At 31.9% G+C, this 72,089-nt stretch overlaps 3 protein-coding genes across 3 annotated transcripts; 2 read left to right on the forward strand and 1 right to left on the reverse strand.

Moving 5' to 3' along the window:
• Positions 1-1,261: 1,261 nt before the first annotated feature.
• On the reverse strand, positions 1,262-17,231 carry LOC134726269 (uncharacterized). Its single transcript, XM_063590669.1, has 4 exons — positions 17,129-17,231; positions 8,731-8,902; positions 6,997-7,197; positions 1,262-2,217 (listed from the first exon to the last, which is right to left on the reverse strand). Exons 1-4 carry the CDS (start codon positions 17,141-17,143, stop codon positions 1,262-1,264), a joined length of 1,344 nt encoding a protein of 447 aa, XP_063446739.1. The 5' UTR covers positions 17,144-17,231.
• A 5,276-nt stretch (positions 17,232-22,507) lies between these two features.
• On the forward strand, positions 22,508-26,158 carry LOC134726270 (uncharacterized). Its single transcript, XM_063590670.1, has 4 exons — positions 22,508-22,578; positions 23,277-23,448; positions 24,158-24,358; positions 25,185-26,158. Exons 2-4 carry the CDS (start codon positions 23,295-23,297, stop codon positions 26,156-26,158), a joined length of 1,329 nt encoding a protein of 442 aa, XP_063446740.1. The 5' UTR covers positions 22,508-22,578; positions 23,277-23,294.
• A 42,462-nt stretch (positions 26,159-68,620) lies between these two features.
• On the forward strand, positions 68,621-71,839 carry LOC134724800 (recQ-like DNA helicase BLM). The gene is made up of 2 exons (XM_063588055.1): positions 68,621-69,135; positions 70,417-71,839. Exons 1-2 carry the CDS (start codon positions 68,624-68,626, stop codon positions 71,528-71,530), a joined length of 1,626 nt encoding a protein of 541 aa, XP_063444125.1. The 5' UTR covers positions 68,621-68,623; the 3' UTR covers positions 71,531-71,839.
• The last annotated feature ends 250 nt before the right edge of the window (positions 71,840-72,089 follow it).

Consider the following 72,089-nt stretch of genomic DNA (forward strand, 5'->3'; position numbering starts at 1 on the left):
AAGATCTGGATTCAAAATATTTTTTTGTCCTATGCTTTTTTATTCATTAATTTGGGAATCAGAATTTTTTTTTCAAGAAAAATAGCATTTTCCATCTGAACTTATAATTTTATTTTAGATATAAACAAAACTTTATTGTAGCCTTGGACATTCGTTCTGAACATGCATGAAATATTTGCCACTGAACGTTAAACCACCAACAACCAATCAATATCTAGGACATTATAAAGCTGGCATTTAAGGTAGCGCCTTCCTCATATTAAAAAAAAATGTTTCTTGTCGCTAAATAGTCTTCTTGTCGCTTGTTGTCGCTAAAATAATTCTTGTTGACGCTTGTTGTCGCTTCTTGACGCTTGTTGTCGCTAATTAGTGAGACCCCCATTTTCGAATGTGATTAGCCTGTAAATCAAAGTCAATCTTTTCTGACAGTTAAACTCACATAATTTCAAATACATAACATTAAAATTACATCCAAAAACGACTGTAATTGAAAAATCATTTTAAAATATACACATTTTTAGTTTACACATCTATAACGTCAACACTCGTAGTGTGCTCAATAACGGGAACGGCCAGAATTTGCCTTGACCTAGACCGCTTCAATTCAAAATTTATACCGTAATTGTCCTATTAGAATCGAAATAATTCATGGGGGATGGAATATATCGCGATTTTACCACGGGTTGTCCCTTTATGCCAATATTTTACCCCTCGCTATCGCTTGGCATAAAGGGACAACCCGTGGTAAAATCACGATATATTCCATCCCCCATGAATTATTTCTTAATTAACATTATGGTAAATGTTGTTTACTTGTTTGCTCTTCCTTATTTATAAGTGTTTTTATCGTGTTCTTTTTTGTCTAAACGCACGTTGTAATAATGGAATTAAGAATTTGAACGTTGTAAGATGTTATTGATGGGGTCCTTCGTTTCTTTATTCTTTAATGTATTCGCGAACTATTCTTTATTTTCAAGAATAGTGGATTTTTTGTAATTACTTGATACTTGTGTTCGACACATTGTTCTTTTCTGTAATCAGTAAATATTTACCCAACTGTTCAATTTTTGCAGTTTTTCTTTTTTTTTTTTCATTTTCTCTTTTCTATAAACCTTTCCATCTTATTTTATTTTATTTTATTTGTTTTCTTCTGTTTTCTTTATCATTATTTCATAGTTTAAAAAGAGAGGTTTCGATTTTGGTCATTTGTTAAATAATTTCGGCGATTTTCGACAACTTATAAGAAAACACACACAATCTATTAAGTAATTTTTAATGCGGTCTTTTTCAATAAAATTACACAGAGTAAAACAGGTATTAAACTTATAACAGTATTCATCGTGTATCCCATTTCAGTGCAATGCAAACCTCTGCAAAACAATTTCGAATCCCTGACATTGTCATCATAAAATACTCCGAAAAGATATTGGAAGAGAAGGGCGGTAACTGCGTGTGCTCCTTTGATCATACCGTAATTTCTGTTATAGTTGTCAATGTGGAACATTTCACTAACGATTGAGCTGACTAAAGCATACAAAGAACCTAACGACGTTCCCGTTAAAACTACAGATAAAACAATAAAAGCCTTGTTTTGAACAAGAATTACATTACTAAAAGAACATATTGTTTGTAACAGACATGAAAATAACAAAAAGGGGAGTCTTGTCAAAGATTGTCGCAGTTTATCAGACAAAAATCCAACTATGATCCCACTGATTGACGAAAATACTGGAACATAAATAAAAATGTACGAATCAAATCTACTCAACCCCGAAACTTGACTCAACACCGATAAGTTTGTTTTTAAAACCGAACCTGTGGCAAATGCAAGCGTTGACAACCAGGCTAACACCTGATAGTTTGGGTCTTTGATAATTTGCAGAAATGTCTTTTTAAGTATAACGTCTTTATGATGCACTTCTACTTCATGAGTATCATCTTCGGGCAATATATTAGTATAGTCTGTTTCAGATTTTACTTCACGAAGAAACAAAAAACAGAATATATACACAAATACACTAAAGAAAAATAGAAATATCATGAGTTGTTGAAATCGGTGATTCTTTGACGGAATGATGTAATAAACAACGGAAAACAGCAGCATTCCAATACTGATACTCTCTCCCATTATTGCCATAATTATTCCTCTGTATGATGAAGAAAAATTCTTTGCAACAATCTTCTGTGAGATAATAATCTGAATAGAATCACTTAATCCTAAAAAAAAAAGAAATACAGCTCTGATTTTTTTCAAATCAACATCATGGCGATCAAGGCCTGTACATGAGTGATTGTAATTTCTTAGAAGTTGCTGTGTATTTTTTTGTTTTGCTGTTACCCTGCTGTCCAATGTTTGAAAAGGGTAAGGTATCCGCTTACATGTTAAAAGTCATATGAAACCTCAAATTAAAAAACAATGATGCATATGTTTTTTTATAACAAAATAGATAGTTTTCATTATAAAACTTATGTACATATACTTTTATCTGAAGAAAATGCTTCAATTTGTCCTCATTTAAAAGAAGTTTTCTTTATTTTAATTGCTTTCTACCAGTAAGCAATTCGCCGACATATTTTCCGTATGCAAGTGACCTTAGCGTGACTCTTCTCGTAAAAATCCGGAGGCAATACGCATGCATGGATCTGTCATTAAAATAAACTATTATCTGATTGTGCATGTTGCTCAATATCCATGCTTCTTGCTTGATTGTTTACTTTACGGTGACAATCGGTAAACATCGGCTTCAAAACACGACAATTAATGAGCTGCCATATTTGTTAAATCATAACAGACAGAGAGAAAAAAATGACGATTGTACGATATATTTGCGTAAAAAATGATAAAACCATGCACAGAAGACTAAGTTTATAATATATAATTATGTGCATTGGTTCAAGAATTAGATAAACATTATTTTTCACCAGTCAATCGTTTCTTATGACTTTCAAACAAGCCTGTAATGCCGTTGTTGTAGTTTCTTTTGTAAATTATATTTGCCTTTCGTTTCATGTTTTGCACAAAATCACACCATCGGTTTCATTTTTGAAATGAAGTTCATTTTTCTTTCCTCAGAGCATTATATAGCTTGAAATGCAGGATGAGTTTTGGTCATTCTGGAAGGTCGTAGTGCGACCTATAGTTGATAATAGGTACGTCATTTTGTCTCTGGTGAATAATTGTCTCAATAGCAAGCCTACCACAACTCCCAATCTTATAATGATTACATTTGCATGTATGTTGCACTTTAATACGTTATATATTTTTATTGGATAATAACACTATCCCGTCATTCTGAAATTAACCATCATTTCCAAAGGAAATGGTACATTCATGATAACAAGAGCTCCCATAATAAAGTGCACAAGTGAATAAAAGAAAAACTTTATAGAAATCGTGTGTTCGTGATCCTAGCAAAACAATGTAATAACACTTAACTACATGATATGGGCAAAACATCCCTAATACGGAAAAAACAGCATGTGCAATACTGATGACGTTTTCCCTGTTAATATAAATCATGAGTAAATATTGTTTCTCTAACGGCCCAATAGGTATCAGACCACCAATTACTCCCTCCAATTTTATATTAAAAGCTTGTTCCTGTAGTCCAAAATGAAATTTTCAATTATTTTCTATCAAAGTCCTACTTTACAGTCAGTTTAAATTGAGCTGTGAAATTTGTAATACAAGTCGCAATAGATAGTATGTTTTTAAGGTGAAAGAGAAATATATTAAGAACATTTTGAGCCAAAATTTACTTGCCTATGAGTTTTCATTCAACATTGAGGATTAATGCACTCCATAGTATACTAATTTAAGATTTACAGAAAACCAGGGGTTATTTTTAGTGGTACCCCTAATCGGAAGACCTCTTCTTTTTATATGATTTTAATGGTATTTTGAAAATTGGCATTTAGAAAGCTGATACATGTACAATTCAGTATATATACATGGTTTCTTTGAATTTAAACTTAAGGTATTGACCCATGTTCACTTCCGATTTCATTCGTTAACCGTATGGCCCATGGGCTAATACGGGCCGTTCATTTTCGGTTTCATTTTTTTACGACTTACTTTAAAACTTTTGACGTATCATAGTTCATAAGATACATACAAGTATTGTGTTAATTGAAATAAAAAAAATTTTAAAGTTGAATTATGTTTCGAGTTTTGTTACAGTCATGTACAATTTGCAACGGACTTTACGATACAAACTTTCGATTATTTTCCCTATTTGATTTCTTGTTTGCAGATGAACTAGAGTGAGAATGGGTAAACAGTCTTTATATTAATTCAAAATCACTTTATACTTCAAGATTAAATTAATTGAAATAGCAAGTAGTGAGTAGATGGACGAGCAATCAGAAATTTCAAAATACATCGTAATCGTAATTGCCAATGAGACACGCAAGTGAACATACACTGAACAAATATTTTTGATCATTTAATCAAGTGTTACGAAAGAGATTTTTCTATATGAGCTCTGTTATAGATTGTCGATGAGCTAAAGTATTGAATGCTTCTTTTAGTAATTTTATAGGATTACAAATACATTGACCGTGTGCACATTTAATGAACGAAACGCTTCTGCGCTTCATACAAAATATACTTTAACGCCTTAACACTCCAATAAATATTTAGATGCTTAAATGAACACCACTCCTGAATTGATCTTCGTACGAAACGCGCAACCTATCTAAAAGAAAATTGAAGTCAGTGTTGATAAGCCATATGAACCAATTGAATCTTCAACTGTTTACGAATGATTATTGCAAATTCATACAAGCTAATTTTTATATTGCAAATTTGAAAGATCACAAATTATTATTATAAACGAATGTTCACAGCTTAGGTTCAAAGTAAAATTCAAAACAAAAACGAAGGATGTTTTTGTTTTGGTATTAATAACACCATATTGTATACCAAACATAGAGGCCAAACCGGTTTATAATATACTGAAAACTGTCTTCATTCAACCAATCTTAAACCTTATTTTATCGAGTTCTATTTATTTGATTTCTATTCGTCCTGGTTGATACATTTATCCAGTAATTAAGGTATCCAATCAATAATATCGTGTTATTAACTGGTTGTTTCTGTTTTGGCACTAGTATAGATTCAATGTTTGCTGTGTTGGCCTCGAGACCCGTTGGGTCGAGGTCCAATACAGCTGACCGAAAATCTATACCAGTGCCAATTCAGAAACAGCCAGTAAATAACACTATATCATTGATTGTATACCTTAATAACAGGATAAATGTATAAACTACAATTTCACGGGTAGTAAGGTCGTCATATCGAGGAGCGTTTAGTACAGTGATTTTGTCATAGTTTTGATAAGTTTGACTAAGTTTGACATGACGGTGTTAAGTCTTTTTGATGAAAATCAATGCAAAAATGTAAACATTGGGATATTTTGTAAACAAAACTTCTGATCATTAATTCAAGCTGGTAAGTACCTTTGTATAAAGTTAATATGTTAGTACATCACAAGTTGTATCATATGGTTAATGATTTTAACACAGAACAAAGCTTGCGTATGTCAAAATTTAAAACTTGCTTATTGGTTTATCGAACATAAAAAAAAGTTATTTTCTTTTTTAGTCAAGTTTTAAAACTGTTGTCCATGCTACGCGTAACTATTCGGTTTCGTAAATGGTTGAAGACTTATGATGTCCTCTTAATATCTTTTGGTTAGTTTTGTATTTGGGTTACTGTATCATGGACTTATAACCCTACATCTCCTTTTATTCATCATAAACTGTTTCAAAATTTAAAATAAAGAAAAACCAACAAATGGATAGTTTTCTAGAAAAGAAAAGGAAAAACAAAAATTACTTTTTGACTGGCTGCCACTTTTGAGTAGAAGTCTTTAGCTATTTCACTAGTGATGCCGCTCATGATATCCCCGTCAGAGTCGAGCGTAGACATATGGAGAAAAGATTATATGTTAAACAGAAGCAACGCTTTGTCTTTTTTTTGTAATTTTTTTCGAAAGCTAGTTTAAAAGAGCAGTGAATTTTAAATTTATATTGTAGAAAACTTACGAAAAGTAACATGATATGTTTAATTTACGCTTTTACGATTACTCCAACTAAATTTGGTTAAACAGGCTTTTTTCTTCTCAGGCAGTTAATATCATTATAGTGTAACTTCGTTCAATAACAGGCGCTATCAATAAAATTTTCAGTATTAAAGTGAAACACATATATATTTATTTCGATCTAAACCATGACAATCTTGACCAAAACCATGACGATTTTCTAGACTCTTAACCGAACCATGTCAATCGCTTAACCGAACCATAGCAATTCCGATATCTTGCTTATTCTGCGTTAATTTCGTGATACAACAATTTCAGTATAGATCGTTTGACCTCTAATACAGATTCAAGCATCTTATTTGCTTTTTATCTGCTCGTGTGAATAGAACTGAGGCAATAGTTTGGGGAAGCAACATAAATTAACCATGTCAAACTTATCCAAACTATGACATAATCACTGTACTAAACGCTCCTCGATATGACGACCTTACTACCCGTGAATTTGTTTTTCCGTTTCAAAGCTTTATTAAGACGTTACAAAACATTGCACATCAATTTACCTGTTTATTTTATGATTTTAATTTGAAAATATTATACAAATGTTTTTATGCATAACGATACTTCCAAAGTTAAGTAATGGCGAAGGAAAATTGAAAACTGGAAGGGAACTTCATGTTTTAGCCCTAGGGCTTATACGGCTTTCCCCCCGCTTTTTTCTGTATCGGCCCTGGGTTTTTTTCCGTATTGGCCCTTTTCAAAGAGCAATATTAAATCTTGATTTATATCGACAGTGGAACGTTTTTAGTATTGCACATGCTGATTTATCCATATTAGGGCTTATTTGCTCATATAATTTAATAAGTCATGGTATTTTAAAAAAAACAATGTCAAAAAACAATATTGTACTTAAATGATAATATGTACATAGATAATATGTGCATAGTACGCTCACCATTACATAGAAATCCGAACATAATGAAGTAACTGTTGGACAATTGATGATCCAATGTCGCCACCCATAATACAGTTGGCCCAATCAGAGTAAATACGATACCAACAACCAAGAAACACATGGGATTTAAAGAATCTGTAAACGTACATAACACGAATCCAATTCCGTTTCCTATCGTCTGCATGGAAGCGAACATTTCAACTAATAAAACAAGAAAAATAAGAAAAATTAATCGTTATTTAATATTAACCAAACTAAATTGATATAAAGCCATATCTAAACTGATAGTGCTTGATCATCTAAAAATTAGTTTATTGTGTTACAATACATTAAAACTAACAAAGGTAAAAATCTATGGGACATGTTAAATCAAAATTTTACAATATCTGTTGGTGTTACATGTACAGAATCATGTGTCTGTCAATAAAACAGTGTCAAGTTCCTATCAATGTTACAGAGTAAGATTCATTCTGAGTTCAAATGTCAATTTTCTGTCTGTGTTACTTATGATATCGAGTTTCTTTCTTTGATATAATGTGAAGTTTCTTTCTGTGTTAAAGTGTGAAGTTTCTTTCTGAGTTATGGTTTCAAATTCATTTCTGTGTTATGGTGTCAAGTTTCAATGTTACAGTGTTAATCTTTTTCCTGTGTAACAGTGTAAAGTCTTTTGTGTTATGCGTGTCAAGTTTCCTTCAAAGTAACAGTGTTAAGTTTTTTCTGTGTTATAGTGTCAAAGTTTTTATCTGTTATAGTGTCAAGTTTTTTTATGTGTTATAATGTCATTTTTACGTTACAGTTTCACTCATCTTTCTGTGTTACCCTTCTTTTGTGTTACAGTGTTAAGTTTCTTTCTGTTTTATAGTGTTACTGTTTGCAATAGCATGACTTGTTCTATATAATAAGAATGTTCTTATCCCGGGCATAAAAACAATGCCGTATTTTGCGAAACCTTTTCAACTTTTGATCTTCAGTGCTGTACAACTTTGTACTTTTTTCACTTTCGATCTTTCATATCTGGGCGTCACTGGTGAGTCTTGTGTGGACAAGGCGCGTTTTTGGCGTATTGAATTTTAAACCTGATGCTTTTTGTTATCTAGTAATCATGTTTTTCTGTGTCTAATATGTTCTCCTATTTATTTGTATTGTAGTCCTGTAATATTATGTTGTCATTTCAATGTTATATTTAACTTTGCCATTAAAGTGCGAGGTTTGGCATGCCTTAAAACCAGGTTCAACCCACCACTTTTATTCCCCTTTAAAAGTGTCCTGTACCAAGTCAGGAAGATGGTCATTGTTATAATATTGTTCGTTTCTCTTTGTGTTGTATTTTAACGTTGAGTCGTTTGTGTTTTCTCTTATTTTTGAGATATTGAAATAAGACGTGGCACGGTACTTGTCTATCCCAAATTCATGTATTTGGTTTTCATGTTACATTTGTTATTCTCGTGGTTTTTTGTCTGATGATTGGTCTGTTTCTTTGTGTGTTGCGTTTCGGTGTTGTGTCGTTGTTCTCCTCTTATATTTAATGCGTTTCGCTCGGTTTTGGTTTGTTACCCCGATTTTGTTTTTTGTCCATGGATTTATGAGTTTTGAACAGCGGTATACTACTGTTGCCTTTATTTAAGTTTCTTTCTGTTTTACAGTGTTAAACTTTATGTCTTTGTTACAGTGCTAAGTTTATTTCTGTTGATATCGCTTTTGTTTTTGTTTTGGTTTGAACTTTATTATCCTTACCTTGTTTCTTATTGGTGTTAAATATGACTTGAAGCTCATTTGCATATACAAAGAATATTTCCGATGGTCCCAACAGTGCATTGGCAAGAACACCAGCAACAAACGACAACCATAATCTCAATTTCTGACTTTTGATCGGTGGTGAAATATGCATGTCTTTTGAGTAATTATGCTAAAAAAAATAAATGTAAAAATAAACGGATAATATGATTCTCAGTGTGACAACTTGAACTTAAGACCAAATGAAACCGAAATTTACAACTATAGATATCCGTACGGTTTTCAAAAACGAGTAAACACCATTACGCATAGTCAGCCATAAAAGGCCTCAAAATTTCTTATTCCTAACTAATTAAACGAGAAAAATAACGATCTGTTTGATGTAAAACATAATGAACGAGAAACATGACTTGAAGACTGTTGCAGGGTAAAATTAGTTTCACTTTGTTGGCGCCAACTCTAGTCTTAACCTTGGACAGTGGTGTAACAGTAAAACATAAGAACAAACTATAAAAACCACAGTTGAAAAGGACTTAGTTTATTCGATTGATACAAAGAATATTAAATACTTTTATTTGGCGTGGCAGTGTAATTACAAATCCTCACAGAAAACACGCAAAGTACATAACTTAAAGTACTCGCTGTTACTGACAGGCTAGATCAAAGCCGAATGCAACTAATAAAACAAGAGCCGTGTCGCTCAGGTTGATATAATGAAGGTAAAATGAGGTAAAATATTTAAAGAAATAAATTTTGAAATTTCATATAAACTAAGTTAATCTTCTATGTAATTGTAGAAAATAACTAATTCTTGTATAAAGCTTTTTGTATAAAAAGATATTATTAGAAAGTCTATAATGTTGTGTAACTTTTAATTTATAAGTATCTTCTTATTTGACACTAAGCGACATAAATAAGGTTTGACAGCTTAAACTCTTAGAAGTATATCCTTAAGCAAATATATCTAATTCTTTCCTATTGTTCACCTAGAATTCAATCTAACCAAAATAATCGGATTTCCCTAATGGTCATAAAAACAAAGTATTTCATTATCACTGAACTAGTATATATTTGTTTAGGGGCCAGCTGAAGGACACCTCCGGGTGCGGGAATTTCTCGCTACATTGAAGACCTGTTGGTGACCTTCTGCTGTTGTGTTTTTTTATTTTGGTCGGGTTGTTGTCTCTTTGACACATTCCCCATTTCCATTCTCAATTTTATATAGTAATTAAAAATAGTAACCCCAAAAAGGTGAATAAGGTAAAAGAGATCTAACCAATAGAAACTGTCCTTATAAAAATAAGTTTTCTAAAAGTCATTTTGATTGGTGAATTAAACAAGTCCAACCAGCACGTGTTCTTAGGGTTTAAAATAGGAAACCTTAAGGAATCAAACATTAATTTACTCGTATGGTTGGACTCCAAATAAACATATATTGACATCTTTGTGTTATTCACCAGGTACGTTAACTTATAATTTTTGTTATATGAAAAGTTAAACGTAATCTTAGTAATGTTTTAAAGTAACAATTTTATAAGAGAAATCTTTCTTTATTTAAGTTACAAAAATATCATGACAAACTATTTCAACTAATTCATAAAGTATTTTGATAATTGTCAATTCAAGTTCATTTAGGAATCAAACTCTTTTATTTCATATTGATGTATTTGATTAATTTACTCGTATGGTTGGACTCCAAATAAACATATATTGACATCTTTGTTTTATTCACCAGGAAGCCTCGAAAGAACGCAAACGATAGTCCCCCAATTATCGTAGTTAAATAGAGAACACAGACATGTAAAACAACAGAGAACAACAACACATATAACCCTTCAACGGGAAAGGGGAGGCGACTGCCTTAGTCCGCGCTTTCCCCCCTCTTTCCCGCATAACAGAAATGGTGGAGGCAAGTGGAAAGATCCACGGTACCCGTAAAGCGAGTAGTTTCCCGAAGAAAAGTGTATTTCAAATTCGAAAAGAAAATAAGTGTGTTAAATATATTCTAAAGGATAAAGTAGAAAGTAGAACGGAGAAAAGAGAATCGATAAAGCAAAATGGAGAAAGGAGACAGGAGAATAGAGATGGAGCATTTAGAACAGAGAAAGGAGAACAAAAAACGGATAAAGGAGAATCAATAAAAGAAAATCGAGAAAGGAGACAGGAGAATGAAAAAGGAGCATGCATAACGGAGAAAGGAGTGCGGAGAGAGGAGAAAGAAGTACGCAGAATGGAGAACGGAGAAATGTGTAACATTACGGAGCTTAATTCGGACATTGATTCTGAACAGTGGGATTTAAAATGAACTACATTGTTTCATTCTTTGTGTATATATGTTCTATTGTTAAAAAAAACATGTTTCTTAAATAGCAAGTAAGTTAAAGTTAATTTTAAAAATAAATCGAATAGCAAATAAGTTTAATTTGAAGTTAAAATAGATAAAATAGCGAATATACTTAGTGAGAAAAACAGATAAGATAATGAATAAGTTAAAATTATTAAAAAAAGAAATCTATGTAGGAATTGGGTTAAATTGAAAATATGGTAATTGATAAAGCTAAATTTGAAAAGAAATGTATAATTTGAGATAAACGGAATATGACTTATTATTTTTAAGTGCAAAACTATGTAAAAAAGTATTGATAAAGAAAAATATTTAATTTGGAAGACTGTAAATGGCAAATAAGAAACTAAAGTAATGATGACTAATGTAAAAGAAAACAAAGCAATATGAGATGAGAAGTAAAATATTTATAGTTAATGAATAAAAAATACAAATAAAATCTGTAAGAAGAGGTTGGTTGTTTAAAGACTTAAAAAAAAGGAGAAAAAAAAATGCCGATGTACGGCCATCCGGTGTCCTATAAGGAATAAAGATAGAGAAATAAATAAAGAGAACTTTAAAGAGAAATGCACGTGTAAAAATGAATAAAATGTTGTTAAATTGTGTAAGTTTTTAATGGTTCTATAGCGATTACGATAAATGTTGAGTAAAACATGTGTTTTAAGGTTCCCGTATGTAAGAATTTAATGTGAGTTTAATCATAAGAATTAGGATGGTACAAACCTAATTAAGTGCTTAATATGTTGACCTAGCTAGTTATCATGTAAAATCTGGATTATAGCAAACATAATGTATTCTAGCATAAGCAAATCATTAACCATAATGTAAAATCTTAACTGTAATCAAATGTTTTAGAAAACTATCCATTGTACAACGAACAACAAATCCGACTAAAGTAATATATAATAGAAAATGAGGGTATGACTTGCGGTAGTTCTGGAGTCGGAGCAAAGTACCCAGGAAATGAGCATACTCCAGCGAGAGGAAATGACTCGGGTATGTTTGGAGTTCGAGCAGACTACCAAATTAAGCGGGCTTGCCACATATAAGAAATAGCGAAACAATAATAATAATAATTAAACTGTCAATTGTTCTTGAACAATTGAGAGGTCTTTCCTTTTATAATGTAAAATATTTGTTCAAATAGACGTAGAATGTACTGAAAAGCTTTAAAACACACTAAAAATCCTTGAAATAAGGTCAAAAACACATAATTCGCCATATGGGACATGACCTTGACCTTTGACCTTTTGACCTTTGTCAAGGTCATTAGTCCCCAATGTCTTTGCTGAAGACCCCATGGGTCTAGGACCTTTGGTTATATAGTAAAACCTGATTTTGTCTTTTCGGAAACCTAAAACAGTGGTTATGCCCCTTAAAACAAGATCAAATCTCTTCAGTCTAATGTAAAAAAGTTGCGCCATAATGACCCAAACATTTTCCACTTTTAAAAAATTCTGTAAGTATAATAGTTTCTGAGATTATCCCATAACAAGGTGTAAGGTCAAAGGTCAAGGTCAACATACACATTCGACCTTGGGATATTTTTCAAAGTCACATGAATCGATGATGAATGGTGAAGATCCTAGGTGTCTACGACTTACGGTTTCTGAGTTTTGGTGGTCAACCGACACCGGTTAATTTTCATAGGGGCATAACCCTACAAATGAGTCGTTGAATCTTTTCGATCCAAATGTAACGAAGAACCGGTGTCTGGTCCTGAACAAATTTCACCCTTTGTTTTTTTTCTTCCTATTACGGTTACGGTGTTGGAACGATAACAAGGTTTTTTGGTTTCGGAGGGATTACTCCGAACCGACAAAATATTTCGACTAACAGGGTGAGTTCTAGATAGATATTCATGACACCGATACAAAGTGTGAACATGAAAGCGACACATCTTACGGTTTAGGCTGCTAACTTTGTCAAAGTTTGGCGGAAGAATAATAATAAACAGAAGAAATACAGTAAGGTCTTTCCCTTTTGTAAAAGGAAAGACCTTAATGATAATAATATGAAAAAAACAAACCACCAACGCTCTTACAATAAAGATAAAGAGATTGCAAAATGTAAAATATTACAGAATAAAATTGTTTATTAATAAAAAAATAAAATAAAAACAAGAATATCTAAAACGCAATGAGTCATCTTGGTCATAACAGCTTGTATAACCAAAACATCTAATATAAACTGATCATAAGCCACAAAATCAAATAGTTAAATCCAGTTAAGAGAATAATAATTATATTTATAAAAAATAAAGTTTTTAAAATTTAAAAAAATATAAAAGAAATAAATTCAATTGTAAAATTGCGGAGCATTAAATATGTAGGGCCAAGTTTAATCCTTCGTGAGACTTCTCCTTTTACGACCCTGATAGGTTTAAACGGAAGCAAGTTAACTCGTACCAACGAAAACTCGTACCTTGTTAACTCGTACCAAAAAAGTTAACTCGTACCACTGGGAAGTCGTACCACTGCAAACTCGTACCATAAAAAATATATTAAAAATTACGAATTTTTTATGGTATTTTTTTTAAACTTGATAAAACTTAATATGTTGAATTACTTATACTGGATTTTAATAGTCAAAAATACAATGTTTTTTTTCTGAAAGCTTAAATTTTTAAGCTGATCTTTCAAAGTAGTTATAATCCAGAAGAAATTAAAAACATTGCTTTAACTGTACCTTAAGTTTAATATCTATATCCAAATTAAATCAATTAATGCTGTAATCCATGATCACATATTGGATGCTATGTTTACAATTGTTGGAAGCCATGTGCTTTTTGGCGGGAAAATTCGGGAACAGGAAACAGACAGTTACATAAATTTTTATTGTAACTTGTTATTTATAAAAAAAGCAAGGACGTATGTTAGTTATACATCCTTGTAAAAAGTAGAATTTCATTTTGAAATCATTTTGATTAACTGCTAGGATTTATTCATGAAAATTAGGTCTTTCCACTTTTCTGTGGAAAGACCTATTGTTTTTCTTCTGATTATTTTTTTTTTTTTTTTTTCTTCCGCCTAATTTTGTTCTTGCGATAAACATTTGTTTCGCAATATGTCGCTTAGATATTTGATATATGATATCGAACAGTTTATGCGCTTTTGAAATTTACCCTGCGTACACGAATACTTTTCTTTGTAGGAGTTATCTCCCCAAACACTGTTTTCCTTGTTAGCGCAACTCCTTTGCAACCGTAAAATATTATGACAAATTTATTTTACAAAATTGCTCGTTATATCCTTCGCATGATTTGTCCTATTTTGACCGAAGTGATATGAACGCTCCATATGAGAGTTATTTCCCCTTATGCATTTGATATAAGTGATATGCATTTCTATCTTGTAAACCATAAGTGCTAGAGACTAAGGATCTTTTGATTTGAGGTCCTTGGTCCAAAAAAATAAAAATTAGGTCAAGGTCATATTCTAATTTTTGAATTTGGCTTATTTCCACTAATTTCCAGAAACCGTATAAGATATCGACAAATTATTTTTTCTAAATTGTTAGTTGCGACATGTCGTAACACGTAAATTTTGATTGCAAGGGTACGTCGAACGTAAAATTGAATTTTCTCCCCTCTTGTATTTAAAAATACGCGTATGGTGATATAACTGATTAACCAAATATAATTAAGACCTATGGTCTTTTGATTTGAGGTCCATGGTTTATGACCTTGAAATTGATCTCAAGGTCATAGATTAATTTGACGTTCTTGTTTTTGACCTTTGCTTTCAGCTCATATGTAAACATGATATAGCCATGAGACTTTTTGGCGAAAGGTATTAAACCATTTAACCTTGAAAAAAACAACCGGAAGTGACCTCGTGTAAACCGGAAGTAGCTATTTTTTGTACTTTATTAATAAAAAAGTATATAGAACCAGATCTTTTTGGAATCAGTGTCAATTAAATATTCAAATATTATCGGAAGTACCATTTTTTCAAACCGGAAGTAACAAATTATCTCCCTTATTTAATTTGTTTTTGTATAGAAACCATATATTTCTGGAATCAGCGTACAATAACCTATTAGTTGACGATTGAAATGACATTTTAAACTTAATTTTACAACTTTCATATTAAAATACATTATTTTCAGTGGAAAGACCTTCAATTGTTCTCTGAACAATTGGTTTTTAATTTAATTTGGAATGATTAAAAGTTAAATTGAATAATTATCAGTAAAACTTTTAAAAAGAGTCTATTCAAAGGAGACAACAAAGCAAATCTGCCATGGTATTTTCTACCCAATAGACAGGGAACATTAGCTACAAATTGGTCATTCATTGTACTTTCAAATTATATACACTTTACAGACTTGAGAGGTATTGAGTGAAAGTAAATTCTATACATCATTAAATACCATTCAAATGCATTTAGATAAGTTGGTACGAGTTTGCATTGGTACGAGTTATTATAATAATTCGATAATTGATATAGTCGACTATTTATCAGTTTTTATAAACTTTTTTTCCTATTAGCATTAAACTAATAGTTCGATTTTTCTGAAGGCCGTGCATGCAGTGACCATTTTTGCTACATGTGGCTTCCACGTCATGTGGTCTCTATTGGAAAGTGTTTTCATTGGCAAATATTTCACATCTTATTTTTATATGGGCAAACAAGTGAGACATCTATAATGTTCATCGTTCTTTAAACAAAAATGTAAGACTTAGTGATAAATTCTGTGCCGTTTTGTTTGTTTGTTGGAATGTTTCTCTTCGTATAACACAAAGTCTCAATTATTCATTTACTAGACGAATGCACGAAACAATTTTCAGAATTGCTGCGTCGACGTTTCCCTTTTGTAATAATGAATAATAAAAAAGACACGTATCTGTTAGGGAGCAAACATTTAACTCCAAGGTGGGATATATATAAATTTTTTGTTTGAGTCAGTTGTTATTTTTAACTGTTTTTATAAAGTTAAAGGGAGAATGTATGTTTTTTTTTGTCTGTGTCAGAATTATTTTTCGCGCGAAGATATTTCTTTTTAACTTTTTGACCCTATCAATTTAAAACAAAATCCATTGTCAACAGTAACAGTTACGAGGAAAATCTGATTTCAGATATTTCGTTTGTCCTCTCAGTCTCCTTAAACAGAATATATTTTTTCATCAATAAGATTTTTTTGGAAAAAACATTAACCCTCCCCCTGTTCTTCGAAATGATATAATCAGTATACTCATGTATACAAAACTACATTGCTCACTCACTTGTGAGTTCAGGATATCATGTTGCAGCGTATTATTGGGTGGAAACACTAACCATGAGAACAGTACAGCTGTTGTTTTTTATTTGGTCGGGTTGTTGTCTCTTTGACACATTCCCCATTTCCATTCTCAATTTTAGTATATAACAAAATCAGTATTGAGTTACTTAAGTCGAGCGCACCGTATACGATGTACTTGCATATCATGGTTGTACACTTTTAAGGTTCATCATAACCTTTCGGCTAATATGGCCGTATTTACACCACACATTTTACTCTTGAGTACAGACAAACCTATTCACCTGCAAAAGTTTTAAGGGATGGCAGGAACTAGATATATAAATTGTAACTGCATTTTATGTTTTAGAACTTTATAAACTTTACTAGATTTTGCTTTCTAGTTTTTTCGTACCTGCAGAAGTTGCCAAAATAAACTAAGTCGGGAAAGAGGTTTGATAATCTCCCCTCATATAATACAGGTTGTGAGAAGTATTGATTTAAATGGACAATAGACATCTGCAGACAATAGGTGATTTAAACTGTGTAAATGAGTGGACCGTATCAAATGAAACTCGAGTGTTTGATCATTTTGCTATCTTCTGCAGAATGGAAAAAACTGGACATCAAAATCCAGGTTAGTATTTTATTTTCTGAAACGTATACTTCATATAACTTTTATATATCTAGTTCCTGTCATGCCTTAAAACTTTTCTAGATGTACGAGTTTCTCTGTACTCATAGTAAATTTTGACGGGTAAACACGGCCATATTTTAAAATTCCTTATGATGAACCTTAATATATTTTATTGTCAACATGTAATAAAAACTTACATTTAAACGGCACATGAAAACCGCCTGATCTGTTAGTCAAAGTAAATGATTATATGTACGATGGATGTGATGTTTCCTTTAGTCAAGGACCACTCGATTTAAAATCATAAAAAAGACAAATTTCTTATATGGAAAAAAAAGTCAGGTACACTTTTTGAAATTGGGTTCGACTAATTTTACCATTAAACATATATATAAAATAAAATTAATGGATAATTCATTTCGATATGGGTTTGATTATATCAGATTATTACTTAGCCTTTCTCATATTATGTATATATATATGTCAACAGCCCGATGTAGCCCAACTATTCCGATGCCCCTTATGTCCGACACCTCATTGGTACGACACCCTTATAGTCCGACGCCCCATAAGTCCGACACCCCAATAGTCCGACACCTAAAAATCCGACACTAAATAATTGAAAAAATATTTGAAATAGATAATCTTTATTTCAAGAGGATAATTCCATAAGTTAAAACTAATCCTCCTGAGAGTCCTCAAAATAATAATAACATATTCATAAAGACTTAGTACTCACAATATTATAATTTTATTATTGTCCAGTGGGAAATATTACAAGCATGTTTATGACGAGAACAGTTTAACAATACATATGATAGGTACATGTAGGTCCTGTAAAAGATGCCGTCTAGAATGAAAAAAGGTCAATGAAATTTGTACTGCCACTGGACAATGAAAGTATATCGAATAGGAACAGGAATTTACCTTAAGCTTGCAACAGACTCTAACAAAAGGCCAGCGTATTTTCTTTCGATATATATCTTGACTAGTCAAAATTCTCCTTTCAAGATATCTGAAGACGTGATTAACGTAAATAATCTTATTTTTTTTAACTGTGATTTTTCTGTCATTGAATTCTTTTTGAAACTAGATATTATGTTTTGTATTCATTTATTGAAGCAGAATTAATGTATGTAAAGAACGACGTATAAGCTTTTATTAGTGTGTAGTTATATCAAAAGTCACTGAAAAGGGATAAAGTTTCATTTTCCTACGGATGAATGGTTGTGCAAAAGTTTTTTTTTTTTTAAACATAAAGTTTATACAAAAAAGTTGTTCACTTTACCATAACTTTACTGCTTCATTACACATTTATACAATAAAGCGAGCCAGAAATTATACATGCACTGGATAAAGTTTAACCACCTGCATATAAATATCAAGATGGTGGATAACTGACATTGGAACACGAGATAAGGTAACGTCATTTCCCGATTTTTCTTTTTCTTAGTCTTGTGGTCGGATTATGTTATTTTATCTTTTTCTAGTTTTTAATTGTGCATTTTTTTATTAACCTTAATTGAAACATTTATCTCATGAAAGTTAGAAACTGCAAAAGCAGAAGATGTAATGAGTATAAAATCAACGGGCAGTTTTGAAAGTATCTTGAGCAAATACTAAAATATTTTTTGACTTTGATTTCAGTCGATAAAATAATTAATCTATCCAAGATATATGACATTCACCCTCGTCCATTTATCTCGGTGAATATAATATCTCTGCGTTAACTATCCTTGTATAAATCTAATGACAAGTCCATAATTCTATTTGTAATAAGCCTGCCCCTCATTCCACATAGTATATGAAAATATATCGTTATAAATGTGTTTGATTAGTATTCGGTTTTAATTAGTTTCCGTGTGCATTCAAATATCAATATATGCAAACGTGCATTTTAAGTCAAGAATGGTGTACCATAATTTTATTTCATAATATATAAAAATCATCGTTTAAAAAATCGTTTCACTTTCATTAAATTCTAAAATTGGGATCACAGACATCCCTGTACCTTAAAAATAATGATTAAATCATACTTTTGAATGCTTCATTTAATTCAAAATGTAATGCATGTATTAGTAATATATTTTAAATGCGATCTACTTTACTTTTTTTAAACGAACAAAAGTCGAAAAGATGCAAAAGTGCATCAGAACCCATACAGCGAAGACAAGACTCCACCATAGTGAGAGAGAAAAACGACGGAAATACAAACAACAGTCCTCACAAACTCCACCAAAAAAATAGAAGTTCGTTTCTACATGACGATAAAAAAAAAGTTACTGATTTTTACGAATCATGGTAAACAGTATTATACATCCCAGTTATAAAGGCAACATTTAGATAATTGAGAAAGATTAGGATGGTTTGACAAACCACACTCCAAATTAATTAGGTACACGTATTCTTAAGTTTTGGAATGACAAAAAAAGAGCATTTCAATAATCTTGAAAGATTTAAAGAATCACTTGTTACAACACGGGTCCGTAAATGTTTACACAGTCTTGGACGTATACATGTTTGCTTCCTATCTTAATTACATTGAAAGATATTTGTTGTCTTATTTTTGTCGAGCCATCGACTTAAGTCGAAAAAGCGAGACTAAGCAATCCCACATTCCGTCGTCGTCGGTGTCGTCGTCGGCGGCGGCGTCCACAAATATTCACTCTGTGGTTAAAGTTTTTGAAATTTTAATAACTTTCTTAAACTATACTGGATTTCTTCCAAACTTGGATAGAAGCTTGTTTATAATTATAAGATAGTATCCAGAAGTAAATTTTGTAAAAATAAAATTCCATTTTTTCCGTATTTTACTTATAAATGTACTTAGTTTTTTTCTGCGGGGAAACATAACATTCACTCTGTGGTTAAAGTTTTTAGAATTTTAATAACTTTCTTAAACTATCCTGGGTTTGTACCAAACTTGGACAGAAGCTTGTTTATGATCATACGATAGTATCCAGAAGTAAATTTTGTAAAAAAATAAATCCATTTATTCCGTATTTTACTTTTAAATGGACTTAGTTTTTCTGCGCAGAAACATTACATTCACTCGGTGGTTTAAGTTTTTTAAATTTTAATAACTTTCTTAAACTATCCTGGGTTTGTACCAAACTTACACAGAAGCTAATTTATGATCATAAGATAGTATCCAGAAGTAAATTTTGTAAAAAGATAACTCCATTTTTTCTGTATCTTACTTTTAAATGGACTTAGATTTTCTTCCAGTTAACATTACATACAGTCTGCAGTTAAGTTTTCAAAACATTTATTAGATTCATTAACTGTCCTAGATTTTTACCAAGCTTGGACAAAAGCTTCTTACAATCATAAGGTAGTATCAAGAGGATTATTTTTATTGATTTTTTTGCTCATTTTTGTTGAGCCTGCGATTTACAGCAAAAGAAGGCGAGACACTGGGTTCCGCGGAACCCTTACAATTTGTTTGTCTAATTGATCTCGTTAGGCCGACGTCATACACTATTTATAGTAGTAGAAGTTGTCAATTAAACAAAGACAGTGACAGTCCTGGTTTTTGAACTTCTCCTTAGTATAATCATATAAATCAACTACATGCTCTCTTTAATGTTGATCATTTTGAATAAAGGGTATGGAATCAATATTTGTTTATTTTGAGCTGATATTCTAGATCTTCTCCTTTGATTCGTTTAAGTGAGGCTCCTACTATATTATGCAATGTATGAATGTATTCATAAAGTATAATCACGTTTAAAAGTTCCAAGACAAATTGATAAAAATGCAAGAAACAATGTGAATTGTTTGCCTTTTCACAAAATGCATTGCTAGTTTCAATTAAAAATGATCGAGTTTTAAATGCAATTTACTGATATTATTAAGATCACGGTCTGGACTCTAAAAAGGAAAAGCTGTTATTTAAAGATTTATTTGTATTTTCTTATACATGTATGTAAACTGCAAGGAGATAATGGGTATACCCCAATGGGACAATTCGAAAGCCAACAAAATCATCATAAGGCAACTATTTGCGATGTTCTAAACATTTGACAGAAAAAAAAAACACGTGACGAGATTTTTACGCACGTCCTTTTTTTGGTATATTGTTTTTCATGTTGCTATTAATGAGATGACCAAGCAATTTGTTTTGGTGATCGAATATTATCATAACTATGACACGTTAATTGCTACATGTGACAACTGTGTGTAGAAGTTTATGTCACTGTTAATATCAGATTCTTAATATGGATAGTTTTATCAATTTTGCCATCAAATGCAATCAATATATTATAGATAAATGATAAAAGATGCTGTTTAAAATTAAAAATGAATTCAATTCTTTCTAGTAAAGGATGTTTTCGAAATGCTATTGTTAAGTAAGATAATCTTATGTATATGTTTCATTATAATACGTTATTTTGATCGGCTAACATCTATCTCGCGTCATTCTGAAATCAACTTTCATTTAAGTATTGAATACTTCTTTTTGTAACTTCATTGGGATGTAAATAAAGCGTTGACCGAAGTACATTTGTATCAGGCGCGGAAGCGTTGAAATTCATTCTACAAATGTGCGCACGGTCAACACTTTTACAACCCTATGAAGTTACAAAAAAAGTATTTAATACTTATAATTACCTTTTTGAACTAGCTATAGGATCAATCAAAACACGAATTTTATATATGTTTTAACTCGTATTATATGAACGATAATTTTTATTGAGTAATGCAATTGCTTAAGGAATAACACGTGATGTGCAGTTAGCCAATATGAATAACGTTTTATAATGAAACATACATCTAATGTAATTATTTCAAAATGTATTGTAATAGTCATTATGACACACGTTTCCACAATAGAGTGCACAGGTAAATAAAAGATAAACTTGGTAGTAATCGAGTTTTCATGATCATAGCGAAAAAATGTTATAATATGTATTGAATGCTTTTTTAAGTTATTCTATAGGATTGTAAAAGCATTGACCGTGCGCAAATGCTTAGAATGAAGTACAAATGTACTTCGGTCAACGCTTTTACATCCCAAATTGAATTAACAAAAAAGAAGCATTAAATTTTGCAATGAAATGTAACATCTAGGATGCTACGAGCTTCCACAATAAAGTGAACACTCAGGTAAATAAAAGAAAAACATGATAGGACTCGTGTTTGCATGATCCTAGCAAAAAAAATGTAATTACATGTTTAAGTATTGAATGCTTCTTTAAGTAATTGTATAGGGTCGTAAAAGTGTTGACCGAAGTCCATTTTCTATGCGTCTTACAAAATGTACGTCTGGAAACGCTTGAACACCCAACAAATATACAAAAAGAAGCATTCAATTATTAAATTCAAAACGCAAATGTTATTTAGTGTGACAGGCAAGCATTGTGTACCTATGACTCACCTATGATTGTATTCCAAACTCCTGTTACATACTATTATGAAATATGAAATATATGAAATTGCATATTAATCATATACAATGTAATAAAATAAACAATTATTATATATGAAAGAATTAATTATCAAATTGTAATGTATCTACTGAGGCTAACTCTACTTGATTGATTAACAATTTTAATAAACCATTTATATTTTTTAGATCTATTCACACGTCAAGGAGGTTTTATATTGAAACACAGCCTTTAATTTGTGGAATACTGTTGGTAAGGTAAGTGTTGTGAATTGCTTAACTAAATACTCTTTGAGTACATACATGCAAACATTTAGTACATAATTATTTAAACGTCATATTTCAAAGTTTTTTATTATTATATTTTGCATTGTATCAAACTGATAAGTTAAGCCCTTTACAACTTTTTATAGTTTGTTCTTATGTTTTACATGTACTGTTACATCACTTAAGGTTAAGAGAGGAGGTTTGTGCGCCTTTCAACTAGCTTAACCCCGCCACATTATATATGTGCATATCTCATATCTGAAGTCTGTTATTGGGTGGTGTTTTTTTCTGTTTCTCATCTATTTTTTGGCATAGTTTATTCTTATGGTGTGCGGTTACGGTTCTGTTCTAGGTTAAGGGAAGGATTTTGCACCAAGAAACTAGTTTAACTCCGCAACACTCTTTGAATGTCTGTCAGAAGTCAGGAGCCTGTTATTTAGTGGTTGTCTTTTGTAGCTATATCATTTTGTTTTTTCGTTCATTATTTTGTACCTAAATCAGGCCGTTAGTTTCCATGTTTGAAATAATTCACAGTAGTCATTTCGGGGCTATTTATAGCTGACTTTGCGTAATGGGTGTTACGGTTATCTGTAATACCGGTAGTTGTTACTTTCGGTGTCATTTTTATCGAGTGTTGTCGCATTGGAAATCTTACCATATCTTCTTATTTCTACACTTATTATTTTTAGCAAAATTACTCAAAAGACATGCATATTTCCTCACGGATCAAAAGTCAGAAATTGAAATTATGGTTGTCGTTTGTTGCTGGTGTTCTTGCCAATGCGCTGTTGGGACCATCGGAAATATTCTATATATATGCAAATGAACTGCAAGTCATATTTAACGTCAATAAGAAACAAGGTAAGGATGTTATATGTACATGTATAACCATAAATAGCTATTAAGAAAAGCATGCATGCCCTTTCATATATTATAGTCTGTCATGCTTGAATTTTACAAAGACTGATTTATTTTGTGATTGCAAAATGGTTACATACAGGTATATCCGTCTATATTAGGAAGAATATTGCGACTTTAACCCATACAATTTGACATTGTTTCACAAAAGGACTTTTGATAATGTATCAACGAAAGAAACTTATAATAACACTATAACACTGAGACAAATTTGACACTATAACACTGAGAGTAATTTGACACTAACACAACAAAAAACTTGACACTGTACCAAAGAGAGAAACATGACACTGTATCACAGAGAGAAATTTGACACTGTAATACATAAAGACACAAAACTGTATCACACAAACACTTAACACTGTAACAACTAAAACTGAGAATGGAAATGGGGAATGTGTCAAAGAGACAACAACCCGACCATAGAAAAAACAACAGTAGAAGGTAACCAACAGGTCTTCAATGTAGCGAGAAATTCCCGCACCCGGAGACGTTCGTTTGTCCGTCTGTCCCGTTTCAGGTTCAAAGTAGTTTTTGATGCAGTTGAAGTCCAATCAACAATTTAGTTTTGAGATGCTGTTATATACAATTTAACTAAAATCGGTTGGTTGATATTTTTATTGATTACGATTCCATTTTCTTGATTTATTAGTTGAAATGTTCGCGTCCATCCAGACTATAGGAAACGGAATTGGATTTGTGTTGTGTACGTTTACAGATTCTATAAATCCCATGTGCTTATTGATGGTTGGTTTTGTGTTTACACTGATTGGGCCGACTGTATTATGGGTGGCGACATTAGATCAGCATATGACAAACAGTTACTTTATTATGTTCGGATTTCTGTGTAACGGTAAGTGTATGTACTGGTTGTAAATTAAGAACGATATTGTTTTAACCATATCATGACCAATTAATTTCATATCCTAATAAATCATTACTTCAAAAAAGAAAGAAAAGGAATTAAATGAATAATGAACTCCATGAAATATAGATCGCATGTACAATCTTTAATGATGAGCAAAAGGTAACCTGCATATAGAACTATAACAGGTTTTGACTTAACAAATTTTGTAACAATTCAAATAAAACAAGAATGTGTCTCCAGTACACATGTTCTATGTTCAATTGACCAAGAAAATGGGGGATAATCTAATTTGGCATTACAGTTAGAAAGATCGTATCATAGGGAACATGTGTACTAAGTTTCAAGTTGATGGGACCTCATCTTCATCAAAAACTATCTCGACCAAAAACTTTAACCTGAAGCGGAACAGATGGACACACGAACGGATGGTACGACGGACTTACGGACGCACAGACCAAAAAACATAATGCTCATAAACGGGGCATAACAAAAACTGTATGACGGTCTGATTTTCATACAAAACTTGAAACGAGAGTTTAGTATGATATGCAGCGATAAACACCAATATTGGCTTGACTTGGGAGAGGCCTATACAGGTACATGATGTTACAGTGTCGAACTTGCTTGCTGGTACTTAATCCTTCTAAAACATAGGACAGCGGGACAGCTGGTCAACAGCATAACACCAGACAAGAATAAAATCTACAAAACAATAAAACATGTAAAATGAAAATACATATGTGTATATATACTGCACGTGTAACCTGTCTAATCCGACACCTGAGTATTCCATCATCCTTCTTTTTTTTAGGATTAAGTGATTCTATTCAGATTATTATATCCCAGAAGATAGTTGCCAAGAACTTTTCTTCATCAAACAGAGGAATAATAATGGCAGTTCTTAGCGAAAGTATCTGTATTGGAATGCTGCTGTTTTCCGTTGTGTATTACATCATTCCGTTAAAGAATCACAGATTTCAGCAGCTGATGATATTTCTATTTTTCTTTAGTGTATTTGTGTATATATTCTGTTTTTTGTTTCTTCGAGAAGTTCAATCTCAAACAGATTATACAAACATATTGCATGAAGATGATAATCCCGAACCAAATGTGAGTAGTTTGAATGAACATTCGAAAGACGTTATACTAAAAAAGACATTCATGCAAATTATAAAAGACCCAAACTATCAGTTGTTAGCCTGGTTGTCAACGCTAGCATTTGCCACAGGTTCGGTGTTAAAAACCAACTTAACTGTGTTGAGTCAAGTTTCGGGTTTGAGTAGTTTTGATTCGTACATTTTTATTTATGTTCCTGTATTTTCATCAATCGGTGGTATCGTTGTTGGATTATTGTCAGATAAATTGCGTGACTCGTTGACAAGACTCCCCTTTCTTTTAATTGTGTGTGTCCTACAGACACTATGTTCTTTTATTAATATTTTTCTTGTTAAAAACAAGGCTTTGATAGTTTTATCTGCATTTTTAACCGGAACAGCGTTAGGTTCTTCGTATGCTTTAGTTAGCTCTGTGGTGAGTGAAATGTTTCACATTGACAATTATAACAGAAATTATGGTATGATTAAAGGAGCTCATGCAGTTACTGCCCTTTTACTCCAATATCTCTTTGGATTATTTTATGATGCGAATGTAAGTGATTCGGAATTGTTTTGCAAAGGTTTGCATTGCACTGAAATGGGATACACTATGAATACTATTATAAGTTTAATACCAGTTTTACTCTGTGTATGTCTTTTAAAAAGGACCGCATTAAAAATTACCAAATAAAAGTCATGTGTTTTTTTTTATGGATTACAACAAATTGGACAGCTACCATTTTGTTGATTTATTAAACACCTGACCATTCGACTGATTTGTTAAACGTCCGACCAACCACTGTCCTTTTTCTTTGATTTAAATATAGAATGATATTTTTTTTGTATTATGGTGTCGAAGCGTTGTTCGAAGTATGTTTGGTATCTTCGAATGTGTGCACGGTCAAGGCTTTTACAACCCTATAATGTTACTTAAAGAAGCATTCAATACTTATAATAACATTTTTTACTAGGATCATAAAACACGATATTCTTCCAAATGTTTTATTTACCTGTGGTCTTCATGGCACATGAACGTTACATTTCATTTTGAACTGATGGTAAGTATACATGTAACACAGATTGACGCACAATTGCTGTTAGCCAATCAAAATATCGTTTATTGATAGTGGTCGCCATAGATGAATTTCTTAGTGAAACCTCGACCATTTAAACACCAAGGCACTGGTCAGTAGAAGAATATAAGCATATGTAAGAATATTTGTATTAAATATTATTAAACAAAGCAATAAAAAGAAGATAATAATTCAAAGAATAGTCACAGCTTAAGAATGCCTTTTATATTGATAATGAGTATGTTCTAAATTGAATGTTTTTCACTGCATTATATAGAACCTAGTGATATGTTTAAGTGGTCAATCAGATTAATCCGAAGAAAAAAAGGCGTTAATGTCAATGGGGTATGTACATGTTAAATGTCTAGGACCCACAAAGAACATTGAGACCTGCACTTTTTTCGTTTAAAGATGATACATTATTTTCCCCCATATAGTTGTAATTGACATGTGATGTATTGCATAAAATCTATTAAAAGGTATTTTTTTAATTTTTTCTTTAGAACCGCTGATCCATGCATACATGGGCACGCATCAACAAATTAACAAAAAGGAACGAATACTATAACACATATAAATAACGTATTATAGTATAAAACTGTATTGTTTTAATTGTCTTTATGAATTAATATTACCTTTATCTGTTAAATTCAAGACAAGTATATCTAGCTCCTGTGCAAACTCTTAAGCGTTTGGAAGTGAATATATCCACTCAAAAGGAATTTCTTATTCACGATCGCACGCAAACCAACGAAACAGAAGATCATTCAAATCGGAAAATTTACTTGAACTGGCATGCCGTTTCCGCTTAGTTCCTATGGTTTCTTCGTTTTGAACTCGCTATGTATCTTTACGTTTTACTTTAAGACTGTCACAAACAGTTACTCTCCCGTGTGTTGCTTTATCTCCTCACTTTTCATAATAGTAACTATTTCTATTAAATTCATTAAAATGCTTGATCTTCATGTTGAATAATAGATTCGATGAAAGTTTCTGAAGTTCTATATGAAAAAAAGTAAAATCACTTTGAGGAAAATTCAAAACTTAAAAGTCAAAAGGTCAAGCACATTAAACGAATGAACAACAACTGTCATATTCCTGACTTAGTGCAGGCATTTTCTTACGAAGAAAACGGTGGATTGAAACTAAATTTATAGCTTGCTAAACCTCTCTCTTGTATGAGAGTCGCATCAAATTCCATTTTATTGACAACTATGAACAGTCTCCGGGACAAGTTTGCAATTCCGCTGAGTGCAAAAGTTGTCACCTTAATTTTTGGAGTTAAGTCAAAACAAAGTTGATAACTTGGTTGGTATTGGTTCCCTGATATTTGTCCTAAAAAATTTTGGCTCTAGCACCACTGTTGAAAAAGTTATGCCCCTTTTTTCAACAATTTCCTCAGAGGAAAAGTACTTTTCCTCAAGGGAAATCAAATTTCCCTGAAGGAAAAAGATTTTTCCTCAAGGAAAATTGTTTTTTCCTCAAGGGAAAAAGATTTCCCTTAGGGAATTTGCTGCCTAATTATTTCCTTTGAGGAAATTCTTTTTCCTTAGAGGAAATTCTTTTTCCTTAGAGGAAATTCTTTTTCCTTTGAGGAAATACTTTTTCCTGTGAGGAAATTTGTAGCTTCAAATTTTCCTTGGAGGAAATACTTTTTCCTGTGAGGAAATTTTTGACAAACACTTTTCCTTGGAGGAAAATTCAAGACAACAAATGTCCTCTGAGGAAATCATTGTATTTCAAATTTCCTCTAGGGAAATTTCTGAACATCAAATTTCCCTTAAGGAAATGTTTTTCCTCTATGGAAATCTCATAACAGTACAAACAGTATTAATATATTTTCTGCTAGACTGAATTATTGATACAAAAGATAATTAAAACTTTAATACTGTAATACAAATTTTCATGGTGAGTATTTAACATACAAAAACAAAAGGCTAAATGTTTAGCATGTTTAAGACCATACAATAATAAGCAAAACGCTATGAATAGCATACCATTTGTGATGTTATTAATATTGTGCTCATATTTGAATATTAAATAAAATAAACACTTTTCATGTCAAATTAACTTGTCTCCTGTTACAGCTGCTGTGTATTCAACCCCCTACATAACAGTTCAGTGCATAAATAATTCAATCCACAAGACATCTCCCTTCAATTTGTTGAATAATTTTTTTGCAACATGTTCTTCAAACATCTTCTTTGTATATTTGATATGATGGAGCCATGTACATGAATGGATAAAGCAGGTGTTTATTTCGACAACAAACATGACAAAGACACTATCATTTTTCTTAATTTCTCCATAATCCATCAGTGAATATGATTGTAGGTTGTTACATTTTACACAATTGTGTTCTTTGATAGTACTCCATTTTGTTTATAGCAATTTTGTAGGATTTTTTTCTATTTCTTTTTCCAGAAAAACACACAGTTGAGTTCATTTCACATTAGTAATCCAATTAGCACATTATGTAGAAAAGTATTAACAATTAAAATTCCTCTTCAGTATAGACCTGCAGGACCTGTTGATGATCATAAAAACCAAGATATCTGACCTATAAATACACAAAATTAAAAAAAAATGTTATAAATTGAGAAAAAAACAGCAATATAACCTAAATAAGCTTATTTTATATCGTTTTAATGAACATTTTGAGAAACTTTCATTTGATATTCTTACTTGTCATGCTTATGAGTTCTCTTATTTCAGTGCTTTGTGTAAAAGATTTAATATTCTTTGTTTAGTGCCTTGCAGGGATATTTAAAGTTGAGCCACTTGCAATAGTTGTTATAGAATGTTCATATGTTGTGTTAATATTTGAACCACTGTCCTATATTATGGTCAGGTTGAGTGCTCACAGACATGAGGCCTAAATTAATATATTGTTTGTTTCCCTAATCCCTATTCTGACAAGCCAGGTGTGGGTAGGTAGGTAGGTAGGTAATTTTATTTTTCCCAAAAGCCTGAATATTATCTGATGATCCGGTAAGCCCAAAAAATCAGAAATGAATATAATAATATTTGGCTTAGTTTTGACAATAAAATTTTATGAGTAGGACCATTTTTGCAGGGTCGGTCTAGATTGGAGAAACAAACAATATTTTATATTAGGCATGATTTTTTTTTATTAATTGTTATTGCCTTTGAACAGAACATGTTGAAATAAATTGGATTGTTTAAATCTTTATATGTTGGGATCTTTAATGAATGACCTATAAAGGAAGTGTTTTCTCATTATTAAAGGCAGGCCCATGATTGACCTTTAATTTCTTGCATCCGCTTTATTGAACTCTGGTGGATAAGTCACTCATTTACCATACCACATTTTCTTATTTTTATATGATTCATCATTCAAAGGCAATTTCTTTTATTACTGGAATTCAGAAATTATCCAAACTTTTTAGTAATGAGAATAATGTGACTGGGTGAGTACCGCAAAAATAAGAAATCATATTTTGATAACAGAAACATATATATATATATATCATGTTATGATATACATGATATATATCTTTATGCAGTTTTTTTTTGTAATCACAATAAGTTGTCCATTCCCTGAAAAATCTGAATTTACAGTATATAGAAGTGGTCTTACCATTTAGGCCTTGTTGTATTCTGTTTATCTTGTTTTGCGCTCATTTGTATTGTAACTGTTTATATTTTTCATTATTTTCTATATTTCTTGTCCTATAAAACATAAAAAGGGTAAAAACTATTATTAAACATCAGTTTGTGTTTTTCTTTATATGCAGTTATATTTAAAAAGAATGGAATATTTGTGCTTTTTCATTTCACAAACTTTTTGCCAGACATGACTTTCGCAGACTTTCACCCTGGTCAATAGTTTAAAAACAAACATTCCCATACTTTTTCTTTGTGTTCGTACTAATTTTTCATTTGACAAAAAAGACATGATTCAACTATTCTTCTATAATATGTTTGGCTTGACTACTACGTTAAACTCTGAAATATTGTTAGCAGTATAATCAGTATGTGTCTCACTCGTCAAAATTTCAAATCAATATATAAATAACCAATAAAAATGCTATGCATGGCTCAGCTTGATACAAACGTACAGGTTGAACTTGAACCCAGAACAGTTTGGGCAAGTATGGACACAACATTCAAGCTCGATACAACTCTGAATTTTAAATTTTTATTGTGATTCAATAGTTGATGCAGCATAGGTTTCTGACACAGAATGAATGTGGTCCAAGTACTTAAAAAAATTTAAATTGACAATTAACCTCCAAAATGGTCCAATATTCAAAATCTCAATACATGGTTAGATGCAGCATATCAACATGATCAAAGAAACCCAATAATTCATTTTTTGATGAAATCAAATAAAGTTAAATTTTGGACCCTTTAGAACTCAATGTGGACCAATTTGATAATGGGACAAAATATAAAAAATCTTAACGAATGGTTAGATTCAGCATATCAAAGAGCCCAATATAATCAATTTTTGTTGAAATCAAACAAAGTAAAATTTTGGACCACGATTTGGGCCAACTTGAAATTTGGGCCCATAATAAAAAAATCTAAGTAAATATTCAGATTCAGCATATTAATCAGAACACCAAGAATTTAAATATTGTTAAAATCAAAATAAGTTTAATTTTGGACCCTTTGGACCTTAAGGTAGATCAATTTAAACAGGACCAAAAAAACTAGGAATCTTAATACACAGTTAGATTTGGCATATCAAAGAACTCCAATAATTCAATTTTATATAAAATCAAACAAAGTTTAATATTGGCCCCTTTTGGCCCCTAATTCATGTTATTCCTAAACTCTGAACAAAAACTCTGGTCACAAACCTTGTGTTTGAATTTCACAGATTTCTATTAACTTGTACTAAAGTAATTAAGCGGAAACTAAATGTCCTGGGACAACGACGACTACATGATAAAATTGAAAATGGAAAAAGGGAATGTGTCAAAGAGACAACAACCTGACCATAGATTCAAGGGTTGGAATCCTTTTCTTTTACCGACCAATGCATTTGAATGGGAGATATAGTTGGAACCCCTCTTTACTCATGGTTGGGACCCCCCTTTGAAAATGGCTGGATCCGCCCCTGAGAAGCATTATAGAAAAATCTATAAGCTTTAACTCAAAATAAGAATCATTTTATTTTTAAAGAGCAGGCACAGATCCAGAGGGGGGTTCAAGCGATTGGAACCCCCCTTTTTTTGGATTATCAATGCATTTGAATAGGGACATGTAATTGGACCCCCCCCCCTTTCCCCTTTTGTCCTGGGTTAGAATCCCACCCCACCCCTTTTTAAAATGACTGGATCCACCCCTTAAGGGTCTATAATTAAGTTTGACAACATCAGACATACTACTTTAACAAAAATAAATGCCACATTTCATCCAATTTAATTTCATCTCTTACTTGCTATTTCATCCATAATATTTAAAGAAATATAAATTTGGGAGTAGTATGATTTTAATTTGCAAGTTATTAACTATCCAAACTAGAGACCTAATCATGCTAATAGAGTAGATATACTTGACTAATTTAAATCAAACTTGGGGTGACTGGGAACAAAGATTTTAGGGAATAGATGCCAGTTTACCTACAATGACCTAGTTTCATAACAATAGCATACATTAATAAAGACTACATGGTCACTCTTATGTTTAAATTTTGGGTGTTCATTTTTAATGTTTAAAGCTAACAATTTCAACTACATACAAGTATCAAGTTTTGATCCTACATTATTTGAATAAATTGAAAAAAAATAGCTTTTTAAATTTGGATCTAACGTTATATATAATTGTGTATGTCACATGGGTGTATTTTAATGTAAAGCATCTGAAAAATCATTAGCCGTCTCATATTAATTTCAGTTCTTCAAAAGGCAAATTTATATGAGCTTATGCTGAAAATAAGAGATTTCTTATTAAGGAGAAATCCCTGCCCCCCTTTTTGTGTGAAAATTTTTGTTGATTACAGAAACATGACTGAGGCAACCATCCCCCATCTGAACCCCCCCCCCCCCTCCAAATAATTATGACGTCTTGAAAGGCTATTATATTTTTTTCTACGTCGATGTTAGGCGTCAAAGAAAAAAAATATAATAGCCTTTCAAGACGTCATAATTATTTGGACTACCCCCCCCCCCCCCCCCCCCCTAATCACTCAGGTCATTGGTGAAGAGTTGTCACACAAAATAAATGATATCAAATAGTCATATGAATATGTTTATATGTTTTTAGCTAGTGTAAGTCAGTCAGGAGAGGAGGCAACCATTTGATTTGTAGGGTGAAAAATGTGATTAATCTTGTTTGGTAAACTTGTGCTATAAATAAAAATTACCAATCCATTAAAAAATCCGTGAGCCCAATCTCATCCAATGAAATAGATTATTGTCTGTTTTCGAAGTTATATGGAAGTAAGTTAGTAGTCCATACAGATAAATATGACGCATTGCAAGGCATTTTTTCTGAGGAGAAGTGTAGAATGGGGGAATGGAACCAATAAATTGATCAGATCCGAAATGCCCTTCCCAGTGAAGGAGCACCTATTATTTTGTAGGTAATTATTATTAGTGTCGGTGGTCTCACAAGTAAATCAGAGTGAATATTGCATGCACATTAAAATTAGCAGAGAAGAGACAATTATCAACTTGTGTTTTATTAATTTTCTCGCAGTTATTTACGGTAAATCAGCTATATAGACATAGGAAGATGTGGTGTATGTATATATAACACAAAACAGGTGTTCGGTTCTAGTACTATATAGTGGCTATAGTATATGACTTTTAAATAACAATTATCAATTATATCTGTATTCTGTGGCGGGTCGAAGGGGATGGAATCCGGGATTGGACGCCCCTAGCTTTTTGTGAGCAATCATTGCATAAATGATAATCTCGGGAATCCTCTCAAGTTCCTACAGAAAAAGGGAGAAGGTTTGGATCTATTAAAACGTTTAATCCCGCTGCAAATGTTGGGTGCGTCTAAACACTGCTAAGGAGTCCTTAGTGCACTAAGGACTTATTAAATGCCACTAAGGACTAGATGGGGTGCTGTTACATGTAATTTCTTTTCATATTATGGTAGAGAATGATATTTAATGTATAAATTTCAATTTTTGTAGAAAAATAATCTTAGATGAATAAGATATTCAACATTATTCAGACACGTGCCCGTATTTCTTTGATGTGCCGAAAATCAATGAACCGTTTGACACGTGTCAAATTACATTACTGATTACACAGGAATCATGCTATTTGTTGTGTTTAATGGACAAGATTGGTAAAGTTGGATACTTTTAAAAAATGAATTGTTGTTGAAATACTATTAATGTGTTTTTTTCAGAATGAAGAAGTATTTTTTTCTCAAGTGTAATTTGTAATTATTTCTTGAAACTAATAAATTTGTCTCCAGAACAATATATTATATCTAATGAAGGTTTTTCAGTTTGATGTTCATATTAATAAATGACAGAATACGGGCGACGACGGACATGCGTTCGCACAGGTATGGAGCCGAAACACATTATTTTGTTTCTTGTGGTGCACTTTTCAAAATTTATTTTCTTATATGGAGACGTTATACAATGTATTACTGGACAACACGTAATCAATAAGATAATAAACTTTTTACTACATGCAACCACCCTTGTGCGTTTGCTATGGTACTTTTTCAAAATTTTATCTGTTTTTTTAATTTACATATGAAGACGTTTGAGCAATGTATTTCAGGACAAAAATAAACCATCTGATAAAAAAAAATTACTACATGTAACCAAACTTATTTAATGCCAGCTACAAGTAAACAGACGGATTTGAACAGATTTTTTTTTTTTGTGCGTATGCTATAATGGTTCATTTTCAAAATTTATTATCATATGAAGAACACGTTTCAGCAATACATTTCTGGACAAATACGACTTCAATACGATAAAAAAAATTTGCAACCAATATAAAAAATGATGTGGTAGGATTGGTGGGAGATATCCGTTTGCGCCAAAAATACGTCCTTTTGCGCCACAACTTTTTTTCTCAAATGTTACGTTTGCGCCACATGTTTTAAAATTAGATGGTATGATTTGCGCCAAAAATTAAACATACGATTGTGCCAGTTAAAAGAAAAATTACTTCCCTACCCCTTTATTCGGACTTGGGTCCGGCATTGTAGCATGTTTTTCTTACTGCTGCTGCATGGGTACTTCCAAATTTAAAGTATGTAGTAGCTTTTAACTTCTATTCATTGTCCAAAAACCGGGTTGGTGATGAGACAACTATTCACAAGAGACAAAATGACACAGAAATTAATAACTTTAAGTTACCCATACGGCCTTCAACAGTGAGTAATTTTTACAAAGCACTCTCTTTTTCTGTCAAAATTATATCTTTAACTTTAAATTGACAAATGCAGGAAATTATTCGCAAATAATGTACTAAACACTGTGGAATATTCATAATAGAAAGTGGACAAATAAAAATCATGATTTATAGGGTGTTTTTTTTTCGGAATTTACTCATGTTTTAGTGAAGCCATTTGTAACGCATCTTTGTCGGAATTAAAATAAAAACAAAAAAGTTATAAATATATATATATTCATTTTGTCTTCATGCCTTTCACATAAACATTTACCAAGCTGACCACACTCTTACTTATTAGTTAGGCGCACATCAACATTAAAACCTATGGCAAATAACTATGTCGGGAAATAAATGAAACAAAAGCAAAATTATTTGTCCTTTTAATCATTTTAACTTTTAAATAACAACAACACATTTTATTAAAATAATGAAGTATTAATCTTTTCGATACAATTGTTAATTGCTTAGAATAAAGAATATATGATTGTTTAATCAGTTGTTATATTATTTGCATTGGCACGTGTCAATCGGTTCACTGATTTTCGGTATATCAAAGAAAAATGGGCACGTGCCTAGAAAATGTTGAATATCTTTTTTATTTATGATTATTTTTCTATAAAATTTGAAATTTATGCATTAAATATCAATCTTTAACATAATATGTAAAAATAACACGTATAACAGTACTCTTTCTAGTCCTTAGTGGCATTGTATAGTCCTTAGTGCACTAAGGAGTCCTTAGCAGTGTTTAGACGTACCGGCAAATGTTTGCACCTGTCTTAAGTCAGGAATCTGATGTACAGTAGCTGTCGTTTGTTTATGTTATATATACGTGTTTCTCGTTTCTCGTTTTGTTTATATAGATTAGACCGTTGGTTTTCCCGTTTGAATGGTTTTACACTAGTAATGTTGGGGCCCTTTATAGCTTGTTGTTCGGTGTGAGCCAAGGCTCCGTGTTGAAGGCCGTACTTTAACCTATAATGGTTTAATTTTTAAATTGTTATTTGGATGGAGAGTTGTCTCATTGGCACTCACACCACATCTTCCTATATCTATATACAAGGTGATAGGACGTTCCGTTGGAATAGGTTACCTGTGCATCAGGAAAATTTTTAATATAAGAACCTTAAATATATGTGAACAGGTCGGTAAAAACTCTCTTTTGACACATAGGTAGTGCACTGTTGCATTGAACACCAATCAAAACGCTAACAATATGTGAAAAGATAACGATTTAACCTACACAATATATGAATAAGGTATACACTTTTGAAATCTAAATTATATGAAAAGGGTGAGGTAACAGAAACCCAGCGGCAATGACACCCCTTATTTAATGGAGACATGTAGTTGGAACCCCCTTTATCATGACTAGATCCGCCCATGATTTTTACATGTAAATCAAGCCTCGGGTATTTGTTGGCATAACGGTAACCACGAAAGGGGGAGGGCTAATTAAAAGCACGAGGAATTATAAATATACAATTCAACAGGGGTAGAGTGCATCCAGGAATTGTATATTTAAATTTAAATATACAATTCCTTGAGTGCATGGAGGAATCTATAATACTAAAATTACGAGGTCCAATTTGTCAGCCGTCATCACGTAAAAACAACGAATCAAAGAATTCAACTTTATATATAACTAATATAGTACAAAGGTGTAGATTAAAAATTACACCACTCCAGGCCCTTTTGTTTTCCACGTAATTAATATTGCCAATAATTAAGAAGTTCCGGGTCAAGTCCGATACCGATACCAATAGTATATTCACCTGTTACCTATTACCTTATCTGCACGTTCCGCATCTGACAGGCGCACCAGCAAACGGTGTATTCAGGATTAATATGCTTATTCAGGATAGATATGCTATATACACGGGTCATAATCACAGGGTTGACACTACTAAATTGTCAAATTGTTACAGGTCTATTGTAGTATTTTAATCAGTAAGACTTTCTAAGATAACAATAAGAATACTAAAAATCTGAACTAAAAAATAAGGCGTATAGGTAGACTACAGTTTTTAATTTGTTAGCGTGCATGACGTAAAACAGCGAATCAAAGAATTCAACTTTATTTATAACTAATATAGGACAATGCTGTTGATTAAAAAATACTCCATTCCAGGACCTTTTGTTTTCCAAATAATTAATATTACCAAAAATTGATACGACGAGTTCAAACAGAAAGATTTGAAAGCAGAGAAAACTGTATCTTATAATCGGCATCACTTTATCAGATGACAATACTAATACTAAAATAAGGCTTGCGCATAGTTATATACTTTAATTCAGTCAGTGACCCGCGACATCACGGGTGTGTTCTAGTGGGAATTAAAATTGTCTCTTCACGATAGTCGAAAAAAGTATCTTGCACGTTATTTTCATCATCTTGTCTGAAACACTCTGAATAATGAGCTTTAAGGCGAAAACAAGGCATGTGAAATACTATAATAACATACACTTCTTTTTTTAAACGTTGTATGGACAAACCCATAAATCCCTCAAACAATTTGCTTGATTCATGTCATATCAAATAAATTACAGCGCGGAAAGGTATAAACTTTAATTTAATATCAAACCTAAATTTTTGTTATATTTTTCAATAAATTTAAAAATCTTAATTAGGCATGCGTGAGTTCCATTTCATGAGACCTACACAGATGTCTATAAAACAAATTAAAAATTATAAATACAGTTTTTCAATTCTTTCCGGCATAGATTAAAAAAATATGTATATAATCTTTATACGAGTTTGGTTGAATTATTTCACTTCATTATAATGATAAATCTTTTAGTTCTTAAATTTTTGATTAAAAATGAATTTATCATTTTGATATCTAACGATAAACTTTTTAAATTGAAGTGACATGGTCAGTAACCTAATTAGTTGCATGGCTGATTACCATCTTACAGGTGACCCAGTAATTTTCCATATGACAGTAGCGTGTGCCCTCGGGGTTATATCGGGGTGTGTATAACTTATTTTCTGGGGAACATCCTGTCCACGTGTAGTACTTAGCATATATTGCAACAGATGACATTAAACAAATTTTCTTTGTAGCATCGGAGGCAATTTCATGTTCGCCGACCACACAAAATATTTCACAAAAAAGATATGATAGAATCAAAAGAAAAAGATAAAGAAATATTAACAAATAAAGGTGAAATTGAGTAAACGGGGATTCGTGTTTTTATGAGCTTATTTTCAGTGGACAACAATAAATGGAAGTTTTTAACGACCTTGTGTGACCTATAGTTGTTGATGGTTGTGTCATTTTGGTCTGTTGTGGATAGTTGTCTCATTGGCAATCATACCACATCTTGTTTTTAATATTGACTGGTTATATACATGATATAATATATATAGCCCTTGCACGGTCGGTCCAGTGGACATATTTCATACTAGATAACTTATACTGTAATTCTTTTTATATATATGACAATAATTGTCCGATCTGATACACATACGTACCTATAATGTACAGAATTTTGAACAGCTTCAAATATATGGGGTCCGTAGAAACACCGCAAAGGTCCTCCCTAGTGCACTAAGAACAAAAATGTGCACTAAGGACCTGATGGAATGATACAACTGTCACAAAGGATATGGCATATAGAAATAGACTTTGTAAAAGGAGAAGGTCCGGTAAGACACCTTTTAGGCCCCAAAATATAGCAGCTTTACAAAATTGTTAAAAGTAAACTTTTAGTTATTTTTTGGACAGTAGAATGCTTCAGCTTCATAAATATGGGCTTTTTGACAATACATGCATGGCACATATATCGGGTACTGGCACCATAAAGTCATGCTAAATGGCAAAAACCATCTGAAAAGTGACATTTTCCGGCATATTTGCTGGATTTTTCATATTTGAGCTTGAATCGGATCGTTTTTAATGACAAAATCAGTGAAAATCTTCCACATACACTAATAAATCAAATAAAATAGACACTTAAGTGTTTCAAAAGTGGTCAAAATCTTTCGTCAGATGAACCTGAAATTTGAGGCCAAAATCGGTCCTAACCGGACCTACTCCTTTCATAATTTTAAATTATATCTTTTCTATAATGTTTTCTCGACACGTACCTCAAAAAGTTGATTGTCACCTTTAGTATAATCGGTAGAAATTCATGTTCGCTCAACCTTGAACCATGAATAATCTGCTAGTATACTGATTAAACATGTACTAGTATATGGTATTTCAAATTGTTCTCTATTTTTTTTCATTTGTTTGTTTCTGTCGTATTTATTCTGTCTGCTATATTTTTTACTTCTAAAGTAATACCGTATTTTCAACTCTTTTCAGTTTGGGTTTTTTTCATCCTTTTAATTTTATAAAGACAAATAATTGTGAACACTTCACGGAAAAGTGAGGATTGATATTTGGTTGCCAATACTTCATTCATTTTTCTAATGTCAGGAACTATGCCATTTATCAATATTTCGATTAAATAATTAAACTTATAGAATTATATATATATATATATATACACTTAAAAGTTTATTTAGAGTAACCATATGCCGGATGAACAAAAAGTGTGCCATTTATTGAAAAACATATGGTTTGGTATAACAAGAAAACTTCTCTAGTGTTCTAAACATTTCTCACACAACCCCTCCCTCCAAACCCCCACTTCAAGCTCTGGATCCGCGCTTGCCCATAGTGCTTATTACATTATAGAATAAAATGGTATTCGTCTTCAATTGTTGAAATAAAGATGAATTGTTAAAAAAAAAAAAAGCATTGACACCAGTTTAAAGTTATCGTTCATAGAAGACAGTTATGATTTATTCTATAATTCTCTTTTTAAAACGTCAAATAATTTTACCTCTTGGAGTTTTTCTATATTACTTCTGTAATCGGATTTTGAAGAACCCCATGGACACCACATACTCTCAAATGTCTTTCAAGGAATAATGATAGTATGTAAACTCTTGTGTTGTTAGTAAGGAAATAAAATATCAAAAGCCTTTGTTTCTCAATTTGTATATTAATAATAGAGTTTGTTAATTAAAAAAAAAGCTTGCTTAGCAATTTCCTTAAAAACTAAATATATATAACAAAGGCAAAGTTTTAAAACACAATTTTTTTTTTTTTTTTCTTTCATAAACTTGAAATTATACCACGCTAAACCGTTAGGTTAACAACCATTGATTAATCAATAAGTAACGATCAAAAGACAATTGTTTATTGGATTAGGTTGATTGAACATGATGATTCGGGAATCTGCAATAAACCGTTGGTCACGTGGCGAGTGGCACGCGTTTATTAAAAAGTCATTTAACTTCAAAATTACAAAATCTATTGATACCTAACTTTAAATTTATAGATATGAGGTTTTTAATCATACCCTCTTATATTCATGCTCGCTGTGATCTTAAAACATCGTTTTAGTGTCCTTAATGCAAAAACTTTCTTCTTAGTGCACTAAGAAATCTTTTGCAGTATTTCTACACACCGAAATATATGGCCTTATTATTGGTAATATACCATATTAGTGTCACTAATGGCTTAACGTGTTACCAAATTAAGAAGAAGAAATAGGCTCAAAACCGCATTTTTAACTTTAGATTTTTTTTTCAATCCCAAAATAGAGAAGAGGTCCGGTATACAGACTAATTAAAAAGTCCAGATGAGAAGTTTAACTTTTAACTGTTTCTTGACGCATGCAAAAAAAATGCAGTACCTGGTTACAGTTGCTCATTGAGAAATTATCATCTTTCGATTAAATGATCTTCAATCTATATGCCAGGTCTTCATTTTAAAAGTTATAAAATCTAAATGTGAAGTGATCTAAAATGTTCAATATTAATGAGTATTTTCGCTGTGAAATGAATCTAAGGTCGTCTAAAAGTATATACATGTGTATTTGACCCAACTACTGACTACATAGTAAACTATTCATTATGTATGTATAAGGGGGTCTGAGCGGGACTCGGGATTGTCGAGGCGTATTTTTTGTTGTGCCGTGAAAAAGCGAAATGAAGTTTAGCGGGACATGGGAAATTACAAAAATATCAGAATTGTTCACTTATATAGTGTAAGCGTAATGGCATCATGCGGGAATCTTAAAAAAATAAAAAGTAACTAAGCGGGATCCGTGAACAGAACCCCCATTGAGACCCCCATTAGTTGTGGCTTATTTTGGTTCTTTTTAGTTCGTTTCTTTCCCCTACATTACTTGACTGTTTTTGTAAAACAACAGCACTCGAGGTCTGACAGTATTTTACCAAGAAATGCACAAAATATTCAAAAAGAACGCCTAGAAAATTTAAATATTGGTATGCACACATACTCCCCTGTCAGCACAGACAATTATATTTTTGTAAACGCGCCAAACTCGTTTCTAATATTTATAATAGAACTGAAAAGAAACTGAAATGGAAATGGGGAATGTATCAAAGAGATAACAACATGACCAAAGAGCAGATAACAGCCATAGGTCACCAATGGGTCTTCATTGCAACGAGAAAATCCCAAAACATGAGACTTGGGTGGATCCTGAGTCATATAAAGGGGTTCCTAACCCAGGACAAATTTGGGGGGGGGGGGGGGGGTGTGTGTTAAACTACATGTCCCCATTCAAATGCATTGATCGTCCAGTAAAGAAAGGGGGGGTTCCAACATGTCCAACCCTCAGCCCCCTGGATCCGTGCCTGTGAGGCATGCTTTAGCTTGCCATTAAACAAAAATGTATACTAGTTGAGTGATAATGGACGTCATACTAAACTTTTCAATACAAAGAAAAAGAAACTAAAATAAAAATCATACAAAGGTCACAAAGGCCATAACTTCTGGCTCCTGAATAAGAAAAAATGCAAAATGCAGTGGGGATAAAAGCCTTTACTGTAAATTCCTGAAATTACATTTATATAAATCATCTCGCATCTTTGTGCATTTCTTGAAATTGGTCATATTAATAAATGCATGCAATATTTTCAGAAAATTTCAATATATAGGCTTTTTTTTAAAAAGTCAATCTTGTGCATGATTATCAATGATTATACTCGCACAATTAACACATGTGGTTCTCAAAACTCAAAGGTGTCTATGCTATTTATGACAACTTTTATACCCCCGCTTTCAAAAAAGGGGGGTATACTGTTTTACCTCTGTCTGTCAGTCCGTCCGTCCGTCCGTCCGTCAGTCAGTCAGTCCGTCCCATGAATATTTTTCTTCGCATTTTTCGCAGGAACTACAATACAAGGATTTCTGAAATTTGGTTTCAGGGTTTATCTAAGTCATTTATACCGTGTGATGCGTTTTCAGATTGATCACTTGTCAACTTCCTGTTAACCGAACACTTGTATGATTTTACACATGATACTGAGCCAAGTTGAAAATTTTCGTCACATTTTTCTCAGGAACTACAATACAAGGATTTCTTAAATTTGGTTTTAGGATTTATATAAGTCAGCTATACCGTGTGATGCGTTTTCAGATTCATCACTCGACAACTTCCTGTTTACCGAACACTTGCATATTTTTACACTATTTATATTATCCACTTGCGGCGGGGGTATCATCAGTGAGCAGTAACTCGCAGTTTCACTTGTTAATAAAGTATAAATTTACAAAATATGTTTAGAACTATATGATTTTTATGTTTTTAAGTATAGATATAGTAGGTCAGGATATGCCAACTCTCACTGACTGACTGAGCACATAAATTCAACACTAGTTTTTTGGTGTTGCTTAGTGTTTTGTTTTGTTTTGTTTTTCTTTTCTGCATCTTATGTTTTGCCTTGGCATTGTCAGTTTCTCTTTCATTGCCTTTGGTTTTTTTGTTATGTTAAATAACAAGTCACATAATTAAGGTCCTTTTTAATTTTTAGGGATTTTAAATTTTTAATTTAAAGTTAGGGATTTTATTCATAAAAGGGGGGATTTTCCAGTACGTATACTATTAATAATGCTTTAAGCAATTTTAATGAAACTTGGTGAATTATTTTTGTATAACATAAACATGATAATTTTCCTTTTAATTTAAAAAAAAAATCTGATTTATGTCATTGTACTATCATGACTTGGGATTAGGATAGTCTCAAGAATGCTTTCACAAATTTTTATGAAACTTTGGTGAATTGTTTTTATATCTTGACATAAACACCCTTTTTATTATTATGACCCAAAGTGGAGGGGGCATAATGTTTAACACTTGATCGTTTGTCCGTCTGTCCCAAAGTTGTTTTTTGTTCTCTTACATTACTTTAGTTTGCCTCAAACAAATTCAATTAAACTTTTACAAAAGCTTGTTATCACAATACTCAGATCAAGTTTGAATTTTGGTGATGTCAGTGTTACTGTACTAGAGTATCAGAGTTATGCCCCTTTAGAAATGGGGAAAATATGCTGAATTTTTGGTTTCCTGTTTTCTAAACTTTAGTTTGTCTCAACCAAATGTTATGAAATCAATACACAATGCTTATAACCACAAAATACAGATTAAGCTTGAATTTTGGTAGTGTCTCTTTTACTAAATTCTATAGTTATGTTCTTTAAAAATGGAAAAAAATGTTTCAGCCTTCTAACTTAAGTTTCCCTCAACCAAATTTTATTAAACTTTAAAACAATACTTTTTATCACAATTTTAATCAGATCAATTTCAAATTTTTGTAGTAAAACTTTTACCGTTCTTCTGTTATGTTCCTTTAAAACTTTGAATAATATGCAAGCTGGAGTATCATTCCCTATTTATCATGTATATTTTTTTATAAGATGCAGAGTTAAGGAACTTTAGTTGTTGCAAAGTTATTTAAAATTTGTCCATTTTCAAAATCTTTGAAAGGTTTTAGAAATGTATTTGTTAAAATAATCGCAGCCTTAAACTTATAGTCACTTGAGAGATCTATAAATTGAGCCAAATTATATACATGTTTTATGTCAATGAATACCACTGTTTGTGCATGGTTTTTTTTTTTTTTGGAGGGCAGGGGTCTTATTTGCGCAGTGCTCATAGTTTTTTAGTCGATCAATAAAATTCATTTAAAGCTTACAGACCAGCTATAAGGGCAAGAAGCTTATCAAGCACTCATGGTTTAGATTTTTATTAAACACACATTAATATACATATAAATGTACATTAAACAGAAAAAATATTGATGCAAGATGTCATTCAACTTTTACTCTTTTATGTATAGGACAAGAACTATAGAAGGTACAGAGAAATAATATACAGCAGAAATGATAGGCAATGTAAAATTTGCAGAAGCCAACTAAATCTAAATGGTAAGGCACCTTTTAATTTTAAAAAGTTATTGAACTTGAAAGATGATTACTAGTATCATGATTACTATAAAAATTCAAAGATGTGGTATATTAAATATGAAAACTATCACGGCTTTGAGAAAGAAATTGTAGGCCTGTTACGACCTTCAATAATGAGAAAATCAATACCCTATACTATAGTCAAAGTATAAAAGACCTAAAGATGAAACATTGAAACAATTCAAACTGTAAAACTAATCATGCTAATTGCCTAGTTTATAACAAAATAAATTACAAAAAATAAATATGACCGGTATGAAACAACAACAACAACAACCACTAAATTTTAGTGTCAGACTAAACTGATAAAAGCTACAGGCTCTGAACTTTGGACAGGCACAATAGGAATATGGCAAGGTTATATAAAAATAAGATGTGGTATGATTACCAATTAGACAATTCTCCACCAGACAACCAATGATGTAAATTTCCTGCAAACATGGACTTGACTTCTGTGAATCAACTAATTTTTCGTGAATACTTTATCTTGCATTTTATACTTTCTAGTCTACATCGCAGTTATTTATTTTTCTCGAGTTCAAGTTTACTTAATGTATTTTAATAAGGAAAGATACACATGAAAAACATTTATTGCTGTTTCTCTCTCCATTTATAACATTTTATTTGCTTTTTTGTGTATTTATAGGTGATCAGACATCTCGGTTTTCATGATCAATAGGTCATTACTGAAGAGGAAACTTAAAGTTGAAATTTATTTACATAGTGCATAATTGGATTAATTTGAAATGGAATGTGTGCTTTCCTGCAAAAAAGAAATAGGAAATTTCAACATGTGATAATGACCATATAAAACAAAATGGAGTTCTATCATAGATACCTGAAAACACTTTTGCATAAAAGCAACAACATATCTTAATCAAAAGAAAGGAGAATGCAGAACAAATACTATTTTGTTGTTGAAAAAAGGAACACCAGTTTTATCCACTCATTTACATCGCTCCCTCATATCAAATATACAGAAGAAGATCATTGAAGAACAATTTGCAAAAATGATTTCTCTTAGAATTGAAGGGAATTGTTTAGTGAAGTGAATAATGTATTCACTGAATTCTTACATAGTGGATTGAATAACTGTACACAAGCTGAAACAGAAGAAATTCTAATTTAAAATAACACGAAAAGTGTTTATTTTATTATTTAATCTGCAAATATATAAATATTTTTTTTAGAACACCACAAATGATATAATGACATTCAAATTGGTTGCTTATTATTGTATCGCATTGAAACAATTACAAAGAAAACAGAAGCATTTGCTCCAAAAAAATTATAAATTAAAGTTAAATTTATATAAAAAGTATAAACAATACCTAGATCTAAACAGTCAGACTGTATTATTTTCAATGTCATTAAAATTTTGAGTCAAACATTTATTATTAAATTTTTAAATATCATTTGCATCAATTCTACAGTCTTTTAATAATTATATTCATACTGTTTGTATACATGGTGTAGTGAAGAAATGTTTAATAAGTAAAAATAAGGAAAAACATTTCCTTAAGGGAAATTTGATGTTCAGAAATTTCCTTAGAGGAAATTTGAAGAACAATGATTTCCTCAGAGGAAATTTGTTGTATTGAATTTTCCTCCAAGGAAAAGTGTTTGTCAAAAATTTCCTCACAGGAAAAAGTATTTCCTCAAAGGAAAATGTGAAGCTACAAATTTCCTCACAGGAAAAAGTATTTCCTCAAAGGAAAATTTGAAGCTGCAAATTTCCTCAAAGGAAAAAGAATTTCCTCTAAGGAAAAAGAATTTCCTCTAAGGAAAAAGAATTTCCTTTAAGGAAATAGATTTTCCTCAAAGGAAATAATTATGCAGCAAATTCCCTAAGGGAAATCTTTTTCCCTTGAGGAAAAAACAATTTCCCTTGAGGAAAAATCTTTTTCCTTCAGGGAAATTTGATTTCCCTTGAGGAAAAGTACTTTTCCTCTGAGGAAATTGTTGAAAAAAGGGGCATAACTTTTTCAACAGTGGTGCTAGAGCCAATTTTTTTTAGGACAAATATCAGGGAACCAATACCAACCAAGTTATCAACTTTGTTTTGACTTAACTCCAAAAATTAAGGTGACAACTTTTGCACTCAGCGGAATTGCAAACTTGTCCCGGAGACTGTTTATGCGTGAACAAAACAAACAGATATAATAGGTAAAAATTGCAAAATCCAGTAGTCAATAATCTTAATCACTAAAAAATTGTAACACAGTAGCACAAAATAGCATATAGACCAAGCATATTATCAAACATAAAGGACACGAATACACAAATTTACTATAGTACAACATGTACAATACAATGTAACACAATTACAAATTATATACGTTTATGTTTTTCTCTTTTAGAAAAAGGCATCTGAAATCTTCTTGAAACCAAGGCAAAATTTCAATATTTGAAACATTATTATATAAACGCATTTCAAAAACATGAGAATGCTAGTTGATTTACTTTATTCAGAAAAAGAAGATATATACTCGACTTGAATAGTGAATTTGTAAATTTACAAAATGTGACTTTAAGAAAAGGAAAAAAACATTGTAGAACATATCCCCATACATGATTGTCACAAATTTACTGTAGTATTTAAAAAAAAAATCCAAACAAATTAGAAAAGTCTCACTTTTTTGAAATTTTAGAGACCGAAAATCTATGAGTATTTGATCAAAAAATCAATTTGCTTATTTTTCTGATTCTTGTTATTTCACTTGATCTGTGATATAAACATCAAACTGTTTAACTTTGTGAAATAAATCAAGATAATGTTTTAGGTAAAACGTTGGGTATTTCCATAGTGTATCTTACATTCACTAAAGGACATCACGGACAAGGAATTTGTATACATGTAGTATATTACTTTTCAAATCCTGATCATGAGTAAATATAACTACCAATCACAATGACGATAAAGTAAATATCCATTAACTATGGGTCGGAACTAAGCCGGTCCATTATTAACGTCATTAAGATTTGAACTCTGGACAGTTTGAGGGCTGAATGTTTCTTACTACCTGATTGGAAGATATGACAGAGACGTTAATAGTTAAAGTTCGTTGATTGGTTGGGACAATCCAAACCTAGTCAATCTCGTAGAGTATTAACCCGAATCGTCACGAATTACGATCACTACCATCCCTCCATTAACAGAGGAAAATATTGAATAGAGGGCGCTGAATTATTTGAGTTAGTAGATTATTGGATTTGTACTCTCTATTTAACAGGTCGGGACCACTACCTTATATGGAAATGCATAAATTAGCATACTTATGTTCTCGCACATGTAATTGTTTATTTACATGTGACGCAATTTATTTTTACCTAGGTTTTTGACCAATGCACTAAATGAGTCACAATGCATGATGGACTACTACGTGTTTACAATCAACCAAGAACACGTGTTATTTACTGAAATACAACACATGTGTTCGTGCAATGCGGGATTCACAATTTCGCTTAGTTTTTCATTTTGTGTATCCTCATTTATAGTTCGTGATATAAAGTATTACTTCCATGCTCAGATTAACGAAGAGTTGTTTTTATGCGAAGAAAAAAGAGTTTGAAATAACCGATATATAGCTTTTAATATGTTGATGATGACACAGAGATTTCATGTATTTGTCCACCAGACAGCAACGAAACAACAGCGAAAAAACACAATTACCCATGAGACAAACTTACTAGTATAAAGTAAGCCGTGACGTCGATAATAGCCGGTGCTGATATTCATGAGTACAGCAATGTTCGTTTAGATAATTAAAGGCGTATGCGGGATCCTTGAATTTTGTGTTCGTAAAAAAAGCAAAGAAATATTTACATACATAGCAGTGTTAAAGTCATAAGAAACCTCAAATCAAAAAAAAAATTAATGCATATGTTTTTTATAACTCAATGGATAGTTTTCATTATAAAACTTATGTACATATACTTTTCCTGAAGAAAATTCTTTAATTTATTCATATTAAGAACAAGTTTACTTTATTTGAATTGCTTCCTTCCAGCAAGCAATTCCCCCGACATATTTTCCGTATGCAAGGTGACCTCAGTGTGACCCATCTCGTAAAAATCCGGTGACCACAATACGCATGGATGTCCTTAAAATAAACTATTATCTGAATTTACATGTTAAACACGTGCTCAATTCCCATGCTTTTTTGTTTATTTTTCGTCAATTGTTGACAAACAGGTGACAATCGTTAAACTTCGGCTTCAAAACACGAACTTTAATTACCTGCCATATTTTCACAACAACACTGACCGATTGAAAAAAAATTGACGATTATACGAAATTTACAGGAAAAAAATGATAAATTCAAGCACAGAAGACTAAGTTTAATATGTTTGTATGCATTGGTTCAAGAATTAGAAGAACATTATTTTCACCGGTCACTCGTTTCTTGTGACTTTAACAAAATCTATAAGTATTTTTTTTTTAACATTTCAGTATATGGGACTTCCAAACTGTTTCCTTTGTTTTAATAGTAGTGAAGTCAGCAACTGTAGTTTCAGTTTGTTCGTTTTTTAACGGGCTTGGACATTTGTCAAACTGAATAAAATCATTACAGCTGATTTCTTATACCTGCAAAGTAAAACTTTGGTTGGCTTGCTTGCTTTGTTTGTATAGTTGTTTATACAAGCTTTGAAAATAAGATTGACATCTTTTAACAATATATATATATAGGCATTGTTTAATTTGATATAGGAAGATGTGGTGTGAGTGCCAATGAGACAACTCTCCATCCAAATAACAATTTAAAAATTAAACCATTATAGGTTAAAGTACGGCCTTCAACACGGAGCCTTGTATATTTTATAATATACAAGCAAAGCAAGCAAGCTAACAAAAGTTTTGCTCTACATGCATTAGGAAATAAGCTGTAATGATTTTATCCATATGTATGTGCGACAAGTTGGTAAATTTGATATGTTTTGTGAAAATTGCAGCGTTGGATCTATAATAAAAAAAGAAGATATGGTATGACTGCCAATAAAACAGCTGTCCACAAGAGACCAAAATGACACAGAAAGGGTGTCTTCCCGATTGTCCCACTTTTTGAAATTACAGGTAAAAAGGTAATGAAATTTTGTGGGACAATCGGGAATATGTTTGTGGGACAATTGGGAACTGTTTTTATAATGATTAATTTGTTTTTATAGCGTGTTGCAGTTAATCAAAGGTTACTAATCAATGTATCTTATAAAATATGAACAAAATCAGAACAAATAATAATATTTACATATTTTATTTTGCTCATAGTAGGTACAACTGAAGTATCATATAATATAATATGAAGTCTAAAAAAAAAAAAAAAAAAATTCAGTCTAAGATGCATATTTTTTAATTATTTTTATTGGCTTTGAACTAGCAGTCAGTACTGCGAGTACTCTCAGATCTGTACTTAGTGTCTTTGTTGTGGTGATGTCCCAAGCCAGGAGCTTGTAATTCAGTGGTTGTCGTTTGTTGTACATGAATTATGCCATTTGTTTTCTCGTTTTATATTAGTCATTTTGTGGCCTTTTGTAGCTATGTGGTATAGGATTTGCTCATTGTTGAAGGCCGTATGGTGACCTATAGTTGTTAATTTCTGTGTCATTTGCTCTCTTTGGGATAGTTGTCTCCTTGACAATCATACCACATCTTCTTATTTATTATGGAAGTCTGGCTCTTCTTTATAATTGGTGAAGAGTCCTGTTGACTGCAGAAATAATGGGAAAATTGGAAAAACAACTTTTAATAGTGATTCTTGGAAAGGCTGATCTGGAAAAATTCTAGACAGCAGCAAATTTAGAGAAAATAGATTTGGGTGCAAGAAATGGTTTTACCAGAAGCATGTGCATCCCATATAAAAAAAAATCTTTCAAATTTCTCAAATATGTATTTTTTCAATCAATTATAACAAAAAAGTTAAAATAATAAGATTTGTGTTCTAAAAAAAGAGAAAATTACAAAATTACAAAAAAACAATATTGTTTTATTAAACTTTCTTATATTAACACATACTTCTAGTTTTTTTTTTAAGTTAGATCTATTCAGATTGATCCACTCTATCTTTATTGAAAGTATGAAAAAAAAGTTTAATTGTGAAACTGTGATTTTTTTCATGATAATAGCCCAAAAATGGATAACATTTGATGAAAACTGAGAAAATCATCAGAATTGGGTACTTTCAAATGGCTGTAGCAAAAATAAGTGCACCAACATATGATTTTCGTCACCAATTGTTTTTCTAGAGTCATATATAAACCCAAAAATCAGGTTCAGAAAAAAAGTTTTAATTCAACACCTTAAAAGATCTTTTTCATAAATCAGAAATATTATATTTTTTTAATCAAAAGTGTATCAATCTAATGATTTAAAGAACATTTTTTTTATACTTTCATAAAATTAATATTAAATATGCAAAAAATAATTCTTGTTTATTTAGCAAAACAAACAACAGTTACCTTGTTTATTTAAGAACATTTTACTACATAAAATAATGTGGGACAATCAGAACTCTAAAATTTTAAAAAGTGGGACAATCGGGAATAAACCACAGAAAGTAACATTTATAGATCACCGCACGGCCTTCAATAATGAGCAAAGCCCATACCGCATAGTCATCTATAAGAGGCCCCGATATGATAATGTAAAACAATTCAAACGAGAAAACTAACGGCCTTAATTATATAATAAAAAAAAATTAACGAAAAACAAATCAAACGACACCCACTGAAATACAGGCTCCTATACATTTTTTTTATAGGATATATTCCTTGTCCTTGTATATGTTTAATTGGGCTTTTTTTCCCTTTTTTATGGATTGTTTTACACTAGTAATTTTTGGGTCATTAAAAGCTTACTTTTCAGCATTGAAACTATGACTGCTTACTTTACTAAAGTATGTCTTTGTTGGAAAGTTGTCTCATTTAGACCCTCTTTTTTTGGACGATCAGTGCATTTGGATGGGGACATGTAGTTGGAACTCCCTCCCCTTATGTCAAGGGTTAGGACCCCCCTTTTTTAAAATGGCTGGATCCGCCCCTGCCGCTTTCATAACACTTATTTTTAGCATACTGAATATTATGATGTTCATACTATTAGTTCAGGTCCTGATAAAAAAAATTACACATTCAGTACAGAAAGAAGTGTTTCAATGAAAGTGTTCGTGTTTTTCTATGCAGATATGGTTTTGGAATGACAGTATACAGGTTTAAAAGAGCTCAAGTGATTTTCTTACTGGACAGTGGTCACTTCATTGGATATTTGAATGTGTCATGTAGTGAAATTAATGCAAGTTCAATTCATAACAATTCACAAAACCGGTTCAACTACTTTTGGCCTTGTGTTTTGGAACTTACTATGCAAATATATTCTGACGTCAGAAAATCTAGAGTTCTCGACCTGTTATAGTTCGTTCTCAGTATGTTGCACTGTTATACCACTGTCCCAGGTTATGGGAGGGGAGGGATCCCGCTAACATGTTTAACCCCGCCACATTATGTATGCATGTGTCTGTCCAAAGTCAGGAGCCTGTAATTCAGTGGTTGTCGTTTGTTTATGTGTTACATATTTGGTTTTCGTTCGTATTTTTTATATAAACATGGCCGTTAGTTTTTTCGTTTGAATTGTTTTACGTTGTCATTTCGGGGCCTCTTATAGCTGACTATGCGGTATTGACACGATGAAACAAGACACAATCAACCCATAAACATTAGAATAACGAGGAGGTTCATACCGTTCTGTTGTCTTGTCGAAAGGTAAACATGCTATACGATTGGTATTCGAATCAATTAACGTCAAAGATCTTTCTAGTCCCGTTTAACCTTTATGAAGCTCATGTGCGTGTTTGATGATTCGTTTTAATACTGAAATACAACTCTAGCCATAGATTGAAACTTTTACCATAGATTGAAATGTTTACCATCGATAGTTTCAAGATGAAATGGGTTTAACAGGTTTATGTTTAAAGCAAGTATGCATTCTGTTATTGCCAGGACTTTTCGCAGTTTGTCGACAGGAAGTTTAGAAACATTATTAAAATCTTTCATTGAACATCAGAATAACGAGGGGGTCCATATCATATTCATTGAACTATAATGCAAGGTTAAAAATCCTGTTAGAAATACTGACTTGACATGGCTTCAAAACTTTTCAAAAGGAAGTTTAAAACATTTTAATTCGAAAAATCATAAATCATTAAATATGTAATAAAAATTACTAAATGTTGTAACCACTTCTATAAAAATACAGAGTGTGCTTTAGCTAATTCAATGAAAACGGACAAAATTTAGTGACAAAATAGAGAATGCTTATTTTACATTATGAATAAACAATTCAACTCTGTATAAAATGCAAAATCATATGTCAAAAGACAAAACAAAGTAACAAATTCAATTTTTTTTTCAATCTTGAAATTTGAAAAATAATCCAAATGTTTTTTTTTGTTTTCCATTTTATAAAAAAAACAGCACGGCATGAAATGTCTACGACCGGGCAAAATAGTACTGCAATCAGAGGTCATTTTTTAAAACTTTAATGGTCCGGAAGAACACACACCTAAATTATATATCGATGGAAAGAGGAAAACGTGTACAATAAGAAAAGTTGGGTCGTAAAAATCTAGAGTGGTCACAATTTTGTGAAATACAGGTCAAAGGTCAGACTTTAAAATATCAATATTTCAACCACAAGGACAAAAAGGAGAAATATTCTGATATTTATTCAATAGAATGCTACAACAACAAGGCAATCATAAGCATACGCTATAAACGATGTTAAAACGACAAGTTTGACTACTTATATGAAGAGCTGCCATTACAAAATGGCGTTGATTTGGAACCTTCTGGGTTTTTTTCCATTTAAGACATAGCAAAAGAAGAAGTGGCCTTGTCCTTTTCACATCCATAAATTTTCATATTGTGTATAGTGTTTCACTATAATATATTACAGAATTATTTTCTAAACTATAAAACACCCGTATATCAAATTATTTCAATATTTTGTCTGTCTTTGAAAAAAAAAAATTCAAGCGCTGAAACAGTGTTTTTAATTTTGCATCTTAAAGGTTGTGTATTTTGTAAAAATTAGTATCAAGTTATAGATAAATACATATTGTGTATTTGCAAAGTCTGAACAGAGCAGTTATAACACAAGATATACTAAAGTCACCCGAGGCGAATGCGAGGTTTGAAAAAATCGAGTGTAAAACAAAGTCAGTTTGTTTCATGAACAATTTTTTAGTAGGATAATCCTGGTAAAAAAGATAACTTGTATATTTGTAGAGGGAACTAAGAATGAAAAATTATACAGTGCAATGCCAATTTTCTAATGTTGTAATTCAAAATCAGTCATGATCCTTATATAACTTTTAAAAGCGACACACAATAGCTCAAGTATTCATTAAATAGGGACATGAATCAATCTCTTAGTCATCATATGCGAATACATTACGTGTATAAGCATTACAAGACGCTGTTTTTTTTTTTTTTTTTTTTTTTATAAAAACAAGTTCGGCGCAGGACAGGGTTTGTTCAAAGCAAACACGATTTTTTAGTACAAATGCTATCTGGAGCGCATGCAAATACCGTCATGATTCTTTCAAACTCGTCAGATGTAGTCTAACCTTCGCATAGGAAACACAAAAGCAATGTGAGTACAAAGTTTCGACCAAAGTTCGTGACTCATATGCCCATATGTATATGCATGATATATCTGCACTGCCAATCCCAAATGTAATGGGGCGAATATTGCTACAGAAACGATTGATTTTTTAATAGCCATACATTTATGAATGTTTGTTATCTTTAGGGACAATATACGGTTCAGAAGCGCCTTTGAGTTATTTTTCGTCAATTAACTAACAAATTATCTTTTGAGCATAGGCTCCGTGTTGAAAACCGGACCGTGACCTATATTGGTTCAATTTCATAAATTGTGACTTGGATGGTGTGTTGTATCATTGGCACTCATACCATATCTTCCTATATCTATTAAGAAGCTATGCGGGCATCATTTCCATAGAAATACCAAAACGAGGACATAGCTCAAAAGAGCACTGGTGGCAGGGTGAAGTAGTTGTTCTTCTTTTAATGTATCCATAATATTTTCAGACACACCTTGGTGTAATTCTGAAAGTCTTAACATAGACTTTGATTTTCCATCAGCTGATATGGAATCCCCTATATGGCATCCCCTATATTGAGTTCAGAGATAAACTCTATATTTCACGTCCCTTGGCCCCATTGTGTCTGAATTGTAAGGTGTCACTATATCTAGTTAGTTCTGGAGTTTGGCTGTTTGGTAAGCATCAGAGACAATCTTGTATAAAAGTGATCGGTATATATATGTATTTGGCCGTGCTACATGAAAAGGCTTTTTCTTATGGAAGAACAAATCACATTACTAACAATCGTTATAAATGAACTGACAGCAAGTTCAAATTCTAATTTTTCAGTAACTGTTTTACTTAATTGCACAGGTGTTGACTTCAATAAGTACTTGGTTATGCATGGATAAATAATTACTCACATTAACAAGCACACTGACTTAAAAGACTGTCAACACGTTTAGAGGACTCAGTTTTGTGTAGTTTTCTGTTTTTTTTTAGGTGTTTCTTTTATACAAAACCCTGTTTTCATATCATAACTACAAGGAAGAAACTGAGCGCGAGATCGTATAAAAGTGTCAGATTATGAGGATGCATGTCGATCAGTTTGATCACATATATGGATGTCTGTTGTTTCTAATTTAAAGTTCCCTGGGTGACTGGAGAAACGAAATATGGTCACTTGGTCTTCTCCCGACCGGCAGTAAAACGAAGTGGGACGTCCGTTTGGCTGTGCGGGATGTATCAAGTTCGTAGTCACGTCCAGTCAGAATGGGGACGTTAAATCCGATGCCTCGTGTTAAGGGAGTGCCACGTTCTTTGTACGTCAAAAACCCTTGCAACAACTCTTTGAGGAGTCCGTTGATGGCCTGTTGCAATGGCAATTTTTGTCCCAATCCAATATACCATCATTTTCCAGTGGCAGTCTAAATTTTCCCGACCATCATCCCGAATGACCTCTATTATGATAAAACCTACCTATTGTTTTTATTGTTAACTTGTTCTCCTCCTAAACATGCAAGAAGTATTTGCCACTGGACGTTAAGCAACAAACAATCAATCAATCAATCTAATTTAAAGACGCACAAATTTTGCCTTCTGGTGCAAGTCTCATAACATTACTGACGATTCGCCCAAGGAAAGCAGAATATCAAGAGAAGTTGGTTTTAGTATCACCTTGTCACACACCAAATATCTGCGTAACTTCAACAAAAATAAATGGTAGAGCTGATTGACGGATAGGAAATTTCCGTAATTTAAAAAGGTACAATTTTGCGTTTTTGACAAAATTGTTTGGAATTTGCCCAAGAAAATTTGCATACAGTATCGCAACAATATGTTTTGTCCTCTCAAATGTTTAATACTGTTTTTGAATCATATCTTTCCTCGTTTTCAGAGAAAAACGCCTTAAATTTCTATCTAAAAAACAGCCAACTTTAAGTTTGAAAGTTTTACTTGAAGATGGTATTATATTTATGTCTTCATCATTCCGAAGATCCTTGATGATATGTGCATAGAAAATATTCACGAAAATAGCGGGAAATTTACCCAAAAAAATATTTTTTTCGATTTTAAGGTAACTACCCAAAACCGTAAATTGAGGGGTACCCCCATTAAAGAGATAAAATACAAAAATGTGACCATAGAAACTTTTTACGACCCGACGGAAATTAAAATATAGATATTGTTCTATCATTTAAAACAATTTGCAGCCGTGTGTTATTCCAGACCATTAAACTCGTTAACTAAGCGTCCTTTTCGATGTCAGTTACAGTACTATTTCCTTATTGCAAATAAAAAAGAAAAATAAGGCCCCCAAAACTTTGGTTATGACCTAAGTTTAGTATGGACTCCAAAATTTTTAATGCAAAGCTCTGATTCCTTTCACGGATTTGGCTATACTTTTTTGACCTTTTGGATTATAGCTCTTCATCTTTTATATAAGCTTTGGATTTCAAATATTTTGGCCATGAGCATCACTGAAGAGACATGTATTGTCGAAATGCGCATCTGGTGCAAGAAAATTGGTACAGTTAATTTTATTAGTAAAACATATTAGCCACATGTAAAAAATATTAAATTTCTTTTCATTTTAGATTCATAGTTGTGAGCAATTGGGCCTTTGCTGTAATGGAATATTTACTGTTTGATATCTGATTATGTTGGTTAATTTATTTGTAAGCAAAAGAAACTGACTACTTTTATTTATAATCTATTTGAAGGTACTTCAAACACCTCTAGTTCAAATAACGACAGTTCATTTAAAATATAGTAATTGCTGCCTTGTAACTTCACAGGAACTTAATATTAGTCATTATAGGCTACAAGGATCACATTCAAAAATACAATATGTAATTTTTCCAAGGTGTTTGCTCAGATTATATATGGATTATGAACACCAAATACATTTTATGTAAATGTGAAATGAACATGAAATGGACACTATGTTGACATTGTTGTTGAGTGTAATTATATATCATCTGCTTTACTTTGTCACCTTGTTAACTGTCCAACATTTAAATAAGTTTAAATGGACGTTACAATTCTGATTTACTGTTAGTGTATTTAAACATTATTTCTATCACAGTTGGAGAAAGTTCAATAAAGTTGTGATTTGAAGATTGAAAATGGCTGTTTATTAGTTTAGAGTACTATAAATGCTTTGATTCACACCTATTTGAAGAGTAATTCATTTTATATTATTTCGAAAATTGGACGGTTTATTAGTTAGATATATTATTCAGTACTTTTTGTGCTCCACCTAAGGGTCCCTTTTATTTTGACTGCTCATGAGTCTTTAAAGTAATTTTTTTTTTATTAAATGTTGAATAGGATGTTTGAAGGAAACTTTAAATAAGTTACTGTACGATTTAGGTATTTACTCCTAATGTTGATTTGCTAAGTCCCAATCCTTTTCTAAATTCTGTTGTCATTTCTTAAAGTTAGTGACATAGGTTTGATGTCAAAATCTTCTTTTAATTTTAATCAAACGCCAGAAGATAAGAGTTTTTACCCTAATTCCAGGATCCCCTGAACATAGAAAATGATGGTGAGAGTTGGGCATCTATGTACTATGGACACATTCTTGTTTATGCTATTTCTCTCTCTATGCTATTATCTTCTTTATTCTTCCTGAATCATTTGTTATACATATTTAAAACTTCTGTCGCCCCATTTTATCGATCAGACATAAAAAAGAATATCAGGAATTACCAGAAGTATTTGGACTGTACATAATTTGATAACCCTATTGAAATATCATCTTTAATAATTTTTCTGGGTCTGTGTTGATCTTCAGAAAATTACCATATCTTAATTACAACAATTATAATTTATCTTTTTAAGGTTGTTATAAAAACTAATATGTCAACAACATTACAAATTTTAACAATAATTAAACCCAAAAATTGGTAGGAAGAAATTCATAAGTAGAGTCCATGTTTGTAACTCATAATTAAAACTACCAATGTCAATATATGTTCAAGAAAATATAAAGATATTTTCTGTAAAAGAAATAAAATTGTTATTTTAACCATTGATCTCCGTTCTATTTGAGTTATATGTCAGTTTTGATAAATCGTTCTCAAAATTTTGATGAACAAGTCAATATATTTGTCAATTAATTCGATACCAGGTGATTGAAATTTGAGATAGGTCGTCTTTGTATTTTGACGAAGATGTCATAAATGTTTTATGTGTCAATGAAAAAAGAATTTAAAACCAATTTTAAATCAATAAAATGGATTTTTATAAGAAATTTTGTGGGAAACTAACAGAAAAGCAAAGTTTAATCATGAATATCATGTATTTCTTATTGTTGTAAAGTTTAAATATTTACGTTTTGATAAATGTATAAGGCTCTTTGTACTTGATAGTACCAAGTACTCAGTCAGATTGTGATAACATGGAATCACAAAGTTAGGGCGGACAGTTCCTGTTTTGACCAAGTAAGTACCTAATCTTCTGGACACTTCAATTATTTTAAAGATTACACTAAGTTATTGACTTTAAAGGCCAGTAAAAATGCAATTGTGAGATCAAAGGCATATTGATACATCACATGTATTGAGGGTCAATAAGTTAAAAAGATTTGCCCTGATTGTCATGCAAACAATATGCACAGTAACAACAATGGCAGGAATGAATAATAAATGACACATTTGCCAGTTGATTTCTATGGGATTGTTTTAAGGAAAATATAACATGACTACTAACAGGGTTGGACAGGGGTAAGGCAACATGGGAAGGAGGAGGGTGCGAAGCAGAATTGGAGGGGCCGAAAAAGGGATGATCATTGAAAGGATATTCTGGGAAATTGTTTTTGACTTATCCTTGGAGAGGAGAAGGATGTGGGATTAAGGGACATCCCTGTCCTCCCTATCTGTAATGATTCTAATGTGAACCATTGTGTTAGCAATGAACTTCAGAGAAAATGAATGTGATAGATTTGTCTGTGTAAATGTAAACGATCATGTTTTACAACAAATATTTTGAGTTGTATGCTAGTATATATTTGTTTAGGGGCCAGCTGATGGACGCCTCTGGGTGTGGGAATTTCTTGCTACATTGAAGACCTGTTGGTGACCTTCTGCTGTTGTTTTTTCTATGTTCGGGTTGACACATTCCCTATATCTATTCTCAATTTTATTAAAATACATGTATGATGAATTTTAACTTTTGAGATTAGAGGATTTTTATGGTGGCCGGTTAAGGCCATTTCGCGTTTTCGCGTTTTCGCGTTTTCGCCCATCATATTATATAGGGCGAAAACGCGAAAACGCGAAATCGCGAAGTCGAAAACGCGAAAACGCGAAGTCGAAAACGCGAAAACGCGAAAACGCGAAGTCGAAAACGCGAAAACGCGAAGTCGAAAACGCGAAAACGCGAAATATTTTTTCTTTCCGATTTCGCGTTTTCGACTTCGCGTTTTCGCGTTTTCGACTTCGCGTTTTCGCGTTTTCGCGTTTTCGACTTCGCGATTTCGCCTTTTCGCCTTTTCGCGTTTTCGCCTTTTCGCGTTTTCGCGATTTCGCGTTTTCGCGTTTTCGCGTTTTCGCGATTTCGCGTTTTCGCGATTTCGCGTTTTCGCGTTTTCGCGATTTCGCGATTTCGCCTTTTCGCGTTTTCGCGATTTCGCGTTTTCGCCTTTTCGCCTTTTTGTCTCGGTACCATAAAACAAAATCTTAGATATCAATTCGTGGATTATAATCCAAACCCGAAAGTTGAATTATCGATTTTATATATATCTATGGGGGTTGTTGTTGTTGTTTGTTCATGCAGGTCATATGGTCTTATTAAGGAAGGCAGTAAAAATCGTAAATTATTTTGTAAATTAGGCCGTTAGCTCGTTTGAACTGTTTCATTTTTTTGTCGGGGCATTCAATGTTCAAAGCCACACAGTGTCCTTTGATCACTTTCTATTTTAAACATATTTTATTTGATCAAGTTCAAATTGGATAAGACACAAGTCAAACAGATTTATGAAGTCTTCTCCATTTAACATTTTTAGCAATATAATACAAAATGTATGTATGAGCATTCATGTATAGAATGGTATATCTATAAGTATATATTGATTTATGTCAAAAGACAGAGAAGAGCAGATAGAAAAAAAGAAAAAAAAGAAAAAAATATATAAAAATAAATAAATGAATAATTAGAAAACTAAAACACAAAAAATAAAAATACAAATTAAACAAACGAGAAAAAAGGATAGACTGTCACGTAAATGAAGATGTGTGTGCGATCATGGTTTGCTATCTAGAAAATTAGAAATCTTTCCGAACTTTCAATATACTGGAAGACATTTTTTAAATTAGTTTGGTTTTTATCTAGATCAGTTTGAGCTGTACAAGATCTGCAAAGAGACCCCGTCTGCAATAAACTGATACAAATATCCACTGGAGTTAATTAACTCATGTAGCAGAAAGTGATGAACATCATTATACCATTCTGCAGACTAATGATTCATTTATTCCATCAACCATACGTCTTTGGAATAATCTTGATGATTCAACTCGTGATGCGGAATCAATAAATAATTTTAAAACTGAACTAAAAAAACTTTATCCTCAGAGTAACATATTTCTACCGAAGAAATTTGAGTTAGAAATTCGAAAACTTAATATTATTCTAACCCAACTTCGATGTTTTTGCATCATCCTTAAACTATGATCTATATAGGGTCAATATCATCCCTGACCCTTTTTGCCTGTGTGGTGTTAATCGTGAAGATTTCTATCATTTCTTTTTTAAATGTATATTATATTCAGAAATACAAAATGATATATTTGAAAGTCTGCGCTGGCTGTAAAATTAACTAAGAACTGCCAACCTCGGGTAGTTGTCTTCTTTCTCTAGATAAAAACCAAACTAATTTAAAAAATGTCTTCCAGTATATTAAAAGTTCGGAAAGATTTCTAATTTTCTAGATAGCAAACCATGATCGCACACACATCTTCATTTACGTGACAGTCTATCCTTTTTTCTCGTTTGTTTAATTTGTATTTTTATTTTTTGTGTTTTAGTTTTCTAATTATTCATTTATTTATTTTTATATATTTTTTTCTTTTTTTTCTTTTTTTCTATCTGCTCTTCTCTGTCTTTTGACATAAATCAATATATACTTATAGATATACCATTCTATACATGAATGCTCATACATACATTTTGTATTATATTGCTAAAAATGTTAAATGGAGAAGACTTCATAAATCTGTTTGACTTGTGTCTTATCCAATTTGAACTTGATCAAATAAAATATGTTTAAAATAGAAAGTGATCAAAGGACACTGTGTGGCTTTGAACATTGAATGCCCCGACAAAAAAATGAAACAGTTCAAACGAGCTAACGGCCTAATTTACAAAATAATTTACGATTTTTACTGCCTTCCTTAATAAGACCATATGACCTGCATGAACAAACAACAACAACAACCCCCATAGATATATATAAAATCGATAATTCAACTTTCGGGTTTGGATTATAATCCACGAATTGATATCTAAGATTTTGTTTTATGGTACCGAGACAAAAAGGCGAAAAGGCGAAAACGCGAAATCGCGAAAACGCGAAAAGGCGAAATCGCGAAATCGCGAAAACGCGAAAACGCGAAATCGCGAAAACGCGAAATCGCGAAATCGCGAAAACGCGAAAACGCGAAAACGCGAAATCGCGAAAACGCGAAAAGGCGAAAACGCGAAAAGGCGAAAAGGCGAAATCGCGAAGTCGAAAACGCGAAGTCGAAAACGCGAAAACGCGAAGTCGAAAACGCGAAATCGGAAAGAAAAAATATTTCGCGTTTTCGCGTTTTCGACTTCGCGTTTTCGCGTTTTCGACTTCGCGTTTTCGCGTTTTCGCGTTTTCGACTTCGCGTTTTCGCGTTTTCGACTTCGCGATTTCGCGTTTTCGCGTTTTCGCCCTATATAATATGATGGGCGAAAACGCGAAAACGCGAAAACGCGAAATGGCCTTAACCGGCCACCATAGATTTTTAATCTGGTACATTTTTACTTTTAAAAGTATCCAAAGGTGAACATTTAATTAGTATCCATCAAATACAGAATATAAAAGATTACACTGTTTAAATCATTGCAATGACATTTGAAAGCTTAATGACCCAGTTGAGCAAAAAAAAACAAAAAAACTTGCTTACAACTTAATATCAGTAATATAAATATAGACAATGAGGCAACATTAAAGACACATATCTGTGTTATATTACTACTCATCTATTAATGTTCAGACTCCTATCATTCTGTTACTAATAATAGCTCAAAAGTGCTTTCAACTTTGTTAATTAATAACGGCTTTTTGAGGAATGGCTATTTGAAGTCACGACAAGATTTAGCAAAAAATATCTAATGCTACAATACTGACTCATCTAAAGCACAAAAGAGTGATATTTCATGCTATTTTTAACAGCTTTCAATGATTTTTTTTACCTGAATCGCTTTGTTAAAAATAATGATGAAATAAGTCCAATCTTAGATTGATATTGTGTACTAGATCAGAGACATTAGAACCAATGACTTCTTTGACTTTAAAGGACATGAACTATAGATTTGTCCAAGAATAAACAGAATAATAGAAATACAGATGATAATTGTGGCCAAGTTTGGTTAAATTTGGCAAAGTAGTTTCAGAGAAGAAGATTTTTAAAAAAGTTACAAAAAATGATGAAAAGTTTTGTTCACCTCAAACAATTATAAGGCATCTGTGGCTGTGTGGATTAAATACTGTGGATTCATTAATTTTCGTGAGTACCAATTTCGTGGAATCCAGGGTTTCAGGTTAACCACGAATATAAATGGTCATCAAATTGATAATTTTCCATTGGTTTGTATACAGACTTTGGCAAAACCATGAATCCATGAAAGTGAGGGTTTTCAGCAATCCACGAAAATAAATGAATCCACTGTAGTTGGATGACCGTATCACTAGCCTGTCAATACTTTCAATAATGAGATCGCGAGTTCAAACCCTGCATCATGGTAGTGAGTCTTGGAACTTTAACAGCCCTTGTAATTGGTCTTTTGTTGACATAAAAATATGACATTTTTTTTGTACATGTACTTTAGATGAATTGAAATTCCTAATACAATCCTTTTTTTTTGTTTCATGTCTGTTATTTTCTTTTTCTTTCATTGTTTAGTTATTAATCAGGCCTTTAGTGTTTTATTCAGAATAGACACATTTCGAGTCCGATGCATTTCCGTCAAAAACTCTGGTTTTAGTGAACGTCATTTCTGCGTTTAGGGGCGTCATCACTTCTGTTCCAATGTTGAGTGAGTGGTTGGAAAACTATAATTCTATATTGAACAAATATTCGGCAAATTGAATTCTTAAAATTGAAAATTAGCATTGCTGTCATTAGGGAATTGTCATTGAGTACTTACAGAACAACCATTATTTCTAGTTTATCCTGCACAATGACGATCACTAAGACGCTTGATGAACGTAAATAGTGCAGAGATTCAGGCGACCCCCTCTATCTGGTAAATGACGTCATAAAGGCGCGTATAATTGACAAGGTTTTTTCGGTGACGAATGAACTCGAAAGTGGTCTATTGTTTCATTTTTTCATGTCAGGGTTTTTTATAGCTGACTATACAATATGGGTTGTTGACAGTGTTGAAGCCTATATAGTTGCCTATATAGCTTAACACTTCATTTGAAATTTGGCGGATAGTTGTGTCATTGGCAATCATACCTCATCTTCTAAGTTTTATGCGTTTAAAATACAAATTCCTATGAATGAATCCCTTATGTATGATAAAATGTAAGAACTTTTTATGAAGGCTTATACTTTAACTCCAACACTTCAAATTCTACATGAATATTATATTACAATCATTGAAGGCTAACTTTAAAAAAAGATAATTATTTAAAACTTTAACAATATATCTTTTAATACAGCATGATAATCACTTTAACATAATAAATAATAATTAAACGTTCATTTTTTGCCACCCATTTAAAGGTTTATAGATCTAAATGTGCACTAAATGATTTAGAAATGGCTCTGAACAGATATAAAGTAATTTTTTGTTTTTTCAGCGTTTTAATTTGAAACAAATTACTGAAAAATGTGATCTCACATTTAGAAATAGACTTTTAATTTTATTGTGACTGCAGTCGTAACATTCTGATATTCCATTATAGGTATACAAAAGAAATAATAAAAATAACCTTTAATCATTTCCAACTTAATAAATTTATGTTGTAAAAAATATTTTAAAAGTTTTGTTAGATATTGATGTAAGCGAGTAAATTTCACCTTGGCTAAAGTATAATTAAAATTATTTCAGATGTAAATTCAAAACCTAAAATATGTTCAAATGAATATCTAATTATTTTATAAGTAGTGTAATGATTACAGCTTGGTACAAGTATTAAACTTAATTCTGAGGTCTTCAATATGTTTACTAATCTTTATATTCTAGTGAATCTTTTGACTATTTTATGAGTTCCCAAAGTTTGGGTTATTTACAAATTATAATTGCATTTGTCGGTACATAGCTATATTAAGAAGATGTGGTATGAGTGCCAATGAGACAACTCTCCATTCAAGTCACAATTTGTAAAAGTTAACCATTATAAGTCTAAGTACGACCTTAAACTCAGAGCCTTGGCACACACCTAACGGCAAGCTATAAAGGGCCCAAAAATTTACTAGTGTAAAACCATTCAAACAGAAAAACCAACGGTAAAATCTTTATGTTAAACGAAAAACGAGAAACACTTATGCTTAGATTACAGATGAGCTTGGGAATCTTTTACCATAAAACCCTGTATTTATGGTACATCACTAGCAACTTTTTTCCATTGGAAATGTTCGAAATTTGGAGCCAACAAAAGTTTGAAAATTTTTACAAAACCATTTTGGGGCTTTTTTTTTTTATACAATCAGGATTTTGGGTTTGAGACGCAGTAAAAACCATATAACATATAATATATCCAGATAACAATGCTGCGACCCAGGAGACTTGTCAAGAATAATAAATAATCATGTTCTCGGAAATAAGAAAATAATTTGTTTGGTTGATTCCAAACAACAACTTACAGAATTGTACCAACCCTTTGATTTAGGGACAAAACATTGTAAATTATAAATTTATCTGCTGTTCAATGGTTGAATTCTAATATGAACATGTTGAAGACCTGTTGATGGCTTTCAGCTGTTATATGCTCTTTGGTAGGGTTGTTTTCTCTTTAACATATTCCAAATTTCCATTCTCAATTTTATTCTATCAAAACATATGAATGATATGTATAGATATTAATGCCTATGGTATCCTTCAATGACCTCCTCTTATTAATATTATTGATGTATAAATGTACATATGCAGCATAAGGTTATAAATATCTTTAGAGTTGACAGTTATTACTATTTCTCAGGTCATTTGCCTTTATTATAAGAATAAACAGGTAGAATGTCTTATATATTCATCTATGTCCTTGTATAGATATAATTAGCACATTCGTTATTGTTTATCAAATTTTCTGAGCGTTTTCCCCAGAGTACACCAGAATGCCAATCTTGACATCATTTGCGAGTATGGTCTTAAGAAACGAGGATAGTACGTCAGAAGCGGGTATTAAATGGCTGACCCGTGTTAAGAGAGAGCTAAGTATCCCTTGCATGTAAAAGACACCCTTGTAGATTTCAGGCTAATGCTGCTACAAGGCTGCTCTTGCATCCCCAAAATGGAAAGGGATTGATATAAGTTTTCACAACTTGTTTCCCAATCCACTATAAATTAATATGTTTAAACTAAACTAAGAATGCCACTTGTAGAAACTTTGAATATAAACTGTCCTTTTTTTCTCAGCAAATTCAACTTGTACATCTCTCAAATGTAAATTGAATAAATTTTTTTGCTCATGTTTTATGTAAATTTTAATAAAAGCTTAAAAAGGTCAGGAAACCATAATTATATATCTTGTTATGCAATTTATCTTAAATAAAATCATTTAAATTTTAAAGAAGATTTTCATATCTTTTAAACCATCAATTTAATTCATCTATTCATACTACATGTAATACTAAAAATTGACAAATTGTTAGTTATTCGATCTGAAGTTCAGTTTGTAAACGTATGGTACAGGCATTTTCCTACATAGAAAATTGTGGATTTAACCTGGTTGTATAGCTAGCTAAACCTCTCACTTGTATGATATATAAATATATAAGAATAGAAGTCATTATGTCTTCAATCCATGAAAATTAATATTAAACAGTATAGTCTTAATATCTCATACATGTATGACACTTTTCTAAGTCTAAAGATTGCATAAAAGAATTGTGTTGTATTCATCGCTAATTTTGATCAAGTATTAACATACATAATTCTGGTTAATAACTTATTCAAAGAGGAAGTGCTTGATCCAATGTTATAAATAGAAGAATATCGTTATGTTTAATCATGTAACAGTAATGAGTAAGCAAGTCTGCCAAAATCTGAGCACAACCAAATTTTTTTAGAATGTTTCAATCTTGTTATATTTAAAAATAAGACCATTTTTTGCTCATAATTGTTGTTGTTTGCTGTTTATATTAAATCTGTATTCATACGGATGAATCAATGAAAGCATCTGTATTCTTTCATGAACACTATGATACCTGTATCTTCTAGCTATCGGTTCAAATTTCAAAAGTTATGTAATGATTATGTTTTCAATATAAAAGTAAACGATTTGTTAAAAGAAATAACTTAGATGTTGTTATCAGATTTGAGAAAATCAATTTATGGTAATTGTTATAATGACAGGAATACTGTTATAAGGATAAGTACTTGTGCTGGTGCTATGGTTTCATCAGGTTAAGTTGAACTGTAAATTTTTATTTTTTTAAATTACACTTACGAAAAATCCCATGCATACCCATACCCGTAGCCAGGGGGGTTTGAGGCGTTCTGATAAACCCCCATTGATAACAAATAAACACAGGTTCTGTTCGAATTGTAACTGTTAAGGTCGAGTTTGTGAGACCAAAAAAACTCCCTATGAAATTCCTGGCTACGGGCCTGCATGTTAGTCTCATAAGGTTAATAATTAAAGAAAAGCAACAATGTTTTTCTATGTTTATAAATATGATGTCATGCATACACCTGCTTAGACAAAAGCCACATTTATTGTTATTTTTCATTTGGATAAAAACAGGAATATCTACATTATCATTAATGTAACTTGTGAGTCACTACTGAAATTCTCTCTTAAGGATAAGAAATTAATCTACATTAAAAACAAACAAGATATTCAAGGTGTTTTACTTCAGAAATATTTTTGTTTGTTATACATGTAGCGCTCCTGACAAGGGAATTTGTTCAAGTCCATTGGTTTATTTTCAGTTATAAAAGCAATCACAAAGAAAAATTCAGTACAGAATTGAGGTCAAAAGTTTTATTTTCTTTTTGTTTCGATTTGATTTTCCAGTTGATGAGGTAAATGCAAAATGATCATAATTTGAAATTTGGACGACAACTGTTATTCATATGTGAGGAACAGATTTTTTAAGATATCCTTAGAAAGTTATTTGTCAACAAGCTTGAATCGATGTAAACACAAAGATGTTACAAGTTCACATTTTTTTATATCGACGTTTCTCAATTTCCCAGTTTTTCCATGTCTGTTATATATATCATACCAGTCAACTGACCCGTTTTCTGCGGGTGTGACCCGAGATTTTCACAATTCTGAGGGATCACCCGGGACACCCGCCGGGTCATTGAAATCACCCGGGAATTCCGAAAATGACCCGATTTCACCCGTATTTCTTAGCCTTGCGATTGATTTCATAAGTAATATTCTTTTGAAATACCGGCAAATTCGTAATTCTTCCATGAACAGGAAGTTCATCTAGCTATTTAAACTGTCAATTTAAGTGACCCATTAAGTGCATGGCTTTACTTGACAGCTTTGGTGTCAAACACACTGTTAATTAACACCAATTACCTTAGCTTTAGGTCGTAAATAAACTGCTCTACATTTGTTTACAAATAGAGTTAGAGTTACTTCCCCTAATTTGTCACCATTCAAAATTATTCCTTATATTTACGTTTTATGGGTGAAAAAGATAAAATGATAAAAAATTTAGAATTCAAATACATTTTGAAAAATAACTTTACATTATTTTAATACTTTTATACAATTTAAAAAAAAAAAGTTGAAAATTATTTTTTACATTTATACTGCCTTTAACTGTATTACTATATTTTATCTTAGTCTAATTTCCTACTTAGTTCAGAGTTGCTGTGTGAGCCAATAGTCTCAAACATTTTAAATTACAATTGAAAAAAAAATCTTGTATCTGGATAATTACAAAAGTAAACAACATAAAACTGTATTACACAAATTTATTAAAATCTTTAAAAGTGCAATGAAATAATGATTAATTAGAATAAAATGACTTAACCAAGTGAACATGCATTGATGTTTTGGTATTTTCCATATACATTATATTACATAATAAGAAAATGTACCATTAATACTGAAATTCAGCTCGAAAAAGTTCGTACGCGTTATGACCTGAGATTTGATTCTTAAATGCAGGTCATGACCTGCATTTTCATCGTCACAGGTTGACAGGTATGATATATTGAGAGTAGATATTTATGGTAATGTTAAAATATTAATAGATAATGCTCTTGGATTTTATGGTAATTGTTCTGTTATAATCTTTTTATCTAGGAACAAGGGAATTAAGTTCAGTGTGTTTTTATCTTGATTTTCTGTAACTCGAATAATTCAGCGCCCTCTATCCACTTCTTTTCTCGAGGGCTTGAAGGCAGATTGATCATTGGTCGCGTCAGCCCTGTACAAATTGTACAGACCAATCAGAGTCTATCCCATGGCGAGTATGCGCAATGATCACTTCCGTAGTAAATACCGCTTGTTTACAAATTTCAAAATGGACGTCGACCAAAGCCTTCGAATGATTGAAGATAAATATGACTTCAAGTTTAAAGATAAACAGGAAGAATCTATAAAAGCAATTGTCCAATTGAATGATACATTCGTTACTCTGCCTACGGGTTACGGAAAGTCCAGTATTTATTTTTATCTGCCCGAGATATTTGAGGCCTTGACTGGAGAGAAATCGTCTATTGTTGTCATTTCACCACTACAAGCATTGATGCTGGATCAAGTTCAAAAGCTGGAAAAACTGTCAATAACATCTGTTGTGGTTGGTGAAATTCAGAAAGATAAAGGTGTTGGTCAGAAAATATCTGAAGGACAATTCTCAATCGTATTTTCCTCGCCAGAGGCTGCATTGACATCTGGTATGTGGAGGAAGAGTCTGACCTCAGGTGTTTTCCATGATCGTGTAAAGGCAGTTGTCATTGATGAAGCACATTGTATAACTGAATGGTAAGTCTTATATACAATCTCTTATTAATTGTTTTATAGAAGTTATCATCGCCTCAAGGGTAAAAGGGGGAATCCAGGTCCGTCCGCCCTGATTCTGGTTCGCCCTAGTTTCTGTTCGCCCCGAATCGTTCGTCCTGATTTTATTTTTTAGTATAAGTGCTGTGTTGTGTGTATATAATTGAATGTGTTGAAGTCGGTCTACAATTTGACCGAATATTTGCGATGTATCATGTTGTTTATAGCTAGCTGCTACTAGGACTAGGTTATAAGTTTCTGTACATTCACTATAATCATCGCCTCAAGGGTAAAAAAAGGGGGGGGGGTCTTGTTAGTTGAACCCCCTTTTTTTTATTACAAATGTGACTATGAGGACATATTGTTGGGTTCCTCTTTAAACTTTTAGACACGATAGGATCAGTCCTATAAATACAGTGACATTATGAAAAAATATCTTTCCAAAAATAATTATTTTTCTTTTAATTAATTTTAAACTAATAGTTATTGTTTTATATATAAATTATAATATCGAATATGCACATGATAATACTATACTGTAAATTTTTTTTTACATGTATTCATTACTGTAATTTTGAAGAACTGTTAAATTTAAATAGTTTAATTAATGAGATTTGGAGGAAAGCTGCAGTAAATAATACTAAATATATATGATTTGGGTTTCAGAATGAAAGTGCTTATTTATATTTCAGTTTTAAGTAAGGAGTACATGCATGTAGTCACATTATGCCAATAAATAATAAAAATCTTGCAAGAATTTCTGTCAGAATTTAAAGATGTACACAATGATTTTATAGACCTTATATAAATGTATAATCAGATCATTAATTGATTTATTTCATTCAAAAAGATTGATTTTTTCCAGCATAAAATCAAGGAATAATATTTGTATATACAATTCCTTGATAAAATGTATAAATTAACTATAATCAATATGCTTTTGGCTATTGAATAAAATTAATAAAAGTTAAGATATAATGCCGTACATGTACATGTACATGTATTTATAAAAAAGGAGATGTGGTATGATAGCCAATAAGACAACTGTCCACAAGAGACCAAAATGACACAGACATTAACAAGTTACAACTATAGGTCACCGTACAGCCTTCAACAATGAGCAAAGCCCATGCCACATGTCAGTTGCTTAAAAAAACAATATCCTGAGTTTTAAATTATGTTGAATTGATTATTTTAAAATAGATAACATTACCAGTAGTTTATTAACTTGACATATTTTAAGTTAAGATGTACTCTTTATTTCAGGGGTGGTGAATTTAGAAAAGAATATGACCGACTAAATGAACTGAGATCAGTTTTTCCTGAAAAAACAGCTTTTGTGGCGCTTACTGCAACAGCAACACAAACTATGAGAACGGAAATAATGAAAAAACTCCAAATGATACGAAATGACACACGCACAGTATCACTTCTCCCTGACAGACCAAATGTGATATATCATATGCAGAAATCCAACAAGAAGAAAGAAGAACTAAATTGGCTTCTTAATGATTTAAAGACAAATGGTAAAAGTTCCAAAAAAACAATTGTTTACTGCAGAAACATAATGTCTTGTGCTGATTTATATGAACATTTCTGTAATGAAATAGAACAAGGCAATGATCTTGAGAAAAGAATGGTTGCAATGTTTCACCGCTCAACCGCAGACACAAACAAGACCCATGTTTTGTCCCAATTCCCAAGTTATGACACTAATTTGCGAGTTATATTTGCTACAATCGCATTTGGTATGGGTGTGGACATTCCTGATATTGAACGTGTTATACACTGGGGTGCACCTCGAGGTCTGGAACAATATTCTCAGGAAAGTGGGAGAGCTGGTAGAGACGGTAGAGAATCAGTCTCGTGTGTATATTATTCCGGTTATGACATAGCTAAAAATCGCTGCAAGGAATCAGTGCGTGACTTCTGTACAACCACAAAATGCTTGCGTATGCAGCTGACATCTCATTTTAAATTAGACGACATTGCATCACCATCATCAGGAACAAGATCAAGCCAACCAACATCATTGTGTCGCTGCTGCAGTAACTGTAAAGTCAATTGTGAATGTGGAAACTGCTTCAGCTTTCATGATGAAAACAGTTCCAATGACTTATTCTCAAGAGAAGACGACTTCTTGCTTGGACAATTTTGTGGTTTTCTTAATGAAGCAGTGAGGGAAAACTTACTTGATTTTTACGAGTTCCTTGTTGAAGAACAAAAAGGACGTCATCTTCTTTTTAATAGTTCTATGATTGAAACCGTTGTAGAAAATGCAGACTTCATATTCAGCGAAGACGACATTGTGTCTCTTGGACTTATAGATCATAACCTGGCAGGAGATATTCTTGAACTCATTGCAGAAGTTAAAGATTAACTTTACTTCAATTTTAGATTAAAGTTGTTACATGTATATGATACACAAGACTGAAATATATACCGGTAAGCTCTTTGACAAATTGATGCCTTGTTCTATATAGACATGTAAATTTAACTGCATACTAGTACATGTAGTACAGTAACTTCTAAATATAAATTTGGTAATTGCAAGAGTTTCAGTTTTGTAACAATAACAAATATCATTTATAAATTTTGTAAAGCACAGTTTGTAAAAGATTTTCCTTGATCCAAATTATTGAATACATGGTAGTCCTTCAATTTTCTGAAACTTCATAATTGCAATTAAAAATGCAGACTAACTTTTCTGATCAACCTATTTTTGTTCTAGTATTTCTACAATTTTTCCATTTCAAAGTACATTTGTACACCAAGCTTTGACTTGTCCAGTATCTTAAATTCTTTTTGTTGTATGCTTGTTTACAAATAAGATGTTGTATGATTGCCAATGAGAATACATTCTTTCGGGTACCAGAGAACATGACACAAAAGTAATTAGCAACTGCTAGGCCTTCCACAATGAGCAAAACAAGCAGACT

This window comes from Mytilus trossulus, chromosome 7 (assembly GCF_036588685.1).
Source record: "Mytilus trossulus isolate FHL-02 chromosome 7, PNRI_Mtr1.1.1.hap1, whole genome shotgun sequence".
Taxonomy (NCBI): domain Eukaryota; kingdom Metazoa; phylum Mollusca; class Bivalvia; order Mytilida; family Mytilidae; genus Mytilus; species Mytilus trossulus.

Bases quoted from the DNA above. Each gene is read 5' to 3' on its own strand.
- LOC134726269 (XM_063590669.1), bottom strand. The intron at 7,198-8,730 runs GTAAGGATAATA...TTGTTTTATTAG, and splicing joins TAACACCAATAAGAAACAAG to TTGAAATGTTCGCTTCCATG. The intron at 2,218-6,996 runs GTGAGCGTACTA...TTTTTTTTTTAG, and splicing joins GTTCGGATTTCTATGTAATG to GATTAAGTGATTCTATTCAG.
- LOC134726270 (XM_063590670.1), top strand. From the start codon at position 23,295: ATGCATATTTCCTCACGGATCAAAAGTCAGAAATTGAAATTATGGTTG. The intron at 23,449-24,157 runs GTAAGGATGTTA...TTGATTTATTAG, and splicing joins TAACGTCAATAAGAAACAAG to TTGAAATGTTCGCGTCCATC. The intron at 24,359-25,184 runs GTAAGTGTATGT...TCTTTTTTTTAG, and splicing joins GTTCGGATTTCTGTGTAACG to GATTAAGTGATTCTATTCAG.
- LOC134724800 (XM_063588055.1), top strand. From the start codon at position 68,624: ATGCGCAATGATCACTTCCGTAGTAAATACCGCTTGTTTACAAATTTC. The intron at 69,136-70,416 runs GTAAGTCTTATA...TCTTTATTTCAG, and splicing joins GCACATTGTATAACTGAATG to GGGTGGTGAATTTAGAAAAG.